The 72,089-nt window shown below is 47.6% G+C and overlaps 2 pseudogenes; both read left to right on the plus strand.

Annotated features, from left to right (window-relative positions):
• Positions 1-6,491: 6,491 nt before the first annotated feature.
• On the plus strand, positions 6,492-6,597 carry LOC143999768 (U2 spliceosomal RNA; annotated as a pseudogene).
• Positions 6,598-40,571: 33,974 nt separating this feature from the next.
• On the plus strand, positions 40,572-40,677 carry LOC143999766 (U2 spliceosomal RNA; annotated as a pseudogene).
• Positions 40,678-72,089: the final 31,412 nt, after the last annotated feature.

The following is a 72,089-nucleotide window of genomic DNA, read 5'->3' on the forward strand; positions in this document are numbered from 1 at the left end:
ACTGAGGTGTGGTAAGGAGGTGCCTCCCTTTAAAGTTTGGAGGAAGAAGGTGTTTCCTAACGAGGAGGGAGGAGTCGCTATCTCTCAAGGTGCTGTCCTGAAAGACTTCTGGAAAACAAGTTACCGGTAAGTCTAACTTGGTCTTTTCTGTTCTGCACATGTCTAACCTGCAATAAGGCAGTGTGGCCAGTCCTCCTAATCAGCAGGTGCCCAGGTCCCCCTTTTAAACTCATAGGACATGGGCCTGGTACAGGAAGGCAGGCTGGCAACCCTGGCACACGGGGGGATTAGGGTGTTCCCAGGCACATCCGGCACACCCCCTGCACACGCTTATGGCCCTGGGTGAGCAGAGAATAGGTACATAAGTCTTACCGTTGGGTGTCAGTTGTCCAGGTTGACCCTTCTTTCTTACATCAGAAATGGGGGTGAAGTAAGTAGCCGGTCTGACCACCAAGGGAGGCAAAAAATGTCTGAGCTGAAGAGTGGATTTTATCAAATTACAAATTACAAAGACCGGATTCTTCTCTTCATGAGATAAGAAGGTTTTATTTTCACAGATATGGAGAAGAGTACAGACAATATGGAGGCTCGGAGTTCTTTCAGCCATTGCACAGAAGTTTTATGGTTGGTACATTTCCATTTGCTGCTGATTTGGGTGGTTACAAAATATGAAAATCTAATATTCTATCATTGGATATCTAGTAGGAAAATGACAAATGCTAAACAAAAATACAACAATTTCCACAAGTTATCACCCATTTTACAGCTTAAGACAGAATTATATATTTTATATGATGTTTATACCGCAGTTCAAGATGTTTTTCATTATATCACATCAATGAAAACATTATTTATAACATAACTGAGCTCTGAATGTTGGATATGACCATGTACTGTACAATATCTCTAGGTGTCTATACCACAATACTCTTCTCTCTTATTCTCTATAATAGGCGGGAAGCTGGGTTATCTCTAAGCAGGATATGTAAGTAGCTCAGCGTAGAAATATAAAAACAAATTGTAAATATAAAATTTGTTTTTCTGATACAAAGAAGCAAAAATTCCTTTCTAAAATGTCTAACATAAAACTAAATAGTTGCTTTTATATAATATATTGTATTGCCTCTCAAGATTTACATGTGCTTGAGGGTAGAAGCTTTGCAAGTTACAAATTCTAGCTCAATATGCTGCTCTAATGCTGGTGGTCAGTGTGCCCCAATACCCTGGTGGTCAGTGTGCCTCTTACCCTGGTGGTCAGTGTGCCCCCTTACCCTGGTAGTCAGTGTGCCCCCATACCCTGGTGGTCGGTGTGCCCCCATACCCTGGTGGTCGGTGTGCCCCCATACCCTGGTGGTCGGTGTGCCCCCATACCCTGATGGTCGGTGTGCTCCCATACCCTGATGGTCGGTGTGCCCCTTACCCTAGTGGTCAGTGTTCCCTCATACCCTGGTGGTCAGTGTGCCTGTATACTCTGATGGTCGGTGTGCCCCTTACCCTGGTGGTCAGTGTGCCACATACCCTGGTAGTCAGTGTGCTCACCTACTTCGGTGGTCAGTGTGCTCCCTTACCCTGGTGGTCAATGTGCCCCCTTACCATGGTGGTCAGTGTGCCCCCTTACCATGGTTGTCAGTGTGCCCCTTACGATGGTGGTCATTGTGCCCCATACCCTAGTGATCAGTGTGCTCACTTACTTTGGTGGTCAGTGTGCCCCATACCCTGGTGGTCAGTGTGCCCCCATACCCTGGTGGTCAGTGTGCCCCCATACCCTGGTGGTCAGTGTGCCCCCATACCCTGGTGGTCAGTGTGCTCCCTTACCCTGGTGGTCAGTGTGCTCCCTTACCCTGGTGGTCCGTGTGCCCCATACCCTGGTGGTCAGTGTGCCCCCATACCCTGGTGGTCAGTGTGCTCCCTTACCCTGGTGGTCCGTGTGCCCCCATACCCCGGTGGTCAGTTTGCCCCCTTACGATGGTGGTCAGTGTGCCCCATACCCTAGTGGTCAGTGTGCTCCCTTACCCTGGTGGTCCGTGTGCCCCATACCCTGGTGGTCAGTGTGCCCCATACCCTGGTGGTCAGTGTGCCCCATACCCTGGTGGTCCGTGTGCCCCATACCCTGGTGGTCAGTGTGCTCACTTACTTTGGTGGTCGGTGCGCTCCTATACCCTGGTAGTCAGTGTGCACTCCATACCTTGGTAGTCAATGTGCCTCATTACCCTAAGGCCAGTGTGCCTGCTTATTTTGGTGGTCAGTGTACCCCTTTCTTTGGTGGTCAGGGTACCCCTTTATGCTGATGGTCAGTATGCTTTCCTTACCCTGTTGCTCACTGTGCCCAATTAGACTTGTGGCATGGAGGTTGCAGTACCCAGCGTTTCTCCATACCCACAGCTCCCGTCCCAACTGTCCCTTATTTCAAAGGGACTGTCCCTGATTTAGAACAATGTCCCTCTGTCCCTCTTTCCTCTTCATTTGTCCCTAATTTTGGTCTGATCCATATGGTTTTATATAATATGAACGTTTTATCTTTCAAAAAATGTTTCCCAGCACTAAACCTTTCATCCAATTTCTAAATTGCTGCATTTGTAAATTTCAAAAGCCAATATAAAGGAATAGTAGAGGAAAAAAAGCACTTGTGGGTTTAACCAATCATTTTTTATGTATAATTCTCTTTAGAGGGTGTGGCAGGGGGTGTGTCCTATGCCTACCTACTTTTGATGAAATGTTCCTCATTCCCATCTCAAAAAGATGGGAGGTGTGCAGACCTGCAGCTTGTCTCTCCTGCCCCCCACACCCCCACACCGATTGTTTTCCCGCACTTTCTGGGGTGTGACAGTAGCTGGTGGGGATCACTTTCCCCCTGCTGTCGGTGCCTGTGTTCCTGCACTCTTTATCTGCAGACTCTGTGCCCATCTATTGGGGTGAGCCCTGTACAGTAGCAGCACTCTGCAGAGACTGTGCCCGCTGTTACTGTCACCCTGCGGCCCTGCAGGGGGAAAGTGATCCCCATCAGATCTTTACACTGTGATCTCTGTCAGGCCATCGCTCAGCAGATGGAAGGCCATGACCTGGCCGATGGAACACCTCAACTGTGCTGCTAAAATCACCAGAAGAAGCAACTGATTGCTAAACAAATGAAATGTGGAATAAGTTCTACAGATAACAAGCAGAAGAATATTGCTGTGGTTGGTGGTATGTGATTGGAGCAATTTATGATCATGTGACATTGATCTCCTCTGCATGGAACTTGTGTATCTTACTCCATAGGGAGCCATGTGTTCCATCCATTGCTATTCCTAATCAATCATTACTGATCAGTAAACATCTCCTCGGTAGCTCTAGGTCTAAACTTTAACTAAATGGAAACACAGAGCAAAGTGTATACATTGTATATTTCCAGGACAGTTTAAATAAATTATCTATGCATTCCCCTTTATAGAGAAAATGAAAGTCCGGTTGATAGGTGAGGGAAGGATAGGCCTCTCTGAAGGGAAGGGTTTTTAGGGATCGTCTAGAAGTGGATAGAGAAAGAGATAGGTGAATAGATGGGGTAGGGAGTTCCATAGGATGGGAGAGGCTCTGGAAAAGTCCTGGAGGCGAGCATTGAAGCAGGCAATGAGAAGGTCTTCAGAGGAATGAAGAGAGCGATTAGGTTGGTATTTTGAGACTAGGCTAGTGATGTAGCTGGGGGCTGAGTTGTTGATGGCTTTGTAAGTTATTGTTCGTATTTTGAATTGAATTTGTTGGAAGCAGAGGGATTGGTGGAGAGGGGTGGAGGACTTTGAATGGAGACCAGTGGAGGGATTGGAGGAGAGGGGTGGAGGACACTGAAGGGAGACCAGTGGAGGGATTGGTGGAGAGGGGTGGAGGATGCTGAATGGAGACCAGTGGAGGGATTGGTGGAGAGGGGTGGAGGACACTGAATGGAGACCAGTGGAGGGATTGGAGGAGAGGGGTGGAGGACACTGAATGGAGACCAGTGGAGGAATTGGTGGAGAGGGGTGGAGGATACTGAATGGAGACCAGTGGAGGGATTGGAGGAGAGGGGTGGAGGACACTGAATGGAGACCAGTGGAGGGATTGGAGGAGAGGGGTGGAGGACACTGAATGGAGATCAATGGAGGGATTGGAGGAGAGGGGTGGAGGACACTGAATGGAAACCAGTGGAGGGATTGGTGGAGAGGGGTGGAAGACACTGAATGGAGACCGGTGGAGGGATTGGAGGAGAGGGGTGGAGGACACTGAACAGTTGGTATGGTGGATGAGTCTGGCAGCAGCATTCATGATGGACTGAATGCTTGGATTATCCAAATGATGATAAGTTCTCTTTATCGATGCAACAATGCTTTCCTATAAAACTCACATAAAACCGTGTATTAGCGCCTGTAGAACATCAGATATAATTTCATTGGCTCCAACACTGTGATGGCAGAAAACATGCTGGAATTACTATAAGTACTGAAATTCCAAATGGGTCTGTCTATGTATTCACTAATTATCACATGCTCTATATGGTATGGATGGGTAAAAAAGGAAAATAGTGAGTATAGCCTGAGGCACACACGGGTATTTTGTTCTCTAATATTTATAAAAATGGGTGAGATGGGAGGCACTGGAGAACTGCTTAATCAAACAAAACAATAACTAGGACCATCCAAATTTACAATGTCACCTTGTTTTTTTTCAGTTTTGCCATTTGCCGGACTGAATTTTACCAAAATATTCAAATTTTGTTATGTTTTTTTCCATTATTTTAATTCTCTTCCCGCTTTATTTTAATTCTCTTCAGTCTTTCCTTCCGGCTTCTCTTTTTCGATGAGCAGCTTTATGTAATCTGTGGCAAACATCGGGTTTGGTTTTAAGGCGATCTCCTGGAGACGTTGGAGGATCTCAGCAATCTCCCCAGTAACTTCCCGTACCTCATCCTCTGCCTTCCTAATGTCTTCCATTAAGGCTAAGCGAACACTTTCTAGATCCAGCACCTTCCTCGCCGCTTTTTCATATTTTTCTTTAATATCAAAATACGTTATCTTTTCGGTTTCCGTCACTTCATACTCGAAATTCTCATTTTTTTTAACCTCCCACCTGTTTTCAATCAGAGCTCTCTCTATTTGCTCCAATTCATGCTGTTCCCCAGTCACTATCTCAATTTTTCGGACAAGTACATCCAAAATTACCTCCAAAACATTTCTTTTTGCTAGAACTTCCTTTGTTAAAGTTAAATCTTTACTGGCTAATCCAGGCAAATATTGTAAAAAAAATTCCTCAATGCTTTTCATTCCCATTTCCCACTGCACTTCCTGAGCCTTGTAGACATGTTTGCCAACTTCATCAGGGCGGTTATCAGCATACAGCATGCCGTTATTGACCATAAAATACACAGGTTTTCCATCTTCAGATTTTGCACAGGGAACGTCAGCCTCAGTAATTGCTGCGAGAACGCTCGGTTCCTGGAGATCAGAGAAGGTGGTGAAGAAGACTATATTATCCTTGATGTCTTTCCCAAAAATGGATATAATTTTATCATAGATGTACGCCTTTGTTGGAGTTAACTGAGCCAAAGATGACTGAACCACAAAACAAATCGCATCAATTTCCGTGAATTCGCATTTAGAAAAAAATTCTCGTATCTTCCTCATGATTTGCTCATCATGATCCATCCCTCTGGTGTCTCCAAACCCCGGAGTGTCCATAATGGTTATGGAGTACGGGATTTGGAAGCCATCTTCATGGTGGATCTGGTAGATGGTGACACTCGATGTTTGGCTGTGGGCTTGACTCTTCTTACTAATCTCTTCAATTATCTGAATCCGTTGATCATCCTTCCACTCCACACCAAAGATGTAGTTGATCATAGCATTAATCAGGGTTGTTTTACCAGATCCGGTTTCACCAACCATCATGATCACTTTACTTTTCTTATTGAGCTGCACTGTTTCATATTCCCCTTTACTCTGCTGCTTTACATCCTCCATTTTCCTCTTGTAAATGGTCAGAGATCCAACCTTCTCTGTTCTGCTCATGTATTTTTTCAGTTTCTCCAGTAGAGACCTTTTACAATCTTCTACCGTAGAAAGGCCGTGTTCAGTACCTACAAAATCCACACAGTTATTAATATCTTTATATGATCACTACAACAAGTCACCAAACACTGAATATCATACAAGGGCACAAGCAGACAAGTTATGGTGAGGTGGGCAAAGCCCTATCACGTTCTATGCACTGTTTTACCGAATAAGCAAAAAACAGCTCCTGTCACAAATATCTATAGGTCAACGGGACAGCAGAAGCAACAAAGTTGCACCATGGTATTTTTTAATGTTCTTTAAAAAAAACAATGAATACATTACTGTATCCCCACTCCGGGCTGCTGTTAAATGTATCGTTGCAATGGGGGTACCCAGGGAACTCTATGAATTAAAGAGGAGCTTTAATTAAAGGTCAGCAGCTACAAATACTGTAGCTGCTTACTTTTAATATTAGGGCACTTACATTTCCAAGCTACTTCTCGGCCTTTTGGCTAAGATCAAGTGTAGTATCTGTTCTTCAATACAACAAATGGCCACTGCCCTCTCCTAAAACTGGCTTTTGCAGCAAGTAGCACATGGAAGGTCAACACATGCAAAACAAAACCAAAGAAATCCCAGCTCAGCTTACCGACCAGCCTGCTAACCAACCAAATTATCCTGTCTAAATACAGCATAGTTGCCAACATTCTCAAAAAATTTATGAGGACATTTTTTTTGTCTGTAGGCAGAGTCTTATTATAATTAGGAGGACGGAAACGCAGAGTGTGAAAAATGGGCATGGTTTAAAGGAACATGGGTGTGGTTTGAATGGGGCGTGGCTCAAAGGGGTATGGTTTGAGTCTGAGATAAACAAGGGAGAAAGAAAGGAATAGGGAGGGAAGGAGAGAAGAGGAAGGAAAGAAAGGGGGGTGGAGGGACAGCAGGCCCAGATCCTACAACACAATAGAAAATTTCAGAAAGTTTAACAATCGGCAGATAAAGATACTCAAAACACCTGGTGTTGGCGCTTCTATCATCCCGGCACCATGGTTGTTATGGTGTCAGGATGATTGAAGCACATTATTTCTATTATTACATTGTAATATAAAATTAAGTCATTCAACTCACCATAATGCAGAATCAATGGGAGCCCTGAGCGTGTCACTTGCCACCATCACCTGCCACCAGATGTCATCAGGTGTCCCCAGCAGAGCCCCTCCTTACATGTGGTGTCCCCAGTGGAGCCCACCTTTACATCAGTGCCCCCCTCTCGTCGGACACACGGGGTGGAGGGTTGGTGACAGCTCCATTTCCCGTCTTTCCCCGTTTGTTCAGTGGAATAGGGAGGGGCCTCCCATCCGTGCAGTCAATCGACTTCAGTGTACAAGAGAATTGTCTACATGTACACTGATGAGAGAAGCTGATTGGCAGCATGGATCGGAGTCCCCTCCCCTCTCCATTGAGTACACAGAGAAAGCCAGAAAGAGATCTCGTGGCGGTGGCAGCTCGCTGCGGTCTTTGCCAAAAACAGTCTCAATTCCCAGGACTAAAGGAAAACCCCGGGATTTTCATAGGGATGGACTCTGATCGGGAAGAGGGTCCAAAAATCGGGGTTGTCCTGGGAAAATTGGGACTGTTGGCAAGTATGATACAGGGGTTTAGTTTGCACACATTTGCAAATACATGCGTAAGCTACAAAGCCCCGTCAAGGCACCCCAAAATTTTCTGTAGTTCTTTGGTTTTGTCTTGCATGCCTTGCCCTTGCTGTGATGGCCAATTATAGGTGGGAGAACTGGCGAATTGTGTGTACTGTTGAAGTACTGGACACCTTTGCTGCCATGGTGCTATGTGTTGGGTGTCCAGTGCACCCCTATACCTTTTAAGGAGGGGTGGGCTGCATCCAGGTTTACCTGCCCCCTGCCTATCCATTATGTGCGTCTACTATGGAGGCTCTCAAAATTTAGTTAGGACTACAGAAAATACTGCAGTACCTTGACGAGGCTCTGTAACTTACGCATGTATTTGTAAATGTGTGCAAACTAACTCCCTATTTTTAACTCATACTGTTAGGCCGCGTACACACGGGGGGATTGTCTGCCCAACTAAGTACGTCAGACAGTCTGACAGACAGTCCGTCGTACTTTTGAATGAACGGACTTGACCACACACGATGAACGAACAGTCCGCCGAAAACTTGCGTGATGACGTGTACAGCACGTACGACGGGACTAGAAATTCGACGTCCAATACACAGCAATGCAACCTTCCGCCGTTTAAATCCTTTCTGAGCATGCGCCATACTTAGTCCGTCCAACTTGCCTACTAACGAGCGGACTGTCCGCTGAAACCAAGTTTTGACGGACAAACTTACGGAAATTCCGAAAGACTTAGTCCGCCAGACTGTCCGCTGAAACAGTCCGCTGAAGCCCACACACGAGCGGATTGTCCGCTGAACTGTGTTTCAGCGGACTAAGTTGGCCGGACAATCCGACCGTGTGTACGCGGCCTTAGATGGGATGATTTGGTTGGTTGCAGGCTGGTTGGTAATTTGAGCTGGGGATTTCTTTGGTTTTGCTTAGTATCTGTTCTTTTCCGTTTCCAGTAGGGGTGCTATGCCGTCATTCCTGAGGGGCTGGGATCACTGGAAATATAGTATCCCTGCTTCTATGATGGGGGCTCTGAAGGCTAGTACCGACTGGAACATAAACTGGGGTGCCAACTGGCAGTTGGGGCACGGTAGTAATTCAAGACTTGAGAGGCTCAGTTCCTTCTGGTTTGAGTGGATCTACCTTGTCTAGCCATGGGCTGGGAAGGCAGAGAGTCTGCCATGTCTGTGCCTCTTGAGGAGTGGTCGCCCTAGGGGTGCTCTTAGTAACATTTTGGTGTGGGACCCCACAGTGTGAAAAGGCCCATGGTCACACCACAGCACTAAAAACTTTTTCTGCACTGTGCCTTATAGAGATAGGCCTTCTGGCTAAGTCTGGGGCAATTTTTGTTATCAGGCCTCAGGGCCTAACCGGTGCACTTTGTATTTATTTATTTTATTTATTCTTCGGTGTGTGTGTTTTTTTTTTTCTCACTGGATGGAGGGAGGGTGTGAGTCCATGGTCTTGCTCTGAAGTCTACAGGGAGGATGTGTGGCCCTTAGGTTACTTCCTCCCTTGAACCTGGGGGGGTCTCTCTTTGGGCTGGCCATGAGGAGAGGGGTCCGCCAGGCCTTCTAGCTACGTGGACCAAGTCGTACACTTTGTCCCTGTGACAAATCTCCGTCCTCAACAGGTCTATCTATGTCTGCCGTAAATGCTTCCTCTGTCCAGAACCAGCACTATCCAAGACCCCTTAGCTCACCCAGTCACCAGCCATAACTCACTGTAGGATGAACAACAACATCAAACTCATTTATTCAAGCACATGTTACAACAGATATAAAACTCAGAGACACCCCCCCCCCTTGGATTCAAGGTGGGGTAAACTGTCCAATCACAATAGGCACACAGGTCAGGTGTACTCAAATTTATCATCAATAAACAGTCTTATCAGCAGTGAGAGCTGGTGGAGGAATTCACCCCACCAATCTCACAGCTAATCTACATACACATCCCATAATATCCAAGACAGATAGATACAATAGAACTTTGGAATACAATCCCACCCCAAACGATCACAGCAAAGAGTCCACAACAGCACGATAAAACACACAATATATACATATATACAACATTCCAGTGTGGCTGTACAGTGTGTCTAAATAGCACAGATCATAGTGAGGTTCTCAGTCACCCTGTTCCCCTAATGGACGCAGGGTGATTTACACATATGAGGGGCCGGGGGATCTGGACACCGAGTCTCCAGAGCTCTGAAAGGTAAGCTGAGTTCAACAAACCCCCCACCCAAAATGATTTCTGTCACAGTCCCGGTCAGGAGCCTTGCTCCTCGGGGGATCGGGGGGCAGCAACCCCTTTGGGGGTGGACAAAGCACACCCTTCAGTGCTCAAGTGCTTAAGTTTTTAGTGTGTGTACACATGCATGTTTTTTGTACACTTAAAGTGGTTGTATACCCGCTGAAGTTTTTTTTTTTTCCTGACCTGCAAAGGAAAAGGCATAATGAGCTAGTATGCACCGCATACTAGCTCATTAGGAAATACTTACCTTAGAACAGGAATAGGGAACCTTGGCTGTTTTGAAACTACAAGTCCCAGGAGAGATTGCAAGACCCTAACAATCACAGGCATGACTCCTAGAGGCGGAGGCATGATGGGATTTGTAGTTTCAAAACAGCTGGAGAGCCGAGGTTCCCTACCCCTGCCTTAAATCGAAGCCCCGACATCTGGCCCGATCCACGCCGAGGGAGCTGACATGTTCCCTCAGCGTTTCTTCCGGGTAGCACGGCTCCGGCGCTGTGAGTGGCCGGAGCCGTGATATCATCACGTGTGGGAGATATTTTTTCCAGCAGGGTCTGGTGTCTGCCAGACTCTCAGCCGAGAATCCCCTGTGCGCCGCTGCAGTCAGCGGCGCATTGCGTGGGGAATATCTCCTAAATCGTACTTATTATAGGCTTTCCTGTAGGTAAAAGTCATAAAAATGACGATACAACCACTTTAACCGTTTTTTGTTTTTAGTTTTCATCACCACGGTAGATTAGAAGAAGTAAAACCTGTCCAGGCATCCAGCGGTGTCCTTACCTGAGCTGATTCTTCAATTGGCTATCGGGTGCTGGAACCACCATCTTGACTATGGGAAATTGTCAGTGAAGCCTTGTAAAGCTGGAGGTAGGAGCTGGTACCTGTTAAAACCAGGTCCCCGGTCCCCCAAAAGGTGTCAAGAGAAGGCAGAGCCCTTTTTTTGTGGAGCTCCACTTAAAATGTTAATTTGCCTAGGGGAGAAAGGAAGCTTTTATTACACTAATTTGGGGCAGGAGGTGTTATTAATGAATAGAATGCCTGCCCATGCCCAAGGGCAGACTGACCATTCGGACACTTCAAAACAGCTTCCATTTCGATCTACCCATCAATCACAGGTAGCTGACAGGTAGATCGGTTCCCGTCCCTGCTAAAAGACTGTAGTGTAAATAGACCTCTCATGATATGCTCTTCCCTGCCGGCCCCTCCTTCCCACCCAGCTGTGCCCCCCATGCTCTAATGTGTGCTCCCATGCCATGCTGTCTGCCCTATGTGCTGAGTGCCCCCATTGCCCTGCTGTGTGCTCCCATGCCCATCTGTGTGCCCCCATTGCCCAACTGTATGCCCCAGTTGCCCTGATGTGTGCCCCCATACCCTGCTTTGTGCCCCCATGCCATGCTGTCTGCCCCATGCCCTAATGTGTGTCCCCATTGCCCCGCTGTGTGCCCCCTTGCCTAGCTGTGTGCCCCATGCCCTGATGTTTATCCCATGCCATGATGTGTGCTCCCATTGCCCATCTGTGTGTACCCATGCCCAGCTGTGTGCCCCAATGCTGTTTGTGCCTCCTTCCCTTATGTGTACCCCCATACCCTGCTGTTTGTCCCATTGCCCTGTTGTGTGCCCCCATGCCTTGCTGTCTGCCCCATGCTCTCATGTGTGCCCCCATGCCCTGCTGTGTGCCCCATGCCCTGCTGTGTGCCCTATGCCCTGATGTGTGCCCCATGATGTGCCAAGATGTGTGCCCTGTGATGTGCCCTGCAGTGTGCCCTGTGATGTGTGCCAAGATATGTGCCTTCATGACGTGATGTGTGCCCCCATGCTCTCATGTGTGCTCCTATGCAATGCTGTCTGCCCCATGCCCTGATGTGTGCCCCCATTGCCCATCTGTGTGCCCCCATTGCCCATCTGTGTGCCCCCATTGCCCAACTGTGTGCCCCCATACCCTGCTGTGTGCGCCCCATGCCCAGCTGTGTGCTCCATGCCCAGCTGTGTGCCCCCGTGCCCTGATGTGTGGCCCCATGCCATGCTCTCTGCCCCATGCTCTTTGTGCTCCCATGCCCTGATGTGTATCCCCATAGCCCTGATGTGCACTGTTTGCCCTGTGCTATGCCCTACTGTGTTCCCTGCGGTGTGCCCCATGATGTGTCCTACTGTGTGCCCCATACCCTACTATGTGCCCCACTGTGCGCCAAGTTCCATCCTGTGTGCCTTGTGATGTGCCCTGAGTCCTACTGTATGCCCCATGATGTGCCCTGTGTGAATGATGCATCATTCTGCGCCCCATAATGTACCCTGCTGTGAGCACCAAACTGTGCCCTAAAATGTGCCCTCTTGCCTCATGCAATATCCCCTGCTGTGACCCATAATCTGCCCTCTCATCCCCATGTAATTTGTCCTGCTGTGTCCCATTATGTGTCCTCTTGCCCCCATGTAAAATTCCCCATAATGTGCTCTGCTGTACACCATAATGTGCCCTCCTGCCCCATATAATGTTCTCTGCTGTGCCTCATAATGTGCCCTGATAGCCCCCATAATGTGCCCTGCTGTGCCCTATAATGTGCCCCTCAGCCACCCCCCATGTAATGTGCTCTATAATGTTCCCTGCTCCACCCCATGTAATGTGTCCTACTGTGCCCCCCCCCCCAGCCTGTTATGTGCCCTGTGTGCCCCATAATGTGCCCTGCTTCTCCCTGTGTAATGTGTCCTCCTGCCCCCCCCCCCCACACACATATCGTGCCTTCCTGACCCCATGTGCTCTGACCTTCTGACTCCTATACTCTACCATGCCCCCCCACACACACCCACTGACCTACTGCCCCCTGTGCACTGCTTATCTCAGGTTTGAATAGAAAATATGAAGTCAGTCAGCGCAAAATAATAATAACTTTAACCACTTGCTTACTGGGCACTTAAACGGCCTTCTGCCCAGACCAATTTTCAGCTTTCGGCGCTCTCACACTTTGAATGACAATTACTCAGTCATGCAACACTGTACCCAAATGAATTTTTTGTCCTTTTTTTCCCAGAAATAGAGCTTTATTTTGGTGGTATTTGATCTCCTCTGGGGTTTTTATTTTTTGCGCTATAAATGAAAAAAGACCGAAAATTTTGAAAAAAAACGCATATTTCTTTGTTTCTGTGACAGAATTATGCAAATTATTAATTTTTCTTCATAAATTTTGGTCACAATTTATACTGCTACATGTCTTTGGTAAAAATAACCCAAATTAGTGGATATTATTTGGTCTTTGTGAAAGTTATAGAGTCTACAAGCTGTGGTGCGAATCGCACAAAATTGATCACATCTGATGTACTGGTGGCCTATCTCGCTTCTTGTGACCCGAACAAGTCAGGAAAGTACAAATACCCCCCAAATCACCCCTTTTTGGAAAGTAGACATTCCAAGGTATTTAGTAAGAGGCGTAGTGAGCTTTTTGATGTTGTCATATTTTTCCCACAATTCTTTGCAAAATTAAGATTTTTCATTTTTTTTTTTTCTCCACAAAATTGTCATTGTAATAGGTTATTTCTCTCACGTGGCATGTGTATACCACAAATGACACCCCCCAAAAAATTCTGCTACTCCTCCTGAGTATTACAATACCACATGTGTGGAGCTTTTTCACAGCCTGGCCACATAGAGGCCCAACATTCAGGTAGCGCCATCATGTGTTCTAGGAACATAAATTACACATCTAACTTGTTGACTATTTATTACACTTTTGAAGCACCAGGACAATGATACGTGACACGTGACACTGATGACAGGTGGCAATGATGACACTTATACGTGGCACTGATGACACGTGGCACTGATGACAGATGACACTAATATGTGGCACTGATGACAGATGGCACTAATATGTGGCACTGATGACACGTGGCACTTATACGTGGCACTGATGACACGTGGCACTAATACATGGCACTGAAGACACGTGGCACTAATACGTGGCACTGCTGACAGATGGCACTAATATGTGGCACTAATACGTGCCACCGATGACAGATGGCACTAATACATGGCACCGATGACGCGTGACACTGATGACAGATGGCACTGATAAGTGGCATTGATGACACGTGACACTGACAACAGATGGCACGTGACACTGACAGGTGGCACTGATGACAAATGGCACTGATACATGGCACTGATGACAGATGGCACTAATACGTGGCACTGATGACAGATGGCACTATGTGGCACTGATGACACGTGGCACTGATGACAGATGGCACTTATACGTGGCACTGATGACAGATGGCACTGGGGGCAGGTGGCACTGGGGGCAGGTGGCACTGGGGGCAGTTGGCACTGGGGGCAGGTAGCACTGGGGTGGATGGCACTGGGGCAGGATGGCACTGCTGGGGGAGGATGGATGGCACTGCTGGGGGAGGATGGCACTTTTTTTTTACTTTTTTTTACAAAGCGCAGCAGAACGGCTGCTGCTGCAGCCGTTCATCTCTCCCCTCTCACACTCTGTGTGAGGAGGGAGAGCGGCGCTGAGAGATGATCTCATATGTTTACATATGAGATCATCTCCCATTGGACACGCCAATCACGCTGTAAACGGCCGCTGTGATTGGCCGTTTACAGCGATCTGTGTTCGCCTGTCCCCGGGGGGGATTTGATCCCTCCCACTTCTCACAAGCCACACCCCTTATCGAATCAAAATCATATACCAGGCTGCACATTATACACCGGGCTCTGCACATCATATACCAGGCTGCACATTATACACTGGGCTCTGCACATCATATACCAGGCTGCACAATATACACTGGGCTCTGCACATCATATACCAGGCTGCACATTATACACCGGGCTCTGCACATCATATACCAGGCTGCACATTATACACTGGGCTCTGCACATCATATACCAGGCTGCACATTATACACCGGGCTCTGCGCATCATATACCAGGCTGCACATTATACACTGGGCTCTGCGCATCATATACCAGGCTGCACATTATACACTGGGCTCTGCACATCATATACCAGGCTGCACATTATACACTGGGCTCTGCACATCATATACCAGGCTGCACAATATACACTGGGCTCTGTACATCATATACCAGGCTGCACATTATACACCGGGCTCTGCACATCATATACCAGGCTGCACATTATACACCGGGCTCTGCACATCATATACCAGGCTGCACATTATACACTGGGCTCTGCACATCATATACCAGGCTGCACATTATACACCGGGCTCTGCGCATCATATACCAGGCTGCACATTATACACTGGGCTCTGCGCATCATATACCAGGCTGCACATTATACACTGGGCTCTGCACATCATATACCAGGCTGCACATTATACACTGGGCTCTGCACATCATATACCAGGCTGCACAATATACACTGGGCTCTGTACATCATATACCAGGCTGCACATTATACACTGGTCTCTGCAGATCATATACCAGGCTGCACATTATACACCGGGCTCTGCACATCATATACCAGGCTGCACAATATACACTGGGCTCTGTACATCATATACCAGGCTGCACATTATACACTGGTCTCTGCAGATCATATACCAGGCTGCACATTATACACCGGCTCTGCACATCATATACCAGGCTGCACATTATACACTGGGCTCTGCACATCATATACCAGGCTGCACATTATACACTGGGCTCTGCACATCATATACCAGGCTGCACATTATACACAGGGCTCTGCACATCATATACCAGGCTGCACATTATACACAGGGCTATGCACATCATATACCAGGCTGCACATTATACACTGGGCTCTGCACATCATATACCAGGCTGCACATTATACACCGGGCTCTGCACATCATATACCAGGCTGCACATTATACACCGGGCTCTGCACATCATATACCAGGCTGCACATTATACACTGGGCTCTGCACATCATATACCAGGCTGCACATTATACACCGGGCTCTGCGCATCATATACCAGGCTGCACATTATACACTGGGCTCTGCGCATCATATACCAGGCTGCACATTATACACTGGGCTCTGCACATCATATACCAGGCTGCACATTATACACTGGGCTCTGCACATCATATACCAGGCTGCACAATATACACTGGGCTCTGTACATCATATACCAGGCTGCACATTATACACTGGTCTCTGCAGATCATATACCAGGCTGCACATTATACACCGGGCTCTGCACATCATATACCAGGCTGCACAATATACACTGGGCTCTGTACATCATATACCAGGCTGCACATTATACACTGGTCTCTGCAGATCATATACCAGGCTGCACATTATACACCGGCTCTGCACATCATATACCAGGCTGCACATTATACACTGGGCTCTGCACATCATATACCAGGCTGCACATTATACACTGGGCTCTGCACATCATATACCAGGCTGCACATTATACACAGGGCTCTGCACATCATATACCAGGCTGCACATTATACACAGGGCTATGCACATCATATACCAGGCTGCACATTATACACTGGGCTCTGCACATCATATACCAGGCTGCACATTATACACCGGGCTCTGCACATCATATACCAGGCTGCACATTATACACTGGGCTCTGCACATCATATACCAGGCTGCACATTATACACCGAGCTCTGCACATCATATACCAGGCTGCACATTATACACCGGGCTCTGCACATCATATACCAGGCTGCACATTATACACCGGGCTCTGCACATCATATACCAGGCTGCACATTATACACCGGTCTCTGCACATCATATACCAGGCTGCACATTATACACTGGGTTCTGCACATTATATACCAGGCTGCACATTATACACTGGGCTCTGCACATCATATACCAGGCTGCACATTATACACTGGGCTCTGCACATCATATACCAGGCTGCACATTATACACCGGGCTCTGCACATCATATACCAGGCTGCACATTATACACCGGTCTCTGCACATCATATACCAGGCTGCACATTATACACTGGGCTCTGCACATCATATACCAGGCTGCACATTATACACTGGGCTCTGCACATCATATACCAGGCTGCACATTATACACTGGTCTCTGCACATCATATACCAGGCTGCACATTATACACGGCTCTGCACATCATATACCAGGCTGCACATTATACACTGGGCTCTGCACATCATATACCAGGCTGCACATTATACACGGCTCTGCACATCATATACCAGGCTGCACATTATACACCGGGCTCTGCACATCATATACCAGGCTGCACATTATACACGGGGCTCTGCACATCATATACCAGGCTGCACATTATACACTGGGCACTGCACATCATATACCAGGCTGCACATTATACACCGGGCTCTGCACATCATATACCAGGCTGCACATTATACACGGGCTCTGCACATCATATACCAGGCTGCACATTATACACTGGGCTCTGCACATCATATACTGGTCTCTGCACATCATATACTAGGCTGCACATTATACACCGGGCTCTGCACATCATATACCAGGCTGCACATTATACACGGGGCTCTGCACATCATATACCAGGCTGCACATTATACACTGGGCTCTGCACATGATATACCAGGCTGCACATTATACACTGGGCTCTGCACATCATATACCAGGCTGCACATTATACACTGGGCTCTGCACATAATATACCAGGCTGCACATTATACACGGGGCTCTGCACATCATATACCAGGCTGCACATTATACACGGGGCTCTGCACATCATATACCAGGCTGCACATTATACACAGGGCTCTGCACATCATATACCAGGCTGCACATTATACACTGGGCTCTGCACATCATATACCAGGCTGCACATTATACACCGGGCTCTGCACATCATATACCAGGCTGCACATTATACACAGGGCTCTGCACATCATATACCAGGCTGCACATTATACACGGGGCTCTGCACATGATATACCAGGCTGCACATTATACACCGGGCTCTGCACATCATATACCAGGCTGCACATTATACATCGGGCTCTGCACATCATATACCAGGCTGCACATTATACACTGGGCTCTGCACATCATATACCAGGCTGCACATTATACACCGGGCTCTGCACATCATGTACCAGGCTGCACATTATACACAGGGCTCTGCACATCATGTACCAGGCTGCACATTATACACAGGGCTCTACTAAAGCAGATGAATCATGCCTATCTTGTGTATAACCACATCAGGCACCTTTTCTGAAACCTTTAAATCACACATATCTGCATTCTGCAACCTGTAAATTGCACATATCTGCATTCTGTAAATCGCACATAATTGCATTCTGCAAACTGTAAATTGCACATAACTGCATACAGCAGCCTGTAAATCGCACACATCTGCATTCTGTAAATAGCATTCTGTAAATTGCACATATCTGCATTCTGTAAATCGCACATATCTACAACCTTTAAATCGCATTCTGTAAATCGCACATATCTGCATTCTGCAAACTGTAAATTGAACATAACTGCATACAGAAGCGTGTAAATTGCACATATCTGCATTCTGAAAATCGCACATATCTGCATTCTGCAACCTGTAAATTGCACATATCTGCATTCTGTAAATCGCACATAACTGCATTCTGCAAACTGTATATTGCACATAACTGCATACAGCAGCCTGTAAATCACACATATCTGCATTCTGTAAATCGCATTCTGTAAATAGCACATATCTACAACCTGTAAATCGCATTCTGCAAACTGTAAATTTCACATAACTGCATACAGCAGCCTGTAAATCGCACATATCTGCATTCTGAAAATCGCACATGTCTGCATTCTGCAACCTGTAAATTGCACATATCTGCATTCTGTAAATCGCATTCTCTGAATCGCACATATCTGCATTCTGTAAATCGCATTCTGTAAATTGCACATATCTGCAATCTGTAAATCACACATATCTGCAACCTGTAAATCGCACATCATATACCAGGCTGCACATTATACACTGGGCTCTGCACATCATATACCAGGCTGCACATTATACACCGGGCTCTGCACATCATATACCAGGCTGCACATTATACACTGGGCTCTGCACATGATATACCAGGCTGCACATTATACACTGGGCTCTGCACATCATATACCAGGCTGCACATTATACACTGGGCTCTGCACATAATATACCAGGCTGCACATTATACACGGGGCTCTGCACATCATATACCAGGCTGCACATTATACACGGGGCTCTGCACATCATATACCAGGCTGCACATTATACACAGGGCTCTGCACATCATATACCAGGCTGCACATTATACACTGGGCTCTGCACATCATATACCAGGCTGCACATTATACACCGGGCTCTGCACATCATATACCAGGCTGCACATTATACACAGGGCTCTGCACATCATATACCAGGCTGCACATTATACACGGGGCTCTGCACATCATATACCAGGCTGCACATTATACACGGGGCTCTGCACATCATATACCAGGCTGCACATTATACACAGGGCTGTGCACATCATATACCAGGCTGCACATTATACACTGGGCTCTGCACATCATATACCAGGCTGCACATTATACACAGGGCTCTGCACATCATATACCAGGCTGCACATTATACACAGGGCTCTGCACATCATATACCAGGCTGCACATTATACACTGGGCTCTGCACATCATATACCAGGCTGCACATTATACACGGGGCTCTGCACATCATATACCAGGCTGCACATTATACACCGGGCTCTGCACATCATGTACCAGGCTGCACATTATACACAGGGCTCTGCACATCATGTACCAGGCTGCACATTATACACAGGGCTCTGCACATCATATACCAGGCTGCACATTATACACCGGGCTCTGCACATCATGTACCAGGCTGCACATTATACACAGGGCTCTGCACATCATGTACCAGGCTGCACATTATACACAGGGCTCTGCACAGCATGTACCAGGCTGCACATTATACACAGGGCTCTACTAAAGCAGATGAATCATGCCTATCTTGTGTATAACCACATCAGGCACCTTTTCTGAAACCTTTAAATCACACATATCTGCATTCTGCAACCTGTAAATCACACATATCTGCATTCTGCAACCTGTAAATTGCACATATCTGCATTCTGTAAATCGCACATAATTGCATTCTGCAAACTGTAAATTGCACATAACTGCATACAGCAGCCTGTAAATCGCACACATCTGCATTCTGTAAATCGCACATATCTGCATTCTGTAAATCGCACATATCTGCATTCTGTAAATCGCACATATCTACAACCTTTAAATCGCATTCTGTAAATCGCACATATCTGCATTCTGCAAACTGTAAATTGAACATAACTGCATACAGAAGCGTGTAAATTGCACATATCTGCATTCTGAAAATCGCACATATCTGCATTCTGCAACCTGTAAATCGCACATAACTGCATTCTGCAAACTGTATATTGCACATAACTGCATACAGCAGCCTGTAAATCACACATATCTGCATTCTGTAAATCGCATTCTGTAAATAGCACATATCTACAACCTGTAAATCGCATTCTGCAAACTGTAAATTTCACATAACTGCATACAGCAGCCTGTAAATTGCACATAACTGCATTCTGTAAATCGCACATATCTGCATTCTGAAAATCGCACATGTCTGCATTCTGCAACCTGTAAATTGCACATATCTGCATTCTGTAAATCGCATTCTCTGAATCGCACATATCTGCATTCTGTAAATCGCATTCTGTAAATTGCACATATCTGCAATCTGTAAATCACACATATCTGCAACCTGTAAATCGCACATCATATACCAGGCTGCACATTATACACTGGGCTCTGCACATCATATACCAGGCTGCACATTATACACTGGGCTCTGCACATCATATACCAGGCTGTACATTATACACAGGGCTCTGCACATCATATACCAGGCTGCACATTATACACCGGGCTCTGCACATCATATACCAGGCTGCACATTATACACTGGGCTCTGCACATCATATACCAGGCTGCACATTATACACAGGGCTCTGCACATCATATACCAGGCTGCACATTATACACAGGGCTCTGCACATCATATACCAGGCTGTACATTATACACCGGGCTCTGCACATCATATACCAGGCTGCACATTATACACAGGGCTCTGCACATCATATACCAGGCTGCACATTATACACAGGGCTCTGCACATCATATACCAGGCTGCACATTATACACTGGGCTCTGCACATCATATACCAGGCTGCACATTATACACTGGGCTCTGCACATCATATACCAGGCTGTACATTATACATGGGGCTGTGCACATCATATACCAGGCTGCACATTATACACTGGGCTCTGCACATCATATACCAGGCTGTACATTATACACAGGGCTCTACTAAAGCAGATAAATCATGCCTATCTTGTGTATAACCACATCAGGCACCTTTTTTGAAACCTTTAAATCACACATATCTGCATTCTGCAACCTGTAAATCACACATATCTGCATTCTGCAACCTGTAAATTGCACATATCTGCATTCTGTAAATCGCACATAACTGCATTCTGCAAACTGTAAATTGCACATAACTGCATACAGCAGCCTGTAAATCGCACATATCTGCATTCTGTAAATCGCATTCTGTAAATTGCACATATCTGCATTCTGTAAATCGCACATATCTGCATTCTGTAAATAGCACATATCTACAACCTGTAAATCGCACATATCTACAACCTGTAACTCGCATTCTGTAAATCGCACATATCTGCATTCTACAAACTGTAAATTGAACATAACTGCATACAGAAGCGTGTAAATTGCACATATCTGCATTCTGTCAATTGCACATATCTGCATTCTGAAAATCGCACATATCTGCATTCTGCAACCTGTAAATTGCACATATCTGCATTCTGCAAATCGCACATAACTGCATTCTGCAAACTGTATATTGTACATAACTGCATACAGCAGCCTGTAAATCACACATATCTGCATTCTGTAAATCGCATTCTGTAAATCACACATATCTGCATTCTGTAAATCGCATTCTGTAAATAGCACATATCTACAACCTGTAAATCGCATTCTGCAAACTGTAAATTTCACATAACTGCATACAGCAGCCTGTAAATTGCACATAACTGCATTCTGTAAATCACACATATCTGCATTCTGAAAATCGCACATGTCTGCATTCTGCAACCTGTAAATTGCACATATCTGCATTCTGTAAATCGCATTCTCTGAATCGCACATATCTGCATTCTGTAATTAGCACATATCTGCATTCTGTAAATCGCATTCTGTAAATTGCACATATCTGCATTCTGTAAATCACAAATATCTGCAACCTATAAATCGCACATCATATACCAGGCTGCACATTATACACTGGGCTCTGCACATCATATACCAGGCTGCACATTATACACGAGCTCTGCACATCATATACCAGGCTGCACATTATACACCGGGCTCTGCACATCATATACCAGGCTGCACATTATACACGGGGCTCTGCACATCATATACCAGGCTGCACATTATACACCGGGCTCTGCACATCATATACCAGGCTGCACATTATACACCGGGCTCTGCACATCATATACCAGGCTGCACATTATACACCGGGCTCTGCACATCATATACCAGGCTGCACATTATACACTGGGCTCTGCACATCATATACCAGGCTGCACATTATACACCGGGCTCTGCACATCATATACCAGGCTGCACATTATACACGGGGCTCTGCACATCATATACCAGGCTGCACATTATACACCGGGCTCTGCACATCATATACCAGGCTGCACATTATACACGGGGCTCTGCACATCATATACCAGGCTGCACATTATACACTGGGCTCTGCACATCATATACCAGGCTGCACATTATACACTGGGCTCTGCACATCATATACCAGGCTGCACATTATACACCGGGCTCTGCACATCATATACCAGGCTGCATATTATGCACGGGGCTCTGCACATCATATACCAGGCTGTATATTATACACCGGGCTCTGCACATCATATACCAGGCTGTACATTATACACAGGGCTCTGCACATCATGTACCAGGCTGCACATTATACACAGGGCTCTACTAAAGCAGATGAATCATGCCTATCTTGTGTATAACCACATCAGGCATCTTTTCTGCAACCTTTAAATCACACATATCTGCATTCTGCAACCTGTAATTCACACATATCTGCATTCTGCAACCTGTAAATTGCACATATCTGCATTCTGTAAATCGCACATAACTGCATTCTGCAAACTGTAAATTGCACATAACTGCATACAGCAGCCTGTAAATCGTATATATCTGCATTCTGTAAATCACATTCTGTAAATCGCACATATCTGCATTCTGTAAATCGCATTCTGTAAATAGCACATATCTACAACCTGTAAATCACACATATCTACAACCTGTAAATCGCATTCTGCAAACTGTAAATTTCACATAACTGCATACAGCAGCCTGTAAATTGCACATAACTGCATTCTGTAAATCGCACATATCTGCATTCTGAAAATCGCATTTTCTGAATCCCACATATATGCATTCTGTAATTAGCACATATCTGCATTCTGTAAATCGCATTCTGTAAATTGCACATATCTGCATTCTGTAAATCACACATATCTGCAACCTGTAAATCGCACATATCTGCATTCTGTAAATCGCATTCTGCAAACTGTAAATTGCACATAACTGCGTACAGCAGCCTGTAAATTGCACATATCTGCATTCTGTAAATCGCACATATCTGCATTCTGAAAATCGCACATATCTGCATTCTGCAACCTGTAAATCGCACATATCTGCATTCTGTAAATCGCATTCTCTGAATCGCACATATCTGCATTCTGTAAATTGCATTCTCTAAATCGCACATATCTGCATTCTGTAAATCACACATATCTGCAACCTGTAAATCGCACATATCTATAACCTGTAAATCGCACATATCTGCATTCTGCAACCTGTAAATTGCACATATTTGCATTCTGCATATCGCACATAACTGAATTCTGTAAATCGCACATAACTGCATTCTGTAAATCACACATATCTGCATTCTGTAAATCGCACATATCTGCATTCTGTAAATCGCACATATCTGCATTCTGAAAAAAGCACATATCTGCATTCTGAAAAAAGCACATATCTGCAACATGTAAATCGCACATATCTGCAACATGTAAATCGCACATATCTGCACTCTGTAAATCGCACATATCTGCATTCTGTTAATCGCATTCTGTAAATCGCACATATCTGCATTCTGAAAACCGCACGTATCTCCAACCTGTAAATTGCACATATCTACAACCTGTAAATTGCACTAAAAAAAAGTGTTATTATCGGTGGTCGGCAGCATACCCCAACAATCGGTCGGTATGCTGCCGACCACCGATAATAACACATTTTTTTAAAAGTCTTGATTAGCAGGGGGGTGGTGGAGGGGGGTTGGGGTATGCTGCCGAGTGCCGACCACCAATAGTAACTCTGTGGATGTGGAGGGGTTACCGGCGGCGGCGCTGAATAAATAATGAAGAAGTGGTAAGTAGCCATGCGGCAGCCCCTTACCTGATCCTTTCACAGAGAACAGAGCAGGACTATGCCAACGTCACTTCCTTGAGTGACGTCGGAAGCACCGCCCACCACTCACTCAAAGTGCAGGTCTATGCACTCGCTCTGCCAGTCCATCGCGCTGGAAGCTGTGGCGCCACAGAGCGCTTTTTTTTGGGCCAAAACAATCACCTCGTCTGCAATCTTGTGATTGCATAGACGTGGCGCTACCTAAATTGCACTGCGCCCGGCGCCAGGATACAATGCACATAGGGAGGGAAATTTAAAAATATATTTTTTTTTTACTTTTTTTTTTTTTTTTTGACTACCCCATATGGACGGGTCTCCACTGTATGATAGTGATGTTCTCCTCTGTGATGATAGAGATACATGCAGATATCCTTTATGGTGCAAACTACGTTAGTGATTCCACCACCAGCCAACCAAACTGCTCACCAACTATAGACCCCTGAATTAACAGATAGGTCAAATGCGTATTTCACCACTGACGCTCCAGTCGCAGCTCTACAAAGGTCCCGGGTGACTACATGCATCTGTCTTATCAATCACTACGTTTAAATTTGGTGTGAAGAATTCTCTTCACTGTGCATGGACAGAAAGCCAATGCGTAGATAGGTATGAGAGAAACTTAGTGCTCCCATAGGATTCAGCCGGACAACTTTCCACCACTTTTAGATTGTGCCACCATTTTGGACCGTCATCATACAGTATCTCACAAAAAACACAAGAGTGACTATTGATGGCAGCGTCAAATAATAAGAAGTCGTAGTTCTTCCATCTGGTTTACCGAGATCCCGGTGTATGACCTCTATCAGTGGTGAAATACGCATTTGACCTATGTGTTAATTCAGGGGTCTATATTTTGAGGTGAGCGGTTTGGTTGGCTGGTGGTGGGATCACTGATGTCGTTTGCAGTTTTACCTTCTGAGAGACTTTTAAGTGTCAGTGGGGTTTTTTTTTTCAGCGCTGCACTACTATGTATTTAATTATCTCAGGTTTGACCCAGAATTGAGCATCTGCACAGAATGATGCAAGCACAAGTTTCACATTAAATAGGTAAGTTTTACTATATATATATATAATTTCTAAAAACAATTGTTATATCAGCAGCTCGCTGATCATACCAGTGTTTGGTGAGCTACAGAACTGAACATTATTTCAGGGGTTCCCTGAGATATCAAACTTTTTGCCAAGAATTCCTTGATAAAAAAGGTTGATAACCCTGTTTTATTAGTTTTCCAGCTTTAAGTGTCCCCTTCTTTAGACACTCGGCCTCCTCAGCCCTGTCCCACCCTCTTGTTCACCCTAACACATAGGATGCATTAAGGTGAAAAAAAAACCACATATGTCTACAACCCCTTTAAGCTGAAGCATCCAGCTGTCTCTAGTACCTTCCCGCATACCTAGGGTTGCCACCCATCCAGGATTCACCCGGACAGTCCAGGTTTTGAATCGCGTGTCCGGGTTTCAGACCATCTGAAACCCGGACACAATATTCAGAATGGACTGTGGCTCCCCAAGTAACCAAGTACCAGAACCGCAGAGTGCATAGGTGTGCACATGGGCCCCACCCCCATACACAGACAGGAGAGGAGAGAGGGCTTAATCTCCTCCTCCCCCTCCCACCCCTATCCCTCTGTCTGCCCACACTTCAATCCCTGGCATTCTGTTCCTTTAGGAAAGGGATGTTTGCGCTGGAAGTTTGAAGCTCTGCAACTGGCAGATACATCGTAGATAAAAGGTGTCGATGCCTAGGGCCGCGTACACACGAGAGGATTGTCCGTCCAACTTAGTCCGCTGAAACGTGTTTCAGCGGACAGTCCGCTCGTGTGTGGGCTTCAGCGGACTTTTTCAGTGGACAGTCTGGCGGACTAAGTCTTTCGGAATTTCCGTAATATTGTCCGTCCAAACTTGGTTTCAGCGGACAGTCCGCTCGTGAGTAGGCAATTTGGACGGACTAAGTATGGCGCATGCTCAGAAAGGATTTACACGGCGAAGGTTGCATTGCAGTGTATTGGACGTCGTATTTCTAGTCCTGTCGTACGTGCCGTACACGTCATCGCGCAAGCTTTCAGCGGACTGTCTGTTCATCGTGTGTGGTCAAGTCCGTTCATTCAAAAGTAGGACGGACTGTCTGTCGGATTGTCTGACGGACTTAGTTGGGCGGACAATCCTCTCGTGTGTACGCGGCCTAGGCCTCCATCCTTGGATGAGTGAGCTCACCATCCAAAGTCTGTGCCTGAAGTCCTCCCTATCTCTCTCTCTCCTGCCTCCAAGCGAGTGAGTACACTAAGTTAAAGGGGACTCAGATGTAAGGGGGGGTTTTGGGAACCATAATTTAAGGGGGAATGCTGGGAACTCTGATGTAAGTGGGAGGTTTGGTGAGCAGAAACCCCTTTACATCAGAGTTCCCATTTATACCAGAGACCACAGCGTTCCCCACTAATAAAAATATTTAGCTGTGTGCGGCTAAAGTGCCCAGGATTGACTTGAAGAAAAGGTGGCAACCCTACGCATACCGTAGATTGCTCCATCTTGCAGGGAGATCATCCGGGGGGCATCTCCCTTTTCCCCACCCAGCACTCAGTGGGAACAGCCCAGGAGATCAGATCTGTGAGAGCCAATGGGAGACGAGCTGTCACACAGAAGCCGTATATCTGATGTCTGTGTGTACAACTGATGGTGGTGAGCAGAGCGCCTGAGCCAGAGGCGGTGGAAATAAGTTCCACCAACTGCCAGCTGAAAAATGCCCTGCTAACATATATATATATATATATACAGTGCAACCGGAAAATATTCACAGCACTTCACTTTTTCCACATTTTATGTTACAGCTGTAGCGCCGGCTCCTGAAGAGCACGCGCTATATGTTTTTTTTTTCAATTTAATTTCACCACAGTTTGGTTTGGGTTTAATTGTTCTCAATTTTGACCTCAGCACCAGTCTGACTGGACTGCAGGATGTTCTACCTGGCCATAGGGGGCGCTGTCACTTTTGGCAGGCATTGAAACACAGTATAGTTGGGTGCATTAATGTTACACTCTCTCAGAACCAGCCCAGTGGGAGTGTCGCTCTTGCTGTGCTTTCTGGGAGAGGGTACTTAAGGTGTTTCAAGGTTCCAGTCCAGAAGTATGTTTTGACTGCATGGTCCTGGTCCTCCTGACTAGCCCCCAGGACTTCCATGGCCTGGGGGGCGGATCCACCTGACTTTACGTCTCGGGGCTGGCTAGCCCCGAGGGGAGGAAACTGAACGGAAGGATTCGGAGGTGGTCCGGTGCCGTCTCGGTTAGTGGAGAGGCCCAGCAACTGTGAAGGTATCCAGGGGAGGACTCTTCGGGAGAAGGCCGCGCAAAGGTTGACTTCTCAACAAGAGCCTGGACAAGTTGAAGGACCTAAGCAAATCCAATCTCATGTGGTATCACCGGACTGGCTGCAAGATACTGGAACCACACGAGTGTCCTGTGTCTCCTACCGCTCCTCCATTCTCTGTAATAGAAGAGGTATTATACCCCCTCTCTGATGTCCTGTGTCTTCTACCTCCCCTCCATTCCCTGTAATAGAAGAGGTATTATACCTTCCTCTACATTGTCTTATGTCTCCTACCTCCTCTCTATTCCCTGTAATAGAAGAGGTATTATACCCTCCTCTCCCGTGTCCCGTGTCTCCTACCTCCCCTCCATTCCCTGTAATAGAAGAGGTATTATACCCTCCTTTCCCGTGTCCCGTGTCTCCTACCTCCCCTCCATTCCCTGTAATAGAAGCGGTATTATACCCCCCTCTCCCGTGTCCCTTGTCTCCTACCTCCCCTCTATTTCCTGTAATAGAAGAGGTATTATACCCCCCTCTCCCGTGTCCCTTGTCTCCTACCTCCCCTCCATTCCCTGTAATAGAATCAGTATTATACCCCCCTCTCCCGTGTCCCTTGTCTCCTACCTCCCCTCCATTCCCTGTAATAGAAGCGGTATTATACCCCCCTCTCCCGTGTCCCTTGTCTCCTACCTCCCCTCTATTTCCTGTAATAGAAGAGGTATTATACCCCCCTCTCCCGTGTCCCTTGTCTCCTACCTCCCCTCTATTTCCTGTAATAGAAGAGGTATTATACCCCCCTCTCCCGTGTCCCTTGTCTCCTACCTCCCCTCCATTCCCTGTAATAGAAGAGGTATTATACCCCCCTCTCCCGTGTCCCTTGTCTCCTACCTCCCCTCCATTCCCTGTAATAGAAGAGGTATTATACCCCCCTCTCCCGTGTCCCTTGTCTCCTACCTCCCCTCTATTCTCTGTAATAGAAGAGGTATTATACTCTCCTCTGCGGTGTCCCTTGTTTTATAGCAAAGTCTGTGACAGAGATTTGATCCTGACTCAAACACCCCATTGGCTGCTAGGCCTGGTGAGAGAAGGACAATCCAACTAGGGTGAGGATCCAGTTGGCTATTCTCTGGATTTACTGAAGTGAGAGACTTTTTCCATACTGAAATTAACACTAATGCCGCGAACACACGACCAGATATTTTGACAGCAAAAGTCAGACGGAACGAGTCCATCGGACAATTCGATCGTGTGTGGGCTCTATCGGACCTTTGCTTGCCAAAAATCCGGCGGACTTTAGAAATAGAACATATTTTAAATTTTTCCACTGGAACTCCGCCGGACTGAGAAATCCGTTTGTGTGTATGCTAGTCCGACAGACAAAAACCAACACTAGGGCAATTATTGGCTACTGGCTATGAACTTCCTTATTCTAGTCCAGTCGTACGTCATCACGGTCAAATCCATCGGACTGTGGTGTGATTGGGTGTGGCCAAATCCGTTTATTCGGAAAGTCTGCCGGAACTCCGCCGAAAGTCCATCGGAAAGACCATCGCACCTAGTCCCTCGAAAAGTCCGGTCATGTGCACGTGGCATAAGAGTACCTTTCCACCTAAACCCTCTAATCCTATGCTGAGAGACTGTGTTTTAACTACTCTTTGCAAATACAAATACAAATCCATGATCCAAATCATTCAGAATGAAAGACAGATTGCAAAAGACAGTAGGACAAACCCCAAAAAAATTCTTCAAATATATTAATAGTAAAAAGGTTAAGTCTGAGCATGTAGGCCCTTTACAAAATAATCTGGAGTGGGTGACTGGGGACAAAGAGAAGGCTAATTTATTAAATACTTTCTTCAGCTCTGTGTATACAAAGGAGCATGGGGGAGCTCATGTCCATAATGGGGGTGGTAGTGACACAGCCCCAAATCCACAATGGCTCAAAAGTGATATGGTCCAGAAATATTTGGACAGAATAAAGGTGGATAAAGCACCTGGACCTGATGGCATCCACCCACGGATCCTAAAAGAATTGAGCTCTGTAATTTCAAAGCCATTGTATCTAATTTTTAGGGACTCATTAATGACAGGAATAGTACCACTGGATTGGCGCAGGGCCAATGTGGTGCCTATATTTAAAAAGGGAACAAAGTCTTTACCAAGTAATTATAGACCCGTTAGTTTAACTTCTATAGTTGGGAAGATACTGGAGGGATTAATAAAAGACCACATAGACGAGTTCTTGCAGGAAAAAAATATTTTGAGCAACAGACAGCATGGATTCATGAAAGACAGGAGTTGTCAGACAAACCTGATTTCTTTTTATGAGGTGGTAAGTAAAACCTTGGACATAGGGGTGGCGGTGGACGTGATATATTTGGATTTTGCAAAAGCGTTGGATACAGTTCCGCACACCCGGCTCATGTGTAAGGTAAAGTCTACAGGTTTGGAAACATCAGTTTGTAAATGGATAGAAAACTGGCTAAAAGACAGAATTCAGAGAGTCGTGATTAATGATTCTTACTCTGAATGGTCTAAGGTTATGAGTGGTGTACCCCAAGGTTCAGTGCTGGGACCCTTGCTTTTTAATATCTTTATAAATGATATTTGGTCTGGGATCAAAAGTAACATTTCCATCTTTGCAGATGACACCGAGCTATGCAGTGCAATAAAGTCCTTACAGGATGTCTCCAATTTACAAGCCGACCTCAATTCTCTGTCTAATTGGGCGACTATGTGGCAGATGAGGTTTAATGTTGAGAAATGTAAAGTTATGCACTGGGGGCTAAGAATATGCATCATACACACTAGGGGGAGTACAACTGGGGGAATCCATAGTGGAGAAGGATCTGGGGGATCCATAGTGGAGAAGGATCTGGGGGGATCCATAGTGGAGAAGGATCTGGGGAGAATCCATAGTGGAGAAGGATCTGGGGGGATCCATAGTGGAGAAGGATCTGGGGGGATCCATAGTGGAGAAGGATCTGGGGGTTTTGGTAGATCATAAGCTCAATAATAACATGCAATGCCAAGCTGCTGTTTGCAAAGCGAGTAAAGTCCTTTCTTGTATAAGAGAGATATGGACTCCAGAGAGAGAGATATCATCTGTTCAAATCATTAGTAAGACCTCATCTGGAATATGCAGTTCAGTTTTGGGCACCAGTTCTCAAAAAGGATATCGGGGAACTGGAGAAGGTGCAGAGAAGGGCAACCAAACTGATAAGAGGCATGGAGGAGCTCAGCTATGAGGAAAGATTAGAGGAATTGAATTTATTCTCTCTTGATAAGAGGAGATTAAGGGGGGATTTGATAAACATGTACAAATATATAAGGGGTCCATATAGGGAACTTGGTGTTGAGTTATTCACTTTACAGTTAACAATGAGGACAAGGGGGCGCTCTTTACATCTAGAGGAGAAGAGATTTCATCTCCAAATACGGAAAGGTTTCTTCACAGTAAGAGCTGTGAAAATGTGGAATAGACTCCCTGCAGAGGTGGTTATGGCCAGCTCAGTGGATTGCTTTAAGAAAGGCCTGGATTATTTCCTAAGTGTACAGAATATAACTGGGTACTAAAATTTATAGGTAAAGTTGATCCGGGGAAAATCCGATTGCCTCTCGGGGGATCAGGAAGGAATTTTTTCCCCTGCTTTAGCAAATTGGATCATGGCTCTGCTGGGGTTTTTTGCCTTCCTCTGGATCAACTGTGGGTATAGAATTTGGGTACATGGGCTGGTATATTTATTATATATATATATATATTTTTTTTTTTTTGGTTGAACTGGATGGACTTGTGTCTTTTTTCAACCTGACTAACTATGTAACTATGTAACTATGTAACAAATCTTGGTCTGACCACCAAGGAACACAAAAAATGTCTGAGCTGAAGAGTGGATTTTATCAAATTACAAATTACAAAGACCGGATTCTTCTCTTCATGAGATAAGAAGGTTTTATTTTCACAGATATGGAGAAGAGTACAGACAATATGGAGGCTCGGAGTTCTTTCAGCCATTGCACAGAAGTTTTATGGTTGGTACATTTCCATTGGCTGCTGATTTGGGTGGTTACAAAATATGAAAATCTAATATTCTATCATTGGATATCTAGTAGGAAAATGACAAATGCTAAACAGAAATACAACAATTTCCACAAGTTATCACCCATTTTACAGCTTAAGACAGAATTATAGATTTTATATGATGTTTATACCGCAGTTCAAGATGTTTTTCATTATATCACATCAATGAAAACATTATTTATAACATAACTGAGCTGTGAATGTTGGATATGACCATGTACTGTACAATATCTCTAGGTGTCTATACCACAATACTCTTCTCTCTTATTCTCTATAATAGGCGGGAAGCTGGGTTATCTCTAAGCAGGATATGTAAGTAGCTCAGCGTAGAAATATAAAAACAAATTGTAAATATATCATTTGTCTTTCTGATACAAAGAAGCAAAAATTCCTTTCTAAAATGTCTAACATAAAACTAAATAGTTGCTTTTATATAATATATTGTATTGCCTCTCAAGTTTTACATGTGCTTGAGGGTAGAAGCTTTGCAAGTTACAATTTCTAGCTCAATATGCTGCTCTAATGCTGGTGGTCAGTGTGCCCACTTACCCTGGTGGTCAGTGTGCCCCCATACCCTGGTGGTCAGTGTGCCCCCATACCCTGGTGGTCAATGTGCCCCCATACCCTGGTGGTCAGTGTGCCTCTTACCCTGGTGGTCAGTGTGCCTCTTACCCTGGTGGTCAGTGTGCCCCATACCCTGGTGGTCAGTGTTCCCCCATACCCTGGTGGTCAGTGTGCCCCCATACCCTGGTGGTCAGTGTTCCCCCATACCCTGGTGGTCAGTGTTCCCCCATACCCTGGTGGTCAGTGTTCCCCCATACCCCGGTGGTCAGTGTTGCCCCATACCCCGGTGGTCAGTGTTCCCCCATACCCCGGTGGTCAGTGTTCCCCCATACCCCGGTGGTCAGTGTTCCCCCATACCCCAGTGGTCAGTGTTCCCCCATACCTTGGTGGTCAGTGTGTTACCCCATACCCTGGTGGTCAGTGTTACCCCATACCCTGGTGGTCAGTGTGTCCCCATACCCTGGTGGTCAGTGTGCCCCCATACCTTGGTGTTCAGTGTTCCCCCATACCCCGGTGGTCAGTGTTCCCCCATACCCTGGTGGTCAGTGTTCCCCCATAGCTTGGTGGTCAGTGTTCTCCCATACCCTGGTGGTCAGTGTGCCCCCTTACCCTGATGGTCAGTGTGCCCCCTTACCCTGGTGGTCAGTGTACCTCATACCATGCTGGTCAGTGTCCCCCATACCCTGGTGGTCAGTGTAACTCATACCCTGGTGGTCAGTGTACCCCACACCCTGCTGGTCAGTGTGCTCCCTTACCCTGGTGGTCTGTATGCTTTCCTTACCCTGTTGGTCAGTGCGCCCCCTTACACTTGTGACACAGAGGTTGCAATGCCCAGTGTTACTCCCCACCTCCAGACCTGCAGCTTGTCTCTCCTGCCCCCCACACTGATTGTTTTCCCACACTTTTCTGTGGTGTGACAGTAGCTGGCGGGGATCACTTTCCCCCTGCTGTCGGTGCCTGTGTTCCTGCACTCTTTATCTACAGACTCTGTGCCCATCTATTGGGGTGAGCCCTGTACAGTAGCAGCACTCTGCAGACACTGTGCCCGCTGTTACTGTCACCCTGCGGCCCTGCAGGGGGAAAGTGATCCCCATCAGATCTTTACACTGTGAAGTCAGTCAGGCCGTCACCCAGCAGATGGAAGGCCGTGACCTGGCCGATGGAAAACCTCAACTGTGCTGCTAAAATCACCAGAAGAAGCAACTGATTGCTAAACAAATGAAATGTGGAATAAGTTCTACAGATAACATGCAGAAGAATATTGCTGTGGTTGGTGGTATGTGATTGGAGCAATTTATGATCATGTGACATTGATCGCCTCTGCATGGAACTTGTGTATCTTACTCCATAGGGAGCCATGTGTTCCATCCATCGCTATTCCTAATCAATCATTACTGATCAGTAAACATCTCCTCGTAGCTCTAAACTTTAACTGAATTCAAACATAGAGCAAAGCTTACATTGTATATTTCCAGGACAGTTTAAATAACTTATCTATGAATACCCCATTATTATGTTTATTATACAACATTTATAAAGTGCCAACAGCGCTTTACAACGTGAAGGCAGACAGTACACTTACAATTCAATACAGGAGGGATCAGAGGGCTCAGCTCATTAGCTCATTGGCGGCCATGTTGTGGATGGCTTTACAAGTTATTGTTCCTATTTTGAATTTCACTTGCTGGCTGAGCAGAAGAGGTGGTGGAGAGGGGTGGAGTACAGTGAATGGAGGCCAGTGGAGGGATTGGTAGAGAGGGGTGGAGTACACTGAATGGAGACCAGTGGAGGGATTAGCAGAGAGGGGTGGAGGACACTGAATGGAGGTCAGTGGAGGGATTAGCAGAGAGGGGTGGAGGACAATGAATGGAGGCCAGTGGAGGGATTGGCAGAGAGGGGTGGAGGACAATGAATGGAGGCCAGTGGAGGGATTGGCAGAGAGGGGTGGAGGACAATGAATGGAGGCCAGTGGAGGGATTGGCAGAGAGGGGTGGAGGACACTGAATGGAGGCCAGTGCAGGGATTGGCAGAGAGGGATGGAGGACACTGAATGGAGGCCAGTGGAGGGATTGGCAGAGAGGGGTGGAGGACACTGAATGGAGGTCAGTGGAGGGATTGGTGGAGAGGGGTGGAGTACAGTGAATGGAGGCCAGTGGAGGGATTGGTAGAGAGGGGTGGAGTACACTGAATGGAGGCCAGTGGAGGGATTAGCAGAGAGGGGAGGACACTGAATGGAGACCAGTGGAGGGATTGGCAGAGAGGGGTGGAGGACACTGAATGGAGGTCAGTGGAGGGATTAGCAGAGAGGGGAGGACACTGAATGGAGACCAGTGGAGGGATTGGCAGAGAGGGGTGGAGGACAATGAATGAAGGCCAGTGGAGGGATTGGCAGAGAGGGGTGGAGGACAATGAATGGAGGCCAGTGGAGGGATTGGCAGAGAGGGGTGGAGGACACTGAATGGAGGCCAGTGGAGGGATTGGCAGAGAGGAGTGGAGGACACTGAATGGAGACCAGTGGAGGGATTGGCAGAGAGGGATGGAGGACACTGAATGGAGGCCAGTGGAGGGATTGGCAGAGAGGGGTGGAGGACACTGAATGGAGGTCAGTGGAGGGATTGGTGGAGAGGGGTGGAGTACAGTGAATGGAGGCCAGTGGAGGGATTGGTAGAGAGGGGTGGAGTACACTGAATGGAGGCCAGTGGAGGGATTAGCAGAGAGGGGAGGACACTGAATGGAGACCAGTGGAGGGATTGGCAGAGAGGGGTGGAGGACACTGAATGGAGGTCAGTGGAGGGATTAGCAGAGAGGGGAGGACACTGAATGGAGACCAGTGGAGGGATTGGCAGAGAGGGGTGGAGGACAATGAATGAAGGCCAGTGGAGGGATTGGCAGAGAGGGGTGGAGGACAATGAATGGAGGCCAGTGGAGGGATTGGCAGAGAGGGATGGAGGACACTGAATGGAGGCCAGTGGAGGGATTGGCAGAGAGGAGTGGAGGACACTGAATGGAGACCAGTGGAGGGATTGGCAGAGAGGGATGGAGGACACTGAATGGAGGCCAGTGGAGGGATTGGCAGAGAGGGGTGGAGGACACTGAATGGAGGTCAGTGGAGGGATTGGCGGAGAGGGGTGGAGGACACTGAATGGAGGCCAGTGGAGGGATTGGCAGAGAGGGGTGGAGGACACTGAATGGAGGCCAGTGGAGGGATTGGCAGAGAGGAGTGGAGGACACTGAATGGAGACCAGTGGAGGGATTGGCAGAGAGGAGTGGAGGACAATGAATGGAGGCCAGTGGAGGGATTGGCAGAGAGGGGTGGAGACACTGAATGGAGGCCAGTGGCGGGATTGGCAGAGAGGGGTGGAGGACAATGAATGGAAGTCAGTGGGGGAATTGGCAGAGAGGGGTGGAGGACACTGAATGGAGGTCAGTGGAGGGATTGGCAGAGAGGAATGGAGTATGCTGAGCAGTTGGTAAGGTGGATGAGTCTGGCAGCAGCATTCATAATGGACCGAATGCTTGGATTATCCAAATGATGATAAGTTCTCTTATAGACACAACAATGCTTTACTTTAAAACGCAGATAAAACCATTTTTTTGGTGACTGAAGAACACGTGGCCACCCACTAAAATTAGAAGAAGAGAGGTTTAATCCTAAACTACATAGAGGGTTCTTTACTGTAAGAGCGGTAAGGATGTGGAATTCCCTTCCACAGGCGGTGGTCTCATTGGGGGGCATCGATGGTATCCAGGGGCGGACTGACCCATCAGTCATTCGGTCACCGTCTGAGGGCCCGGAGCCATTGGGGGCCCGTGGCTGGCCCAACGAGAGGCCCCTTGAAGCGGCTGTAATAATAGCGCTAACAGCGCTCTGCTCCCCGCTGGCCCCTCCTTCCCTCCTGTCTGTCCCAGGTGCTTGCACTGTACACTACATCACCTAGGACGGACGAGAAGGGAGGAGGGGCTGGCGGAGCAGCGTGCTGTTAGCGGCATTATTACAGGCATGACCGGGGGGGGTGAAACTTTTTTTAACTGGAGGGCTGCCATCGGAGGGAGAGGGTGACTGCAGTACAGATGTATGGGGCCCAGGCCAGACTTCAGTGTGCTCTCCCCACACTACCCCCTGTATGCTCTCCCCCCACAGTGTTCCCCTGTATGTCCCCCTCCCCAGTGTCCCAATGTGTGTCCCCCCCAGTGTTCCCCTGTGTGTCCCCCCTTTTCCCCCTGTGTGTCCCCACTTTTCCCCCTGTGTACCCCCCATGTCCCCCTGTGTACCCCTGTGTGTTCCCCTGTGCCCCCCTGTGTCCCCCCCAGTGTTCCCCTGTGTGTTCCCCCCGCAGTGTTCCCCTGTGTGTCCCCCCGTGTTCCCCTGTGTGTCCCCCCTTTTCCCCCTGTGTCCCCCATTTCCCCCTGTGTGTCCCCACTTTTCCTCCTGTGTACCCCCGTGTCCCCCTGTGTACCCCTGTGTGTTCCCCCGTGCCCCCCTGTGTGTCCCCCCCAGTGTTCCCTTGTGTGTCCCCCCCCGCAGTGTTCCCCTGTGTGTCCCCCCCACCCAGTGTCCCCCTGTGTGTGCTCCCCCCACCCACTGTTCCCCTGTGTGCTCCCCCCCACAGGGTCCCCCTGTGTCCCCCCCCCCAGTGTTCCCCTGTGTGCTCTCCCCCCAGTGCCCCCTCCAGTGTTCCCTGTGTGCTCTCCCCCCCCAGTGTCCCACTATGTGCTCCCCCAAGTGTCCCCCTGTGTTCTCCCCCCCTCCCCAGTGTCCCCCTGTGCCCTCTCCCTCTCCCAGGGTCCCCTTGTGTGCTCCCAACCCCCCCACAGTGTCCCCCTGTGTGCTTCCCCCTTCCAGGGTCTCCCTGTGTGCTCCCCCCAGTGTCCACCTGTGTGCTTCCCCCCTCCCCAGTGTCCCCCTCCGCCCTCTCCCCCTCCCAGGGTCTCCCGTGTGCTCCCCATCCCCCCACAGTGTCCCCCTGTGTGCTCTGCACCCCCCAGGTGTCCCCCTGTGTGCTCCCCACTCCCTCAGTGTCCCCCTGTGTGCTCCCCACTCCCTCAGTGCCCCCCTGTGTGCTTCCCTCCCAGGGTCTCCCTGTGTGCTCCCCCCAGTGTCCCCCTGTGTGCTCCCCACCCCCCCACAGTGTCCCCCTGTGTGCTCCCCACTCCCCACAGTGTCCCCCTGTGTGCTCCCCACCCCCCCACAGTGTCCCCCTGTGTGCTCCCCACTCCCCACAGTGTCCCCCTGTGTGCTTACCACTCCCCACAGTGTCCCCCTGTGTGCTCCCCACAGTGTCCCCCTGTGTGCTCCCTACTCCCCACAGTGTCCCCCTGTGTGCACCCCACCTCCCCCACAGTGTCTTTCTGTGTGCTCTCCTCCTCCCAGGGTCTCCCTGTGTGCTACCCCCAGTGTTCCCCTGTGTGCTTCTCCCCCATGTGTCCTCGCCCCCTCCCCAGGCTCTCCCTGTACGCTCTCCCCCCCACAGTGTCCTTCTGTGTGCTCTCTCCCCAGTGACCCCCTGTGTGTTCTCCAACCCCACAGTGCCCCCCGTGCCCTTTCCCTTTCCCAGGGTCTCCCTGTGTGCTCCCCCAGTGTCCCTCTGTTTGCTTCCCCCCTCCCAAGTGTCCCACTATGTGCTCTCCCCCCGTGTGCTCTCAAACCCAGCAGTGTCCCCCATGTGCTTTCCCCCTTCGCCAGTGTCCCCTGTGCCCCCTCCCAGGTTCTCCCTGTGTGCTCCCCACAGTGTCCCCCTGTGTGCTGTGCTCCCCCCATTGTCCCCCTGTCCAGGTGTGGCTTGGGACACAGGGGACCCCATGATCTTCTATTGCCCGGGGGCCCCATCAGTTGTCAGTCTGCCCCTGATGGTATCAATAAAATATTAGATAAGCACCTGGACGACCGCAACATACAGACATATACAATGTAATACTGACATATAATCACACACATAGGTTGGACTTGATGGACTTGTGTCTTTTTTCAACCTCACCTACTATATAACTATGTAATATCAGACATAATTTCATTGGCTCCCACATGACAATAGCAGAAAACATGCTGAAATTCCAAATGGGTCTGTCTATGTATTCTCTAATTATCACATGTTCTATGGTATGGATGGGTAAAAAAAGGAAAACAATGAGTAGCGTGAGGCACACACGGGTATTGTTCTCTATCATATATAAAAACGGGTGAGATGGGAGGCATCGGGGAACTGCTTAATAAAAAACTAAAAAAACAATAATTGGGACCAACAAGATTTACAATGGCACCTTGTTTTTTTCAGTTTTGCCATTTGCCGGACTGAATTTTACCAACACGTTCAAAATTTTTTATGTTTTCTTCCATTATTTTAATTCTCCCCAGAAATCCAGTCTCTGCTTCCTGCTTCTCTTTTTCGATGAGCAGCTTTATGTAATCTGTCGCAGACATCGGGTTTGGTTGTAAGGCGATCTCCTGTAGACGTTTGCTGAGATCCCGAATCTCTCCAGTAATTTCCAGTACCTCATCCTCTGCCTTCCTAATGTCTTCCATTAAGGCTAAGCGAACATTTTCTAGATCCAGCACCATCTTCGCCGCTTTTTCATATTTTTCTTTAATATCAAAATATGTTATCTTTTCGGTCTCTGTCACTTCATACTCGAAATTCTCATTTTTTTTAACCTCCCACCTGTTTTCAGTCAGAGCTCTCTCTATTTGCTCCAATTCATGCTGTTTCCCGGTCACTATCTCAATTTGTTGGCCAAGTCCATCCAAAATTACCTCCAAAGCATTTCTTTTTACTAGAACTTCCTTTGTTAAAGTTAAATCTTTACTGGCTAATCCAGGCAAATATTGTAAAAAAAATTCCTCAATGCTTTTCATTCCCATTTCCCACTGCACTTCCTGAGCCTTGTAGACACGTTTACCAACTTGATCAGGGCTGTTATCAGCATACAGCATGCCGTTATTGACCATAAAATACACAGGTTTTCCATCTTCAGATTTTGCACAGGGAACATCAGCCTCAGTAATTACTGCGAGAACGCTCGGTTCCTGGAGATCAGAGAAGGTGGTGAAGAAGACTATATTATCCTTCATGTCTTTCCCAAAAATTGATATAATTTTATCATAAATGTACGCCTTTGTTGGAGTTAACTGAGCCAAAGATGACTGAACCACAAAACAAATCGCATCAATTTCCGTGAATTCGCATTTAGAAAAAAATTCTCGTATCTTCCGCATGATTTGCCCATCATGATGTTTCCCTCTCGTGTCTCCAAACCCCGGAGTGTCAATGATGGTTATGGGGTACGGGATTCGGAATCCATCTTCATGGTGGATCTGGTACGTAGTGACACTCGATGTTTGGCTGTGGGCTTCACTCTTCTTACTACTCTCTTCAATTATCTGAATCCGTTGATCATCCTTCCACTCCACACCAAAGATGTAGTTGATCATAGCATTAATCAAGGTTGTTTTACCAGATCCGGTTTCACCGACCATCATGATCACTTTGTTTTTCTTATTGAGCTGCACTGTTTTAAATTCCCCTTTACTCTGCTGCTTTACATCCTCCATTTTCCTCTTGTAAATGGTCAGAGATCCAACCTTCTCTGTTCTGCTCATGTATTTTTTCAGTTTCTCCAGTAGAGACCTTTTACAATCTTCTACCATAGAAAGGCCGGGTTCAGTACCTACAAAATGCACACAGTTATTAATATCTTTATATGATCACTACAACAAGTCACTAAACACTGAATATCATACAAGGGCACAAGCAGACAAGTTATGGTGAGGTGGGCAAAGCCCTATCACGTTCTATGCACTGTTTTACCGAATAAGCAAAAAACAGCTCCTGTCACAAATATCTATAGGTCAACGGGACAGCAGAAGCAACAAAGTTGCAACATATTTTTTAATGTTCTTTAAAAAAAAAAAAAACAATGAATACATTACTGTATCCCCACTCCGGGCTGCTGTTAAATGTATCGTTGCAATGGGGTACCCAGGGAACTCTATGAATTAAAGAGGAGCTTTAATTAAAGGTCAGCAGCTATAAATACTGTAGCTTCTGACATTTAATATTAGGGCACTTACATTTCCAAGCTACTTCTCGGCCTTTTGGCTAAGATCAAGTGTAGTATCTGTTCTTCAATACAACAAATGGCCACTGCCCTCACCTAAAACTGGCTTTTGCAGCAAGTAGCACATGGAAGGTCAACACATGCAAAACAAAACCAAAGAAATCCCAGCTCAACTTACCGACCAGCCTGCTAACCAACCAAATTATCCTGTCTAAATAAATACAGCATAGTTGCCAACATTCTCAAAAAATTTATGAGGACACTTTTTTGTCTGTAGGCAGAGTCTTATTATAATTAGGAGGACGGAAACGCAGAGTGTGAAAAATGGGCATGGTTTAAAGGAACATGGGTGTGGTTTGAATGGGGAGTGGCTCAAAGGGGTATGGTTTGAGTCTGAGATAAACAAGGGAGAAAGAAAGGAATAGGGAGGGAAGGAGAGAAGAGGAAGGAAAGAACGGTGGGTGGAGGGACAGCAGGCCCAGATCCTACAACACAATAGAAAATTTCAGAAAGTTTAACAATCAGCAGATAAAGATACTCCAAACACCTGGTGTTGGCGCTTCTATCATCCCGGGACCATGGTTGTTATGGTGTCAGGATGATTGAAGCACATTATTTCTATTATTACATTGTAATATAAAATTAAATCATTCAACTCACCATAATGCAGAATCAATGGGAGCCGTGAGCGTGTCACTTGCCACCATCACCTGCCACCAGATGTCATCAGGTGTCCCCAGCAGAGCCCCTCCTTACATCTGGTGTCCCCAGTGGAGCCCACCTTTACATCAGTGCCCCCCTCTCGTCGGACACACGGGGTGGAGGGTTGGTGGCAGCTCCATTTCCCGTCTTTCCCCGTTTGTTCAGTGGAGAGGGGAGGGGCCTCCGATCCGTGCAGTCAATCGACTTCAGTGTACAAGAGAATTGTCTACATGTACACTGATGCGAGAAGCTGATTGGCAGCATGGATCGGAGTCCCCTACCCTCTCCATTGTATACACAGAGAAAGCCAGAAAGAGATCTCGTGGCGGTGGCAGCTCGCTGCGGTCTTTGCCAAAAACAGTCTTAATTCCCAGGACTAAAGGAAAATCCCGGGATTTTCATCGGGATGGACTCTGATCGGGAAGAGGGTCCAAAAATCGGGGTTGTCCTGGGAAAATTGGCACTGTTGGCAAGTATGATACAGGGGTTTAGTTTGCACACATTTGCAAATACATGCGTAAGCTACAAAGCCCCGTCAAGGCACCCCAAAATTTTCTGTAGTTCTTTGGTTTTGTCTTGCATGCCTTGCCCTTGCTGTGATGGCCAATTATAGGTGGGAGAACTGGCGAATTGTGTGTACTGTTGAAGTACTGGACACCTTTGCTGCCATGGTGCTATGTGTTGGGTGTCCAGTGCACCCCTATACCTTTTAAGGAGGGGTGGGCTGCATCCAGGTTTACCTGCCCCCTGCCTATCCATTATGTGCGTCTACTATGGAGGCTCTCAAAATTTAGTTAGGACTACAAAAAATACTGCAGTACCTTGACAAGGCTCTGTAACTAACGCATGTATTTGTAAATGTGTGCAAACTAACTCCCTATTTTTAACTCATACTGTTAGATGGGATGATTTGGTAGGTTGCAGGCTGGTTGGTAATTTGAGCTGGGGATTTCTTTGGTTTTGCTTAGTATCTGTTCTTTTCCGTTTCCAGTAGGGGTGCTATGCCGTCATTCCTGAGGGGCTGGGATCACTGGAAATATAGTATCCCTGCTTCTATGATGGGGGCTCTGAAGGCTAGTACCGACTGGAACATAAACTGGGGTGCCAACTGGCAGTTGGGGCACGGTAGTAATTCAAGACTTGAGAGGCTCAGTTCCTTCTGGTTTGAGTGGCTCTACCTTGTCTAGCCATGGGCTGGGAAGGAAGAGAGTCTGCCATGTCTGTGCCTCTTGAGGAGTGGTCACCCTAGGGGTGCTCTTAGTAACATTTTGGTGTGGGACCCCACAGTGTGAAAAGGCCCATGGTCACACCACAGCACTAAAAACTTTTTCTGCACTGTGCCTTATAGAGATAGGCCTTCTGACTAAGTCTGGGGCAATTTTTGTTATCAGGCCTCAGGACCTAACCGGTGCACTTTGTATTTATTTATTTTATTTATCCTTCTGTATGTGTGTTTTTTTTTTTTCTCACTGGATGGAGGGACGGTGTGAGTCCATGGTCTTGCTCTGAAGTCTACAGGGAGGATGTGTGGCCCTTAGGTTACTTCTTCCCCTGAACCTGGGGGGGGTCTCTCTTTGGGCTGGCCATGAGGAGAGGGGTCCGCCAGGCCTTCTAGCTAGGTGGACCAAGTCGTACACTTTGTCCCTGTGACAAATCCCTGTCCTCAACAGGTCTATGTCTGCCGTAAATGCTTCCTCTGTCCAGAACCAGCACTATCCAAGACCCCTTAGCTCACCCAGTCACCAGCCATAACTCACTGTAGGGTGAACAACAACATCAAACTCCTTTATTCAAGCACATGTTACAACAGATATATAACTCAGAGACACCCCCCCCCCCTTGGATTCGGGGTGGGGTAAACTGTCCAATCACAATAGGCACACAGGTCAGGTGTATTCAAATTTATCATCAATAAACAGTCTTATCAGCAGTGAGAGCTGTTGGAGGAATTCACCCCACCAATCTCACAGCTAATCTACATACACATCCCATAATATCCAAGGCAGATAGATACAATAGAACTTTGGAATACAATCCCACCCCAAACAATCACAGCAAAGAGTCCACAACAGCACGAGAAAACACACAATATATACATATATACAACATTCCAGTGTGGCTGTGCAGTGTGTCTAAATAGCACAGATCATAGTGAGGTTCTCAGTCACCCTGTGCCCCTAATAGACGCAGGGTGATTTACACATATGAGGGGCACTGTTTGCCCTGTGCTATGCCCTACTGTGTTCCCTGCGGTGTGCCCTATGATGTGTCCTACTGTGTGCCCCATACCCTACTATGTGCCCCACTGTGCGCCAAGTTCCATCCTGTGTGCCCTGTGATGTGCCCTGAGTCCTACTGTATGCCCCATGATGTGCCCTGTGTGAATGATACATCATTCTGTGCCCCATAATGTACCCTGCTGTGAGCACCAAACTGTGCCCTAAAATGTGCCCTCTTGCACCATGCAATATCCCCTGCTGTGACCCATAATCTGCCCTCTCATCCCCATGTAATTTGTCCTGCTGTGTCCCATTATGTGTCCTCTTGCCCCCATGTAAAATTCCCCATAATATGCTCTGCTGTACACCATAATGTGCCCTCCTGCCTCATATAATGTTCTCTGCTGTGCCTCATAATGTGCCCTGATAGCCCCCATAATGTGCCCTGCTGTGCCCCATAATGTGCCCCTCTGCCACCCCCATGTAATGTACTCTATAATGTTCCCTGCTCCACCCCATGTAATGTGTCCTACTGTGCCCCCCCCCAGCCTGTAATGTGCCCTATGTGCCCCATAATGTGCCCTGCTTCTCCCTGTGTAATGTGTCCTCCTGCCCCCCCCCACACACACACATATCGTGCCCTCCTGACCCCATGTGCTCCGACCTGCTGACTCCTATACTCTACCATGCCCCCCCCCCCCCACACACACCCACTGACCTACTGCCCCCTGTGCACTGCTTATCTCAGGTTCGAATAGAAAATATGGAGTCAGTCAGCGCAAAATAATAATAACTTTAAAAATGTAACACAGCAGCTGATCACTAAAGGTAACTATAACAAAAAACCTCAAACAGACATTAAATACATAGTAGTGCAGCACTGAAAAAAAACCACGGACACTTAAAAGTCTCTCAGAAGGTAAAACTGCAAATGACATCAGTGATAGTTGATAGTCAGTGGCGGCTGGTGAAATTTTAGGATGGGGGGGCGCAAGACCCCACCCCTTCAGATTTGGGCCCTCCCACTTCTCACAACCGGGCTCTGCACATCATATACCAGGCTGTACATTATACACCGGGCTGTGCACATCATATACCAGGTTGCACATTATACACCGGGCTCTGCACATCATATACCAGGCTGCACATTATACACCGGGCTCTGCACATCATATACCAGGCTGCACATTATACACCGGGCTCTGCACATCATATACCAGGCTGCACATTATACACCGGCTCTGCACATCATATACCAGGCTGCACATTATACACCGGGCTCTACACATCATATACCAGGCTGCACATTATACACCGGGCTCTGCACATCATATACCAGGCTGCACATTATACACAGGGCTCTGCACATCATATACCAGGCTGTACATTATACACGGGCTCGACACATCATATACCAGGCTGCACATTATACACGGGCTCTACACATCATATACCAGGCTGCACATTATACACTGGGCTCTGCACATCATATACCAGGCTGCACATTATACACTGGGCTCTACACATCATATACCAGGCTGCACATTATACACAGGGCTCTGCACATCATATACCAGGCTGCACATTATACACGGGCTCTACACATCATATACCAGGCTGCACATTATACACAGGGCTCTGCACATCATATACCAGGCTGCACATTATACACGGGCTCTACACATCATATACCAGGCTGCACATTATACACTGGGCTCTACACATCATATACCAGGCTGCACATTATACACAGGGCTCTGCACATCATATACCAGGCTGCACATTATACACTGGGCTCTACACATCATATACCAGGCTGCACATTATACACAGGGCTCTACACATCATATACCAGGCTGCACATTATACACGGGCTCTACACATCATATACCAGGCTGCACATTATACACTGGGCTCTACACATCATTTACCAGGCTGCGCATTATACACCGGGCTCTGCACATCATATACCAGGCTGCACATTATACACCGAGCTCTGCACATCATATACCAGGCTGTATATTATACACAGGGCTCTGCACATCATATACCAGGCTGCACATTATACACTGGGCTCTGCACATCATATACCACGCTGCACATTATACACCGGGCTCTGCACATCATATACCAGGCTGCACATTATACACGGGGCTCTACACATCATATACCAGGCTGCGCATTATACACTGGGCTCTACACATCATATACCAGGCTGCACAATATACACCGGGCTCTGCACATCATATACCAGGCTGTATATTATACACCGGGCTCTGCACATCATATACCAGGCTGCACATTATACACTGGGCTCTGCACATCATATACCAGGCTGCACATTATACACCAGGCTCTGCACATCATATACCAGGCTGCACATTATGCACCGGGCTCTGCACAGCATATACCAGGCTGCACATTATACACCGGGCTCTGCACATCATATACCAGGCTGCACATTACACACCGGGCTCTACACATCATATACCAGGCTGCACATTATACACTGGGCTCTACACATCATATACCAGGCTGCACATTATACACAGGGCTCTGCACATCATATACCAGGCTGTACATTATACACGGGCTCTACACATCGTATACCAGGCTGCACATTATACACTGGGCTCGACACATCATATACCAGGCTGCACATTATACACTGGGCTCTACACATCATATACCAGGCTGTACATTATACACGGGCTCTACACATCATATACCAGGCTGTACATTATACACGGGCTCTACATATCGTATACCAGGCTGCACATTATACACGGGCTCTACACATCATATACCAGGCTGCACATTATACACTGGGCTCTACACATCATATACCAGGCTGCACATTATACACTGGGCTCTATACATCATATACCAGGCTGCACATAATACACAGGGCTCTACACATCATATACCAGGCTGCACATTATACACAGGGCTCTACACATCATATACAAGGCTACACATTATACACAGGGCTCTGCACATCATATACCAGGCTGCACATTATACACTGGGCTCTACACATCATATACCAGGCTGTGCATTATACACCGGGCTCTGCACATCATATACCAGGCTGCACATTATACACCGGGCTCTGCACATCATATACCAGGCTATATAATATACACAGGGCTCTGCACATCATATACCAGGCTGCACATTATACACTGGGCTCTGCACATCATATACCAGGCTGCAAATTATACACCAGGCTCTGCACATCATATACCAGGCTGCACATTATGCACCGGGCTCTGCACATCATATACCAGGCTGCACATTATGCACCGGGCTCTGCACATCATATACCAGGCTGCACATTATACACCGGGCTCTGCACATCATATACCAGGCTGTACATTATACACCGGGCTCTACACATCATATACCAGGCTGCACATTATACACTGGGCTCTACACATCATATACCAGGCTGCACATTATACACAGGGCTCTGCACATCATATACCAGGCTGTACATTATACACGGGCTCTACACATCATATACCAGGCTGCACATTATACACTGGGCTCTACACATCATATACCAGGCTGCACATTATACACTGGGCTCTACACATCATATACCAGGCTGCACATAATACACAGGGCTCTACACATCATATACCAGGCTGCACATTATACACTGGGCTCTACACATCATATACCAGGCTGCACATAATACACAGGGCTCTACACATCATATACCAGGCTGCACATTATACACAGGGCTCTGCACATCATATACCAGGCTGCACATTATACACAGGGCTTTTACTAAAGCAGATGAATCATGGCTATCTTGTGTATAACCACATCAGGCACCTTTTCTGCAACCTTTAAATCACACATATCTGCATTCTGCAACCTGTAAATTGCACATATCTGCATTCTGTAAATCGCACATAACTGCATTCTGCAAACTGTAAATTGCACATAACTGCATACAGCAGCCTGTAAATCGCACATATCTGCATTCTGTAAATCGCATTCTGTAAATTGCACATATCTGCATTCTGTAAATCGCACATATCTGCATTCTGTAAATAGCACATCTACAACCTGTAAATCGCACATATCTACAACCTGTAACTCGCATTCTGTAAATCGCAGATATCTGCATTCTGCAAACTGTAAATTAAACATAACTGCATACAGAAGCCTGTAAATTGCACATATCTGCATTCTGAAAATCGCACACATCTGCATTCTGCAAACTGTAAATTAAACATAACTGCATACAGAAGCCTGTAAATTGCACATATCTGCATTCTGTAAATTGCACATATCTGCATTCTGAAAATCGCACATATCTGCATTCTGCAACCTGTAAATTGCACATATCTGCATTCTGTAAATCGCACATAACTGCATTCTGCAAACTGTAAATTGCACATAACTGCATACAGCAGCCTGTAAATCCCACATATCTGCATTCTGTAAATCGCATTCTGTAAATCGCACATATCTGAATTCTGTAAATCGCATTCTGTAAATAGCACATATCTACAACCCTTAAATCACACATATCTACAACCTGTAAATCGCATTCTGGAAACTGTAAATTTCACATAACTGCATACAGCAGCCTTTAAATTGCACATAACTGCATTCTGTAAATCGCACATATCTGCATTCTGAAAATCGCACATATCTGCATTCTGCAACCTGTAAATTGCACATATCTGCATTCTGTAAATTGCATTCTCTGAATCGCACATATCTGTATTCTGTAATTAGCACATGTCTGCATTCTGTAAATCGCATTTTGTAAATTGCACATATCTGCATTCTGTAAATCACACATATCTGCAACCTGTAAATCGCACATATCTATAACCTGTAAATCGCACATATCTGCATTCTGCAACCTGTAAATTGCACATATTTGCATTCTGCATATCGCACATAACTGCATTCTGTAAATCGCACATATCTGCAACATGTAAATCGCACATATCTGCATTTTGTAAATCGCACATATCTGCATTCTGTAAATCGCACATATCTGCATTCTGTAAATCGCACATATCTGCATTCTGTAAATCGCACATAACTGCATTCTGTAAATCGCACATATCTGCAACATGTAAATCGCACATATCTGCATTTTGTAAATCGCACATATCTGCATTCTGTAAATCGCACATATCTGCATTCTGTAAATCGCACATATCTACATTCTGCCACATGTAAATCGCACATATCTGCATTCTGTTAATCACATTCTGTAAATCGCACATATCTGCATTCTGCAAACCACATGTATCTCCAACCCACATATCTACAACCTGTAAATTCCACTAAAAAATGTGTTATTATCGGTGGTCGGCAGCATACCCCAACAATCAGTGGTCGGTATGCTGCCGACCACCGATAATAACACTTTTTTTTTTAAATCTTGATTAGCAGGGGGGTGGTGGGGGGGTTGGGGTATGCTGCGAGTGCCGACCACCAATAGTAACCCTGTGGATGTGGAGGGGGTACCGGCGGCGGCGCTGAATAAATAATGAAGAAGTGGTAAGCAGCCATGCGGCAGCCCCTTACCTGATCCTCTCACAGAGAACAGAGCAGTGCTGTGCCAACGTCACTTCCTTGAGTGACGTCGGAAGCACCGCCCACAACTTTCCACCACTTTTAGATTGTGCCACCATTTTGGACCGTCATCATACAGTATCTCACAAAAAACACAAGAGTGACTATTGATGGCAGCGTCAAATAATAAGAAGTCGTAGTTCTTCCATCTGGTTTACCGAGACCCCGGCGTATGACCTCTATCAGTGGTGAAATACGCATTTGACCTATCTGTTAATTCAGGGGTCTATATTTTGAGGTGAGCGGTTTGGTTGGCTGGTGGTGGGATCACTGATGTCGTTTGCAGTTTTACCTTCTGAGAGACTTTTAAGTGTCAGTGGGGTTTTTTTTTTCAGCGCTGCACTATGTATTTAATTATCTCAGGTTGGACCCAGGGTTGAGCATCTGCACAGAATGATGCAAGCACAAGTTTCACATTAAATCGGAACGTTTTAATATTTATTCAATTTTTTTATCCAATTTCTAAAAACAATTGTTATATCAGCAGCTCGCTGATCATACCAGTGTTTGGTGAGCTACAGAACTGAACATTATTTCAGGGGTTCCCTGAGATATCAAACTTTTTGCCAAGAATTCCTTGATAAAAAAGGTTGATAACTCCTGTTTTATTAGTTTTACAGCTTTAAGTGTCCCCTTCTTTAGACACTCGGCCTCCTCAGCCCTGTACCACCCTCTTGTTCACCCTAACACATAGGATGCATTAAGGTGAAAAAAAAAACAAAAAAATATGTCTACAACCCCTTTAAGCTGAAGCATCCAGCTGTCTCTAGTACCTCCCCGCATACCTAGGGTTGCCACCCATCCAGGATTCACCCGGACAGTCCGGGTTTTGAATCGCATGTCCGGGTTTCAGACCATCTGAAACCTGGACACAATATTCAGAATGGACTGTGGCTCCCCAAGTAACCAAGTACCAGAACCGCAGAGTGCATAGGTGTGCACATGGGCCCCACCCCCGTACACAGACAGGAGAGGAGAGAGGGCTTAATCTCCTCCTCCTCCTCCCACCCCTATCCCTCTGTCTGCCCACACTTCAATCCCTGGCATTCTGTTCCTTTAGGAAAGGGATGTTTGCGCTGGAAGTTTGAAGCTCTGCAACTGGCAGATACATCGTGGATAAAAGTTGTCGATGCCTAAGCCTCCATCCTTGGATGAGTGAGCTCACCATCCAAAGTCTGTGTCTGAAGTCCTCCCTCTCTCTCTCTCTCCTGCCTCCAAGAGAGTGAGTACACTAAGGTAAAGGGGACTCAGATGTAAGGGGGGGTTTTGGGAACCATAATTTAAGGGGGAATGCTGGGAACTCTGTTTTAAGTGGGAGGTTTGGTGAGCAGAAACCCCTTTACATCAGAGTTCCCATTTACACCAGAGACCACAGCGTTCCCCACTAACAAAAAATATTTCGCTGTGTGCGGCTAAAGTGCCCAGGATTGACTTGAAGAAAAGGTGGCAACCCTACGCATACCGTAGATTGCTCCATCTTGCAGGGAGATCATCCGGGGGGCATCTCCCTTTTCCCCACCCAGCACTCAGTGGGAGCAGCCCAGGAGATCAGATCTGTGAGAGCCAATGGGAGACAAGCTGTTACTTGTAAACACAGAAGCCGTATGTCTGATGTCTGTGTGTACAACTGATGGTGGTGAGCAGAGCGCCTGAGCCAGAGGCGGTGGAAATAAGTTCCACCAACTGCCAGCTGAAAAATGCCCTGCTAACATATATATATATATATATATATATATATACACACATTTATATACACAGTGCAACCGGAAAATATTCACAGCACTTCACTTTTTCCACATTTTATGTTACAGCTGTAGCGCCGGCTCCTGAAGAGCACGCGCTATATGTTTTTTTTTTTTTCAATTTAATTTCACCACAGTTTGGTTTGGGTTTAATTGTTCTCAATTTTGACCTCAGCACCAGTCTGACTGGACTGCAGGATGTCCTGCCTGGCCATAGGGGGCGCTGTCACTTTTGGCAGGCATTGAAACACAGTATAGTTGGGTGCATTAATGTTACACTCTCTCAGAACCAGCCCAGTGGGAGTGTCGCTCTTGCTGTGCTTTCTGGGAGAGGGTACTTAAGGTGCAGAGGTCACGTGTTTCAAGGTTCCGGTCCAGAAGTATGTTCTGACTGCATGGTCCTGGTCCTCCTGACTAGCCCCCAGGACTTCCATGGCCTGGGGTGTGGATCCACCTGACTTTACGTCTCGGGGCTGGCTAGCCCAGAGGCGAGGAAAATGAAAGGAAGGATTCGGAGGTGGTCCGGTGCCATCTCGGTTAGTGGAGAGGCCCAGCAACTGTGAAGGTATCCAGGGGAGGACTCTTCGGGAGAAGGCCACGCAAAGGTTGACTTCTCAACAAGAGCCTGGACAAGTTGAAGGACCTAAGCAAATCCAATCTCGTGTGGTATCACTGGACTGGCTGCAAGATACTGGAACCACACGAGTGTCCTGTGTCTCCTACCGCTCCTCCATTCTCTGTAATAGAAGAGGTTTTATACCCCCTCTCTGATGTCCTGTGTCTTCTACCTCCCCTCCATTCCCTGTAATAGAAGAGGTATTATACCTTCCTCTACATTGTCTTATGTCTCCTACCTCCCCTCTATTCCCTGTAATAGAAGACGTATTATACCTTCCTCTACATTGTCCTATGTCTCCTACCTCCCCTCCATTCCCTGTAATAGAAGAGGTATTATACCCCCCTCTCCCGTGTCCCTTGTCTCCTACCTCCCCTCTATTCTCTGTAATAGAAGAGGTATTATACTCTCCTCTGCGGTGTCCCTTGTTTTATAGCAAAGTCTGTGACAGAGATTTGTTCCTGACTCAAACACCCCATTGGCTGCTAGGCCTGGTGAGAGAAGGACAATCCAACTAGGGTGAGGATCCAGTTGGCTATTCTCTGGATTTACTGAAGTGAGAGACTTTTTCCATACTGAAATTAACACTAATGCCGCGTACACACGACCAGACTTTTTGACAGCAAACGAGTCCATCGGACAATTCGATCGTGTGTGGGCTCCATCGGACCTTTGCTTGCCAAAAATCCGGCGGACTTTAGAAATAGAACATATTTTAAATTTTTCCACTGGAACTCCGCTGGACCGAGAAATCCGTTCGTGTGTATGCTAGTCCGACGGACAAAAACCAACGCTAAGGAAGTTAATGCATATATAACATAATAAAAAACTTGGACTAGTGGAAAACGTGTCACCCAGGAGATTTTCTTAAAAACCGCAAGTTGTTCTAAAAAACACACTTTCCATAGACAGGTGTATACAAATATGTGTAGCACTGACCCCCGAAGGAGCTGCTGAATTTGATTGGACCTGTACTCGGCTAGTAAACCCCCACTGACTTGACTCATCCCCCTCGACACAGCTGTGGTGCAAAGTTGGTGTGGAGCTAATAGTGAAAGATAACCCCACAATATGCAATATAACAACAATATACCTTTGTTATTACCTGGGTATCCGATGTTCCACCTGCTGGAAAATGAACAACACCCCACACCAATAGTACTTAACCAGAAACTTATTTTTACTAGGGTTAGTATAAAATAGTAATTACAACATTTGCACTGTCACACCAACATAATTTAACAGCATGATAGGAATACACAACAATTTGTACATATCAATTTGTCTCAGATTATCCCTGAGAGCGTCTCTCCAATTGGGACTAGTGCTCAGAGTGACTATGCCTTACTCTGGGCACCTTCGTACTTCCAGCACACTCTGGTTATTACTGAAATGCAGGGTAAATAAGGAAATACAACACAATCACTAAGGAGCTCCCCCTACTTTAATAGGATGCAAGGCCTTGTGATGAAAGACACAGTCTATTAGTCTTCTTTCTTCTGCTAGCTATTGATGTTGTAAAAATTGTAATCCAACAGTAGGGATGAGCTTCAAGTTTCGAGTCAAACCCATGTTCGACTCGAACAAAGGCTGTTCGTTCGTTCCTCGAATTGCAAACGTTATGGGCTGTTCGTGCCAAATTTGAGTGGCGCGTCACAGCCCATAATTCACTACGGCATCGTAGTGCATGGCTGGCTGATGATTGGCCAAGCATGCACTATGACCTGCATGCTTGGCCAATCACAGCGCCGTCTGGCCAATTATGGCTCAGGGGGTTGAGTACACGCCCCACACTATATAAGGCAGCCTGGAAGTTGGCCTTGTGTAGTGTGTTCCGTCGTGCTGATAGAGAGAGAGAGAGAGATAGTGTCATTTAATTTCAGTTAAGTCAGAGAAGGCAGGAGGCGAGTCAGTTAGCTGCAGTGAGTGTATTGTGTATATATATATGCATCCTAGATGTTGTGTGTGTGTGTGCATATATATATATATATATATATATATATATATATATTATACACACACTGTATTCAGTTTAGCTAGATTTGTTCCTGTGTACTGTGTCCTTTGCACTTAAAGGTACCCCAATTGCTGGTGTTCTTATGATCCTATACCACAGGCAGGCAGCTGCTGTAATTACAGTTGGTGTATTGTTTATTCTGCACAGTGTGCACGTAAAGCTATTCCAATTGCTGGTGTTCTTCTGATCCTATACCGTAGGCAGCTGCAGTAATTACAGTTGGTGTACTGTGTACTTGACAGTGTGCACTTAAAGCTACCCCAATTGCTGATGTTCTACTGATCCTATACCGCAGGCAGCTGCAGTATTTAACAGTTGGTGTACTGTGTACTGTGTACTCTGCACAGTGTGCACTTAAAGCTGCCCTAATAGCTGGTGTTCTTCTGATCCTACACCACAGGCAGGCAGCTGCAGTAATTACATTTGGTGTACTGTGTACTCTGCACAGTGTGTACCTAAATCTACCCCAATTTTGGGTGTTCTTCTGATCCTATACCGCAGGCCGATGCAGTAATTACAGTTGGTGTACTGTGTACTCTGCACTTAAAGCTACCCCAATTGCTGGTGTTCTTCTGATCCTATACCACAGGCAGGCAGCTGTAGTATTTACAGTTGGTGTACTGTGTCCTCTGCACAGTGTGCACATAAAGCTACCTGAAGACAATTGCTGGTGTTCTCATACTAATAATACTGCAGGCAGACAGTTGATTCTGCTAGCTGCAGTATAATCAGTATATACGTCCCAGATTTGTGCAACTACATCTCCCTGCAGGCCAAGGAGAGGCAGACAGTCACGGGCCAATAAAAGAGGGCAAACAGGCTTTGTGTCTAGAGGCAACAGTGCTGGTCGTGGACACGGTGCATCCTCATCAGCACGTGGCCATGGGACACGCTTGTCCTTTTTTTCGGCAGCTGGCCATGTTGAGCCGCAACATGCCGGAGACTTGGTAGAGTGGATGGCCAAGCCATCCTTATCCTCTCTCACCCAGGCTCAGGGTATTTTGTCTGGCAAAGCAGCTGCCAACGTGGCCTCTTCCCTCGGCTCAATGGCATCAGTCACTCCTTCCCTAGACCCACCATGTCCTCCTGAGTTGTTTGACCACAGTGTTGGGTACATGCTCCAGGAGGATGCCCAGCGTTTTGAAGGCTCTGATGATGGTACCCAGCTAGAGGAAGGCAGTAACGTGAGCCCAGAGAGAGGGGGTGCCCAAGAAGGACAGCAATCTGGCAGTCATGTTCCCCCAGCTGCAGTATACGCCAGATTTTCTACAGTGATGAGGAGGGAGGGGATGATGAGGTCACTGACTCTACGTGGGTGCCTGATATGAGAGAGGAGGAGGAGGCACATCTCCAATGAGGCACATTGCGCTCCTGGGCCAGCTTAAGGGCAGCACACCAACTGAATCACACCGCAGAGCTCCGCCTGTGCAGGGCACTGCCTCTGTGCATTATTCCAAAAGTTCTTTGGTGTGGCCCTTTTTTGAGATTGTAACAGCACCCCTGATATAAAGGGGGTTAACGCTGTTTCCGATGTTCCCTCTCCTGGACACACATCCACTCGCTACCAATATCCACAGCTAAACGACCCTTTCCTATAGGAGCCAACCCCTCTGGCAAAAAGACGAGGCGCACTCTGTCTCTCCTGTAGTAGGAATGAATTTATTATTGAGAAACATTGTCACTTTATACACAATTCAAGGCACATGCGTTAACATGAACAATGGCCCAGCTCCACCCACACATCCCAAGACTCAACACCTCATCCTGACGTCTGCTAGGCTTCAAACAATCCCACCCAATACACATCTTCTCACAAAGGGTTGGCAGCCAGTCTGTCTGGCACTTTACAATACACACAAGGACAGACCTAAATGAACAATAGAAATGCAAAACAACTTAATTCCTCACAGCAAGGATACTTAACCCCCATATACAGTATACATCCAATCTATATGCAATGTATATACAGCCTTGAATATGGCTATCACAGAGCATATCGGGTTTCTTTTATTTACCCTGTGTCCAAAGTGACCCCACTGTCACAGAGATGAGTGCATCAGATCGCACCACTGCTATTTGCAACATATGTCTCAAGCGTATCTCACATGGCCAAAACATCACCTGCTTGGGCACCACATGCTTGACCAGACATATGTCGACCTGCCATGTAGTTCATTGGCAAGCTTACCTAAAAGACCCACACCAAAGAACAAAGCGGACCTCTTCTTGCTCCTCATCAGCTGGGATCTCCAACCCCACTATACCTTCAGTCCTCTCTGAAACCTGCTCTGAGAGGAATGAAGGTGTAGAATTAGGTGTGTCACAGCCAAGTTTTTGCGGGCAATCTGCTATCGATACACCAAAGTCAGATTGTACTAGGCAAATTTCCCTGCCCCAGCTGCTGCACCGGTAAAGGAAGTTCACCCCCAGCCATCCACATGCCCAGCAGTTGAATGCTAGCTTGGCTAAATTTTTAGCACTTTAACTGCTGCCTTTTCAGTTGGTAGATTCTGCTCCCTTCCGTGAGTTTGTGGAATGTGCGGTTCCTCAGTGGCAGGTTCCCAAACACGATTCAGGGCAGTTAGTGGTAAGGTGCATATTACCGCTGACTCATGGTCCAGCAGCCATGGACAGGGAAATTACCTATCTTTCATGGTGCATTGGTGACTCTGCTGGCAGCTTGGAAGGATGCAGTACTAGGTGCAGTAGTGTTGGAGGTTGTTCTGCCACCACGCCTCCAAAATGCTACTACTGGTGATTCTGATATTCCTCTCTCCTCCACTCCTCCTCTTTTTCTTCCTCCATGGCCTCTTCCTGTGCTTTGTCCTTGGAACCAGCGGTGCTCTGTAGGTGTTCAAGGGGCTACGCAAGTACACAGACAAAAAGATGCCATGTGGTGCTTGCGCTGGTGTGTTTGGGGGACAGGAGCCACACTGGGGCTGAGATTCTGTTAGCTCTGCAAGGGCAGGCTGAGAGGTGGTGGTTTGCAACAATGGCATCAACCTAACCCCGCCCTCTGACAGGGACAACTGACCCATGTCCCCTGTTTGGCTCACATCCTTAACTTGGTGGTGCAGTTGTTTTTGGCCAGGTACCCGGGCTTACAGGATGTCCTGAGGCAGGCCAGAAAAGTCTGTGTGCATTTCCACTGGTCATATGCCAGTGCTCGGCTGGCTGACCTCCAAAAAGATTTAACCTGCCCAAGAACCCCCTTATATGTGACATGCACACCAGGTGGAACTCATGTTGGCAATGCTGCAGCAGCTGCATAGGCAGCAGAGGGCCATCAATGAGTACCTGTGCGACTACGACACCAGGACAGGGTCAGGGGAGCTTAGTTTTTTTTCCCTCGCCAGTGGGCCATGATCAGGGATGCATGCACTGTCCTGTCACCATTTGAGGAGACCACGAGGATGGTGAGCAGTGACAGTGCATGCATCAGTGACACTGTCCCTCTTGTCCACTTGTTGGAGCAAATGCTGCGTGGAATAATGGACAGGGCACTTGAGGCAGAACAGAGGCAGGAAGAGGAGGACTTCATTACCTCTCAAGGCCCCCTTTATCCAGACAGTGTTCCTGCTGGCCCGCCGATCACACAGGAAGAGGATAAGGAGGAGGAGGAGGATTGTGTCAGCATGGAGGTGGAGCCTGGCACCCAGCATCAGCAGCAGTCTTTAAGGGATCATTTACAGTCCCAAGAAACACATGAACTTGTACGTGACTGGGAGGAGGTGGCTGCGAATCATGTCATCCTTAGTGACCCATAGGACTCCAGAACGAATGCCTCAGCTAACCTATGCTGCATGGCCTCCCTGATCCTGCAAAACTTGCGGAAGGATCTTCATATTCGTTGGATCAAGGAGAGGGACCATTACTGGCTGGCCACCCTCCTTGATTCACGTTACAAGGGTAAGGTTGCAGAGCTTATCTTGCCATCGTAGAGGGAGCAGAGGATGAAACATCTTCGTGAGGCCTCACAGAAAGGTCTGTACAACGCATTCCCAGAGACTGGGCGGTTACAAATTCCTGTTCCTGGACAACGTGTTTCTGAGGCTTCGGTCAGTCAAAGAAGGAGCGGTGGAGAAGATGGCCATCTGACCGATGCATTCAGACAATTTTTTAGTCCGCAGCCCCAAGGTATGATCGGTTCCAGAAACCATCGCCAGCATCTGATTTACATGGTGCAGGAATACCTAGGAGCAAGATCAGGCTTGGACACCTTTCCCACCAAAAATCCTCTGGGTCTTGAGGATCGATCACTGGCCAGAGCTTGCACAGTATGCAATTGAGCTACTGGCCTTTCCTGCATCCAGCGTTCTTTCGGAACACTCAGTGCTGCTGGAGGCTTTGTAACCGATCACAGGGTGCGCCTGTCCACCGACTCGGTTGATCGACTGACCTTCATAAAAATGAATCAGTCTTTGATCACCACCAGCTACCAAGCCCCTGATGCTGATGTAACAGAATAATTTCTTTGGGAAATGTCAGATCCCTTTAACACTGCCTATGCTGATGCTGAGTGACTATCCTGGTATGCTGAGTGACTATCCTCTTCCTCCTCAGTGATCATGCTGATAGCTTGTGAAGGAAGAGGATAGTCACTCAGCATAACAGGTTTGGACACCGCCACCAGTGGCTACTTTGCAGCAGGGCTCATTCCTGCACTCCAACTAGAGTATCTGTGAGGGGTTGCAGTGTTGTGGCACAAGCACCAGTGCCTAAGGCCCAATTTTTCTGCCCCTGTTCAACAGGTGCATGTAATTACAATTCTTGATATAATATTTCACAGCAGGGCCCATTCCAGCACAAACCAAGAGTAACTGTGATGACTTTGAGGACAGTGTTATGACACCAGCACTACCACCACCAAAGGCCCAATTTTTCTACCACTGTTCAACAATGGCATGTAATTACAATTCTTGATATAATAGTTCACAGCAGGGCATTCCAGCGCCCACCAAGAATAACTGTAATGGCTTACAGTGTCAAGATGAGCCGAACACCCCCCCGGTTCAGTTTGCACCAGAACCTTCGAACGGACCTAAAATTCGTACGAACTTTAGAACCCTATTAAAGTCTATGGGACTCGAATGTTCAAAATCAAAAGTGCTAATTTCAAAGGCTAATATACAAGATATGCAACAGACAACACCAGCAATAAGAGGTATCTTCAGGTGGATAATGTGCTGGAGGCACACAACACCCACTTTAACTCCTGCAGATGCCTGTATTAGAGAACACCAGCAATAAAGGGTAGATACAGGTGTATACTGTGCTGTGATGGAGGCACACAACACCCACTAACTCATGCAGATGTCTTTATTATAGAACACCAGCAATAAAGGGTAGATACAGGTGTATACTGCGCTGGAGGCACACAACACCACTTTAACTTTAAGATGCCTGAGAAAATAACACTAGGTCCCTGCCTATCTAGCTCTTTCCCTGCACGCCGGAGCACAATACACAAGGCCGCCACGCTGGCAGCCTTATATAATGTGGGGCGTGTACTAAACCCCCTGAGCTATAATTGGCCACAGGCATCCTGCCTGTGGCCAATTATGGCGCTCCTCACTGCTGGCGCTGTGATTGGCCAAGCATGGGTCACAGTGCATGCTTGGCCAATCATGAGCCAGCAATGCACTGCGATGGAGTAGTGCATTGTGGGCCGTTCGTGCCACGCGAATTTGGTGCAAACGGTCCCTAAAGTTCTGAATTTGCAGAACAGAAGAACGGCCGATGTTCGAGTCGAACATGCGTTCGAGTCGAACACCGAGCTCATCCCTATAACACTGTAAATTTGTTGTCCCCTTAAACAAAAGTGAGTGCACCCCTAATGCCACATAAACACAATCAGAATATCCGGCGGACAACCCACTGGACTTTGCAGTGGAGAGCTGCCGGACTTTCTGAACGAGTGGATCTGCCCACACACTACTGGACTTTTCCGGCGGACTAGGTCTGGCGGACAATCCGCCGGACTATGGCAAGGGTCTGCCGGACTTTTGAAATGAACGTACTTGCCCACATACCGTGTAAAGTCCGTTCACTTTGAATGTGGCTCCAGGTAGATGGAACTAGCGAAGGAAGTCAATGTCACGACCTCCATCAGCGACATTGACACCTTGCTAGCCCCGTCACCTGGTATGGATTTAAAGGGGAACCCCTACACTGAAAAAACGGCGTGGGGGTCCCCCCAAAGTCCATAGCAGACTCTTATCCAAGCATGCAGCCTGGCCGGTCAAGGAAGGGGATGGGGACGAGTGAGCGCCTTCCCTCCTGAGCTGTACCAGGCCACGTTCCCTCAACATGGGGGGTGCTTTGGGGAAGGGGGCTTTTGCTCTTTTACTAGGAGGAACCCGGTTTTCTTCTTCGTCGTCGCTGCCATCCGGGGGACTTCTTCCGACTTTGGGGGGTCTTCTTCTGACTTCGGGGTCTTGTTCCGTTCTTCGGCTCTTCTTGCCAGACTTATAGCTCTTTTACTAGCATGTGTACGCTCCATTGGAATTTAGCTGTCCGAATTTCCGCCAGCCAAAAATTGATAGCATGTTCTCAATTTTCCCGACGGAAAAACTTTCTATTGGTAATTTCAATCGTGTGTATGCAATTCCGACATGCCAAAAATCACGCATGCTCAGATTCAACTACAAGACAGAACCTTTTGGCTACTGGCTATTGAACTTCCTTTTTCTAGTCACGTCACACGTGTTGTACGTCACCGTGTTATAAATGATCGGAATTTGATGTGACCATGTGTAGACAAGACAGCTTGAGCCGAATTCCATCGGAATTCCGTCGGGAAAACCATCAGAGCTTTTTCCAACGAGAATTCCGATCGTGTGTACGCGGCATTAGGCTTCCTCTACTCCCTATCTATGGACCACTGCACCAGCAGATCACCGCCAGCCTAATAGGTAAGAGGGGAGGAGCTTGGTAAGTAGAGAAGATCGAAAAAAAGAGCAGGACACCACTAATGCTACCTAAATGATTAGCCCCATCAGGTCCGCAAGATCGTCTGGATTAAGACGCAGAGATTCCTCTCACAGGAGAAGCCGCTCTGGTCATAGGCGGAGCCACTCAGACGGAAGAAGTCACTCAGGAAAAGGGAGTCACAGGAGAAGTCGCTCCAGGTCATGTTCAAGACGCAGCCACTCCTGCCGAAGAAGGTCCCCTGACCATAGGCATTATTCGCCAGCACGCCACTCCCGCCCATCCGAAAATTCCTGCTGGATATGTGGAGCCATAGCCCTTCCGGACAGATTAGCATGCCACAGATGTTTCGATGAAGCCACCAGGGAGAAAGGGCAAGAACCCAGAGAGCTCGCGGAGTCCTCTGCCCCACGTATCGCTCCTGACACGGAATTGTCACTACGAGGTACCTCACCAGCTCCCCCAAGTACATCCAGAGAGCATGATTCCCCATCAGATGAGAAAGAACTAGAGGCATCAGCGGGCTTTGACTTCTCTTTAATAGAGCCCTTCGTTAAGTCAGTGAAGGAGGCCATTAACTGGGAGGAACCCCAGGAGGCCCAACAAAAGCGGAAAAAATATTTCCCGAATCTAAAAAGAGAACCTGAGGCCTTCCCATTCATTGAGGAGCTTATCAAGGACAAGTGGCAGAGACCTGAGAGGAAAGCAAGCCTTAACAACCGGTTTGCCAAATTCCACCCCCTCAAAGAGCCTAAAATTAAATCTCTTGTTTTTCCGCCAGTTGTGGATGCATCCCTCATGCGTCTAGCCTGGCACGTTGCGCTCCCTATCGAGGACGCCATGTCATTCAAGGACGTCCTAGATCGGAAGATCGATACAGATCTCAAGAGGGCTTACCTAGCAGCAGGAGGCGCGTGCAGACCTGCCGTGGTGCTCGCAGCTGTGGGTAAGGCTATTGCCAGTTGGTCGACAAGCACGGAAAAGCTTATGTCAGAGGGCGCAGACCAAGACCAGATAGTTAGAGCCCTGCAGGAGCGAAGCCTTGCAGGGGATTTTGTGGCAGAGGCTTCTGTAGATGCAATTAAGTCTGCATCCAGAGATATGTTGTCTTTGGTGATGGCCAGACGAGCTCTCTGGCTAAAACCCTGGGCGGCAGACCCTGCTTCCAAGTCCAATTGGTGCCGCATCCCGTATGATGGCGAGAACCTTTTTGGTTGTTCAATGGAGTGCGGTCACCCGGATCTTTTTTGTTCAGTTCTTGCACATGGGCAGCTGAGCCTGACTGCAATCCCTGGCTGCCCACCCAAATCCTAATATAGTCTGACAGGGCTGTATACCTGCCATGGCTGCAATGCTTTCCTTCACAGCTGTGGCATTTTTAATGGCGGCTGCAAAGTTGGACAGGCAGCACCACCTATCAAACCCCCCATTGTGTTCAAACACTTGGCTCACAGTTGCAGTGCGGTCTTCAAAATGTAAAATTGCTATTTGCAAAGCATACCATTGCCACCGTGGCATTTTGGCAATTTGATATTTCCCGGATGGGTGAGGTTGTAAGGGCCCCATGATTTCTAACAGCAGTGCTGGTGGAAGCCAATCAGCGGGTATCATGGACTCGATGTCCGCCACCACCCACCGATTATTTGTTATACAGGCAGAACGACAGTCTGCCTATGTAAACCAGGCAGATTTCTGTTCTTTCAACGGCGAAGACATTGATCCTGATAGGCAGGAACACGGATCTCTGCCTTCCCTTAGTAAAAGCCCCTCTCCCACATTTCAGTAAAGCACTGTCTAGGAACACATTTAACTCTTTGATCACCTCTGATGTTAACCCCCTTCCCAGACAGTTTCATTAGTACAGTGACAGTGCATATTTTTAGCACCGATAACTGTATTAGTGTCACTGGTCCCCAAAAAGTGTCCGAAGTATCAGTGAGTGTCCGATCAGTCCTCTGCAATATCGAAGTCCCACTATAAGTCGCAGATCAAGGGAAGGGGATCACCGCTCCAGGTGAATGTGTGGATATGAGACTTCCCTCGGAACTGAAGCACCAGGTGCAGGCTAAGCATATAGCAAAATAAAGCAAAAAAGGGAAGTTCTGGACAGCCGCACTCCGGAATATAGCCTTTACTGTAAAAATCAGATACAAGCCACAGCAAAAATGGCTGCAACTTATAAAAAAATTAAGCAAAAAGGAAGTTCTGGACAGCCGCACTCCGGAATATAGCCGTTATTGTAAAAAATCCAACAGATACAAGCCACTGCAAAAATGGGACAAAAGAGCTGATGCGTTTCACACTTAATAGTGCTTAATCATGGCTTTGATTAAGCACTGTTAAGTGTGAAACGCGTCAGTTTGTTTGTCCCATTTTTGCAGTGGCTTGTATCTGTTGGATTTTTTACAATAAAGGCTATATTCCGGAGTGCGGCTGTCCAGAACTTCCTTTTTGCTTAATTTTTTTTATAAGTTGCAGATCGCCACTAGGGATGAGCTTGGTGTTCGACTCCAACACCGGCCGTTCGTCTGTTTGGCGAATTCAGAATGTTGTGGACCGTTCGCACCAAATTGGTGTGGCACGAACGACCCGCAATGCACTACGCCATTGCAGTGCATTGCTGGCTCATGATTGGCCAAGCATGCACTCTGACCCCACATGCTTGGCCAATCACAGCGCCGGCAGCGAGGAGAGCCATAATTGGCCACAGGCAGGATGCCTGTGGCTAATTATAGCTCAGGGGGTTTAGTACACGCCCCACACTATATAAGGCTGCCTGCGTGGCGGCCTTGAGTAGTGTGTTCCAGTGTGCAGGGAAAGAGCAAGATAGGCAGGGACAGTGTGTTCTTTTCTCAGGCATCTGCAGGAGTTAGTGGGTGTTGTGTGCCTCCAGCACAGTATACACCTGTATCTACCCTTTATTGCTGGTGTTGTCTGTTGCATATCTTGCATATTAGCCATTAAAATTAGCACTTTGAACATTCGAGTCCCATAGACTTTAATAGGGTTCTAAATTTGTACAAATTTTAGGTCCATTCAAAGATTCTGGTGCGAACCGAACCGGGGGGGTGTTCGGCTCATCCCTAGTCGCCACCATTACTAGTAAAAAAATAAATACAGAATTCCATAACTATATCACATAGTTTGTAGATTTGCACAAACCAATCAAAATATACTTATTGTGATCTTTTTTTTACCAAAAACATGTAGCAGAATACATACTGGCCTAAACTGATGAAGAAATTTGATTTTTTTAATTGTTTTTATTTGATGTTTTATAGCAGAAAGTAAAAAAATAGGATTTTATATACAGCTTACCTGTAAAATCCTTTTCTTGAGAGTACATCACGGGACACAGGAGCTTCATTACATAGTGGGTTATATAGGCACCTCTGGTGATTGGACACTGGTTGACCCCAATTAAGGAGAATTCCTCCCCTATATAATCCCTCCCATATGGGAGGCACCTCAGTTTTGTATCAAAGCAATAGGAAACCACGTAAAACCCAAGAGGGACGGGAGCCCTGTGTCCCGTGATGTACTCTCAAGAAAAGGATTTTACAGGTAAGCTGTATATAAAAATCCTATTTTCTTGATCATACATCATGGGACACACAAGCTTCATTACATAGTGGGATGTCCCAAAGCAATGCTCAGGTTGAGGGGAGGGAGACACAGATCATAATTATAGACCGCCAGGGACCGGAGGACCTAAACTGCAGCCTGCAGTACACTGCGCCCGAAGGCGATATCCTCTTGCCCTCTGACATCCACCTGATAGAATCTGGTGAATGTGTGGACTGATGACCAAGTCGCAGCCTTACAGATCTGAGCCAGGGAGGCCTGGTGATGCACTGCCCAAGAAGCACTGACAGCCCTAGTAGAGTGCGCTTTCACTTGAAAAGGAGGAATCTTCCCCTTTACACTATAGGCCTGAGAAATAATCTGTCTAATCCACCTTGAGAGAGTGGATTTTGATGCTGTCTGGCCCTTCCTAGGGCCTTCCGGCAAAATAAACAAGCAATCAGTTTTCCTTATCTGAGCCGTTGCCTGAAGATAAATACTGATTGCTCTAACCACATCCAAAGTGTGCAAAGATTCTTCTTCTGTGGACTGTGGATCCGGAAAAAAGGATGGTAGGATTACATCCTGATTCAAATGGAATCCCGAAACCACCTTAGGCAGAAAGGACCTGTTGGGACGCATGACCACCCGGTCCTTATGAACAATTAGATGCAGCTCTTTTCTGGAGAGATTTGCTAGTTCTGACACTTCTCTAGCCGTGGAAATGGCTACCAAGAAGACCAATTTTTTAGTCAGTAGAACTAATGAAGCCAGATGCAAAGGTTCAAATGGTTGCCCCTGCAAAGCCGAGAGAACCAAATTCAGATCCCATGGGCAAACCGGAGGTTTGACTGGCGGTCTTATCCGCATGGCCCCCTGGATGAAAGCCCGCACCAGGGAATGCGATGCAAGTAGCTTCTGAAAAAACACTGACAGGGCCGAAATCTGCACCTTGATAGTGCTTACGGCCAAATTCATTTCTAGGCCTGACTGGAGGAAGGCCAAGATCCTGCTAATGACATACTTTCTAGGATGCCATTCCCTGAGTTCACACCAGGAAACATATGCCCTCCAGATTTTGTAATAAATAAGCTTGGAGGCCGGCTTTCTGGCATTGACCAGAGTAGAAAGGACTGGCCCCGAAAGCCCACGGTCTCTCAGAATGTGGGTCTCAGCAGCCAAACCGTCAAATTCAGACTGTGTAAAGCAGGATGGTAGATTGGACCCTGTGAGAGCAGATCTGGCCGGAGAGGGAGGGTCCATGGCCTGCCTACTGCCAACTTCATGATCTCCACGTACCATGGTCGCCTGGGCCAAGCCGGGGCCACCAAAAGAACCTACTTTGTTTCCATCTTGATTCTTCCCAGGAACCGTGACAGAAGCGGGCTCGGGGGGGAAGGCATAAATTAGATTGTACTGATCCCAGGGAACTGTCAGAGCATCTGACCCCTGAGCAAGTGTATCTCTTATTCTTGATACGAATTTGTCCAGTTTCCTGTTGAACCTGGATGCAAACAGATCTACGTCTGGAGTACCTCACCTGTGACATATGTTCCGAAACACATCGGGGTGCAGAGCCCATTCTCCTGGGCACAACTGCTGGCGGCTCAGAAAATCCGCCTGCCAATTCTCCACTCCTGGAATGAAGACTGCAGAAAGACACGGAACATGCTTTTCTGACCTGACAAGTATGCGATTCACCTCTTTTTGTGCAACCAGACTCCTGGTACAACCCTGGTGATTGATATAAGCCACTGCGGTGGTATTGTCGGACTGAACCCTAACAGGGAGACCCCGTAGTCTGGAAGACCACCTTATGAGAGCCATATAAATTGCCCGGATCTCCAAGACACTTATGGGCAATAGCTTCTCGATCGCAGACCATTTCCCCTGCGAGCACGTCTCCTCCAACACTGCTCCCCAGCCTGTCAGGCTGGCATCTGTTGTGATAATCTTCCATGGAAGAGGAAGAAAAGTTTTGCCTTTCAGCAAATTCTCGGTTTGTAACCACCAGACGAGACTCTTGCGTGTCCCTGGGGATAGACGCATAGGAAGATCCAAGGATTGGGGCTTCCTGTTCCACGCCTTGAGTGGAACTGGGCAAATGGAAAGGCCTCGAAGGAGGCGACCATTTTCCCTAACAGTCTCATGCACAACTGAATGGGGGAATATCTTCTGCCCAGGATTAGGAGCACCAGATCCCCGATGGCCAAGGCTTTTGGCCTTGGAAGAAACACCTTGCCCTGAACGGTGTCGATGATCATACCCAGGTATTTCAACCTGGTAGCAGGCTGTAGGGACAGCTTTTCTAGGTTTATAATCCAACCTAGGCGTTCCAGGTGTTCTAGTGTTCTGGTAACGCTGTGGTTCAGGAACGCTACCGTTTTCTCCATTAGAAGCAAATCATCTAGATAAGCCATGACGGCTATACCCTGAGCTCTTAGGTTTGCCAAGAGAGGGTCCAGAATCTTTGTGAAGACTCGAGGGGCCATAGCAAGCCCGAACGGCAAGGCCACAAATTGAAAATGGCGCCGCTCTACCACGAACCTTAGATACTTTTGGTGTGCGGGAAATATTGGCACATGGAGATATGCATCCTTGATATCTATTGATGCCATAAACTCTCCCCCTTGCAGGGAGGAGACCACAGTGCGAATTGACTGCATTTGGAAGGACCGGATGCGTAGAAACCGGTTCAGATCCTTCAGATCCATGATAGGTCTGACACCTCCATTTGGCTTTGGAACGATGAAGAGATTCAAGTAAAACCCCGAACCCTGATCTTTTGGGTCCACTTCTACTATCACCCCCTGGGATAGTAAGTGATCTAAGGCCAGAAATAGCGGTTTTTGCTTTACTGGATCCCTGGGGATCATTGACTTTAGGAAACGAGAAGGTGGAATCTCCTGAAACTCTAGCTTGTAGCCCAGAGATACCGAAGAGATCACCCACTTTTCCCGGATCTCTTCCCGCCAGGCTCCTGCAAACTGCAGGAGCCTTCCCCCCACTCAGCCGAGCGGGGGCGCCCCTTCACAAGGAAGCTTTTGGGCTCTGCTTGGCAGGCTTTCACCCCCAAGTCTTCTTCTTCTGCCCCTGGGCTCGGCCCTGAGCCTTTCCTGTAGAGGAGGGTTGAGAAGGCCGTCGCCACTGCTTAGAGCTTGATGCTCCGGGAGAGAGAGCACGCCTGAATGAAGGACGTTTGCTCCTTTTGACTGGAAGGAGAGTAGACTTACCCCCTGAAATCTTTGGACAAATTCGTCTAATTCTTCTCCAAACAAACGTTCCCCTTTAAACGGGAACCCAATCAAATGCTTCTTGCATGACAGCTCAGCTGCCCAATTCTTTAGCCATAGGGCCCTACGCATGTGTACCAACATGAGGGACAAACGTGATGCTTGTTGGACAGAATCCAAAATCGCATCAATCATAAAACACAGAATTTAAGGTATTTCTGCATAATTTTCTATTTCCTCACTGGGAAGGAGCCCAAGCATCTGCTTAACCTGTTCCTTGAGGAACTGACACAACCCCTCAGCTGCGACTGTAGGTTGCACTACAGCGCCAGTCATGGAAAAGGAGGCTTTCAACAAAGTTTCCAGCTTCTTATCAGTTGGATCCTTAAATACCTGAGCATTATCCAAAGGACAGGTCAGGTTTTTATTCACACAAGAAACAGCCGCATCAACAGATGGGACCCCCCACTTCTTGGTGAAACTCTCCTCCAGAGGATAATGCATAGAAAACCTTTTAGGAGGAGCAAACAGTTTATCGGAATGTCCCCAATCCTCATACAACAATTCATCTATTAAGGGATGAATTGGAAAGGAATAGGCAGTCTGTGGGGCTTTCCTGACTCCCAGGGAAGAAACAGAGGACGTAGCAGGCATTCTGAATGTGGTACGCACCAATTCAGTATAATACTGCACCTGCTTTCTGAGTGCCTGGGAGGAGGGGACTCTCTCCTCTTCCTCTGATTCATCCGACTGCTCATGATCCCTGTCCCAAGATAGGGATCTCTCCTCATTGTCAGAAGAATCATCTGAGAGAGGAATTTCAGCAGAGGGAGGGGATCTACCCCTTTTCCTGCTATCTTTCAGGGAAGCAGAAATAAAAATTAATTATTCTCCCTTCAAAACCCTCCAATGTAGCCCTAAGGGAGTCCTCAGTGACATAAACCGGGGCTGGGACATTAGGAGAGGCTGCAAAACCTGACAGGGGCACTGACTCGTCTTGAGAGGCTGGCTCCAGTCTTGCAGGGGGGATGGTAACTTACAGGCATTTTTAGAACCCCTGGACCTAGGCGGTGACTTACCAGTGCCCTTATTACCTCCCCCTGAGACCCTCTTACGAGGAGACATAGTACTAAGCTGTAAAGCAGAGGTACTAGTACAAGTGCAATCACTGTTGTGCTTAAAGTCTCACAATAAATATATATGCTTAAACTGCACAACCTGATGCTGAGTAGGTGTCTAAGGTTTCCCTGGATCCAATCCCCATGGATGCTTACTGCCCACAGCTCCTGTGTCTCCACTTACAGTCCCCTGACACTCTGGGCTTTTTAAATCTGCCGCCTGGCACCTGCGCAGTACAGCGCCGTGCACACTGACGTGCACGGCTCACAACCACACTCCCCCCTCCTCCATTAGTCCGGGAACGCGCCTGGCGCACGTGCACGGGGACCGCGGAATCCAGGGGGATAGAAAAACTCCATCGGAGCTGCGTGGGACCCCCAGACTATGTGGGACCCCTGTATTACCTCTATTGTGGCAGGGACTGCAGTGGAGACGTGAGACAGCTGGAGAACCAGGCTTCACTGAGTGTGTGTACTGAAAAGGCATGTAAGTATGCATCAGGCTGCTCTTACTCCCTCTAAGGGGGAAACCAGGTAAGACATACAACTACTCAAATGAAGAAATCCATCATATAATTATATATATATATATATATATATATATATATATATATATATATATATATGATTAACTTCCCTTACCTGTCCCCGCCGCAGGAATTGCTGAAACAGACAAATTCCAGCCTTCACCCATCACGGCGGGTAGTGTTAGCCAACCTTCAGGTTTATCTGGGGCTCTTTCTCGGAAGATCCTCCTACCTGGACCTGTAAAAGACTCTGCCAGAAACTTTCGTGCGCTCTGTGTAAACAGTACACCAAGTCTGGTTTTCCCAGAGCCCAGTCTTCCAATAGGAGAGGACTTACAGGCCAAACCTCGTTTCTTCGGCTGACAAGGCCCGAGTACAACCCCCCCAAAGCCATATCGCCAACTGCACAGATCTCCCCCCAATTGCCCCAATTCCCCATCGAGAACAGATTTTTCCCCACAGCCATAAACCCTTCTCAGCGCAAACCCCCTTCAAACCCACCCTCTCAGTACAGACACCCGCTTCCCTGCCCACCCTCTCAGTGCATATCCCCACGTCCCAACCCACCCTCTCAGTACAGACCCCCGATTCCCAGCCCACCCCCTCAGTACAGACCCCCGATTCCAAGCCCACCCTCTCAGTACATACCCCCGATTCCCAGCCCACCCTTTCAGTACAGACCACCGCTTCCCAGTCCACCCTCTCAGTACAGACACCCACTTCCCAGCCCACCCTCTCAGTACATACCCCCACGTCCCAGCCCACCCTCTCAGTACAGACCCCCGATTCCCAGCCCACCCTCTCAGTACAGACCACCCTCTCAGTACAGATCCCCGCTTCCCAGCCCACCCTTTCAGTACAGAGCCCCGCTTCCCAGCCCACCCTCTCAGTACAGACCCCTGCTTCCCAGCCCACCCTCTCAGTACAGACCCCCTGCTTCCCAGCCCACCCTCTCAATACAGACCCTCGCTTCCCAGCCCACCCTCTCAGTACAGACCCCCTGCTTCCCAGCCCACCCTCTCAGTACAGACCCCCTGCTTCCCAGCCCACCCTCTCAGTACAGACTCTCGCTTCCCAGCCCACCCTCTCAGTACAGACCCCGCTTCCTAGCCCACCCTCTCAGTCCAGACCCCCTGTTTCCCAGCCCACCCTCTCAGTACAGACCCCCGCTTCCCAGCCCACCCTCTCAGTACAAACCCCCACTTCCCAGCCCACCCTCTCAGTACAGACTCCCGCTTCCCAGCCCACCCTCTCAGTACAGACTCCCCCTCCCAGTACATTCCTTCAATACAGAACCTTCTCAGTACAGACACCCAGAACAGACCATGCCCTCAGTAGAGTTTTCCAGCCCGGCCACCTAATACAGGACCCTTACCCCCTTGCCCTTTCCCAACTAATGACCCCAAAAAGCAAATTCACTCCCTTGTTAACTCTCACATTGATCATTGCAACTCCCTCCCTGTTTGCCGCCCTCTGCACAGACTACCCCCCCTTCAGTCTATCATAAATGCTGCTGCCAGACTCATCAGCCTTACTAACCACTCGGTGTCCTCCACCACTCTCTGGCAATCCCCCTCCACTAGCTTCTACTTGCCCAACCAATAAAATTCTAAATACTAACAAAAACTTACAAAGCCCCCCAGAACTCTGCCCCTAGATACATCATAAACAAATTTCAAAATATTGCCCAAACCGTTCTCACTGTTCCTCCCAAGACCTCCCGCTGTATATATCTCTCTTCACCTCCTCCCTTGCTTGCCTCTAGGACTTTTCCAGAGCCTCTCCTATCCTCTGGAACTCCATACCCCAATCTATCCGGCTATCTCCTACTCTCCTCTTTAGGGGATTCCGAAAACTCATCTTTTCAGGGAAGCCTATCCCTCCTCCACAGTGCGGGGACAAGGTCATCTAGAGCCCAAGACAAACATGCCAAACTTCATCCTGCCTTCTCCATATTATGTCTGAGCATTATTAATCTGCATTCTTACCCCCAAAATTTAAATTTCTTCTCCTCCCAGTACAAATCCACCCCCTACTGACTAAAATTTCCCCTCCTAATACACATCCTCCCTCTTCAAACACCCACTTACCATCAAAATCTCCCCAAATCACTTCTTTGAGCACAAACCTCCCCATCATTCCCTCTCTCTACACAAATCCCCCTAAACCCTTCTTAGCATCCCCCACTATCTAACCCCACTACTAATCCATCCACCCCACTGTCCCCTGGTAACCCCACTACCACCCCCTGTCCAACCCACTACCACCCCACTGCCCCATGTTAACCCCAGCACCACCCCGAACCACCCCACTGCCCCCTGCACACCACGCTAGATTCACTGTACACCCCCTACCACCTCTGTACACCCCACTACCCACCTTTTACACCCCACTGCCCCCCTGCACACCACACTGCTTCCCTGTACACTCCACTGCCCCCTGTACACCCCACTGCCCCCTGTACACCCCACTGCTCCCTGCACACCACACTACTCCATGTCCCCCTCTGTTCTGCTGTCCCCCTCCATTCTTCCTCCATGTCCCCCTCTGTTCTGCTGCTCCCCTCCATTCTTCCTCCGTGTCCCCCTCCGTTCTGCTGCTGTCCCCCTCCATTCTTCCTCTGTGTCCCCCTCCATTCTGCTGCTGTCCTCCTCCGTTCTTCCTCTGTTCCTCTGTGTCCCCCTCCATTCTGCTGTCCCCCTCCGTTCTTCCTCCGTGTCCCCCTCCATTCTGCTGTCCCCCTCCGTTCTTCCTCCGTGTCCCCCTCCGTTCTTCCTCTGTGTCCCCCTCCGTTCTGCTGACCCCCTCTGTTGAGGAAGAACGGAGGGGGACAGCAGAATGGAGGGGGACACAGAGGAAGAACGGAGGAGGACAGCAGCAGAATGGAGGGGGACACGGAGGAAGAATTGGGGGGGACAGCAGAACGGAGGGGGACATGGAGGAAGAATGGAGGGGGACAGCAGCAGAACAGAGGGGGACACGGAGGCAGAACGGAGGGGGACAGCAGAAGAACGGAGGGGGACATGGAGGCAGAATGGAGGGGGACACGGAGGAAGAATAGAAGGGGACATCAGAACAGAGGGGGACACGGAGGAAAACTGGAGGGGGACAGCAGCAGAACAGAGGAGGACAAAGTGTGAATGTAACACAGAAAGTACACTAACCTGTCCTGGTCCTGGAAGAATGTCTGGTGCTGACTGCAGGCAGCACTTGCGGACCTCGTGGGCGGGAGGAGCCTGGAGGAGGACTCAGTCAGGC

Source organism: Lithobates pipiens, unplaced genomic scaffold, assembly GCF_037356315.1.
Source record: "Lithobates pipiens isolate NorthernLeopardFrog02 unplaced genomic scaffold, aLitPip1_a1.2 Scaffold_19, whole genome shotgun sequence".
NCBI classification, from domain to species: Eukaryota; Metazoa; Chordata; class Amphibia; order Anura; family Ranidae; genus Lithobates; species Lithobates pipiens.